The sequence below is a fragment of the Lygodium microphyllum genome, chromosome 2 (genome assembly GCF_053477565.2).
Source record: "Lygodium microphyllum isolate KBCC chromosome 2, Lygodium_microphyllum_v1.1.10, whole genome shotgun sequence".
In the NCBI taxonomy this organism is placed as follows: Eukaryota; Viridiplantae; Streptophyta; class Polypodiopsida; order Schizaeales; family Lygodiaceae; genus Lygodium; species Lygodium microphyllum.
The window spans coordinates 151411185-151483273 of NC_141136.1; the positions used below are offsets into that span (position 1 = coordinate 151411185).

General features: G+C 40.9%; 1 protein-coding gene across 3 annotated transcripts; it reads left to right on the forward strand.

The window, feature by feature from the left end:
- The first annotated feature begins 4060 nt into the window (after positions 1-4060).
- Positions 4061-51451, forward strand: LOC148040468 (uncharacterized protein At2g24330-like). 3 transcript variants are annotated; one of them, XM_087699644.1, is made up of 6 exons: positions 4061-4349; positions 14152-14487; positions 49309-49453; positions 50168-50277; positions 50435-50855; positions 50999-51451. In XM_087699644.1, exons 2-6 carry the CDS (start codon positions 14155-14157, stop codon positions 51250-51252), a joined length of 1263 nt encoding a protein of 420 aa, XP_087555770.1. In that variant the 5' UTR covers positions 4061-4349; positions 14152-14154; the 3' UTR covers positions 51253-51451. The 3 variants fall into 3 exon arrangements, with proteins under 3 accessions (XP_087555770.1, XP_087555774.1, XP_087555776.1); XM_087699648.1 differs by having other exon boundaries at positions 14349-14487; XM_087699650.1 differs by lacking the exons at positions 4061-4349; positions 14152-14487 and adding an exon at positions 34213-34361.
- Positions 51452-72089: the final 20638 nt, after the last annotated feature.

Genomic DNA, 72089 nt, shown 5'->3' on the forward strand with positions numbered 1-72089 from the left:
TACAAGCCCCACAGCATGTTTTGAGGTAGTCTACTAGAGATAGAAGATAGCATGCATGGTTTGAACCCTCTATGGATTATGTTATGGTGACAGATGCTGGTGAGTCTCTTACTTATGATGAGGCCATGTGCAGAGGTGATAGTTGGGAGAGGGCCATGCAATCAAAGTATGACTTGCTGCAGGAAAATCATACGTGGGATTTCATTCCTTTACCTAGTGAAAAGAATGCTTTGCTATGCAAGTGGGTGTACAATTTGAAAAGTATCCTTAGACACCCCAAGCTAGTATACAAGGCTAGATTGGTTGCTAAGGGTTTTAAGGAGGAGCATGATGTGGACTTTGATGATGTCTTTTCTCCTATTATGAAGATAACTACCCTATGCTTGGTACTGGCTTTGGTTACTCTGCTTGACTTGGATCTTTATTAAATGCATGTCAAGACGGATTTTCTTCATGGGGACTTGCATAATGAGGTTTACATGGAGCAGCCTAAGGGCTTTGTTGAATGTGGCAGGGACCACCTAGTGTGTAGATTGAGAAAGAGCCTTTATGGCCTTAAGTAGACACCTAGGGAATGGTACCATAAGTTTGATTCTTTTATGCATTCACAAGGATATTCTCGTAGTGACGAGCATTGATGTTTATACAGAAGAAGGCTCATGATGGAAGTTTTATGATTTCGATTCTCTATGCAGATGATATGTTGATAGCTAGGAGTGCTCATGATGAGCTGGATTGAAAGGTTAGCTCAAGAAGAGCTTTGAGATTAAGGACATGGGACAGGCCTTGCATATTCTTGGGTTATTCATTATGTGCAATCGCTCTAAGGGGCTCTTATACTTGTCATAGAAGGAGTACATCTAGAAGGTCCTTGAGCGATTTCATCTACATGACGTTAAGCCTATTGGCTGTCCTTTACCTTCTCATGTGAAGGTTAATCAGGCCAATTGTTCGCAGTCTGATGAGCAGAAGGCTGAGACCACCAAGATCCCTTATGTATCTGCAATTGACAATTTGATGTATGTTATGATAGCCACTCATCTTGACATAGAATTTGTTGTGGGAGTTGTGGCATGCTGTATGGCTACACCTAGCATACGACATTGGGATGTTGTCAAGGATATCATGAGGTACTTGAAGGGTACAACAACTATGTGCATGCATTATGGTGGCCACAATACAGGAGTTATGGGGTACACTAACTTTGATTATACAAGGTAAGCAAACAATAGGAAGTCCACCTCTTGCTATATCTTCACCTATGTCGGAGGTGGTATTTCTTGGATGTTTAAGGTACAATGCGGCCTATCTACTACAAATGCATAGTATGTTGCAACCACTAAAGCATGCAAGGAGGCTCTTTGGTTAGGCTATCTGGTGGTAGACCTTAGCATTATTAATGAGGTCCCTACATTGCATTCAAATTCTATGAGTGCTATTCAATTGGCCAAGAATCTAGTATTCCATGCGAAGACAAAGCATCTTGAGATGTGTTACCACTTTATTTGAGAGGTCATTGAGGATAAGTCCATTGAGCATGTCAAAATCTCAACAGACCAAGATCTTGCAAATCTACTCACTAAAAGTCTCTCGGTGGAGCGTTTTGCCTTCCTTAGGAAGTTGATGGGAATTGGATGAGATAACATCTTTCCTCATCTTATTGTACTTATGTATATATGTACATTGTCACTTCTTTCTTGTTCTCTACTCACTAGGGACACATTCACCTTTAAGTGGAAGGTTGTTGGGGGTAAAGGCATTTGTGCTTAGTCGCCCATGCATTTGTTACACTGACAATACCCGCACTGTGTATTAGTTACCCACACACCTGTACACTGTAGGTAGTGGGTGCCTATCACTTCACTTTGTTCTTTATTCTTTTAGTGACATTTGAATAAAGTGAAGGCCCGCACACTGTGACTGTTGGAGTTCCCACGTCTTGTAAGATATTCAAATGAACATTATGGTTTTTAGAGACTTAGAATAAATCAACAAAATACTTGCAAAAAGTCATCTAGATATGGCCAAATGATAGCTTGAGTTAGTTGGTTAAATGTCGTTGGGATATTGTTAATTTTAAATAGCACAACCAATAATTCCTAGTGTCCATATCTAAGTTAAGTTTTGAAAAGATATTGGCTCCATATAGTCGGCGGTCTAGGAATTTGTTAATCTTGGGTATATTCTTGAGTGTTACTCGATTTAGTCTCTTGAAGTCAATATAGGTCTAGGAATTTGTTAATCTTGGCTATATTCTTGAGCATTACTCAATATAGTCCCTTGAAGTCAATATAGAATATGAGAGATTCATCCTTTTTCTTCTAGAAGAGAGCATGCGATCCCAAGATGAATTACTCGAGTAGATAAATACCTAATTAGCCGTCTCAATTGTTTCTTAAGCTTGATGGCTTCGAATATGGACATCTTATATGGCCTTTTAGATATAGGTTTGGCTTCAAGAATTAGCTCTATCTTGTGGTCAACCTTTTCAGTTGGGGGAAGAGGTGTTAGCTCCTCCAAGGATATGTCATCGAGGTCATTAATCAACAAGGATAATGTTCCTCCTTGGTCTTTTCAACATTATTCAATCTGATCATATAAATGGGGTGTCCCTTTCTCAATCCCTTCTATAGGTTGATAAGCTTTGCTTGGATGGACTCTAGTCCTTCTAGCTTTTTCTATACCTTCCCTATAGTTTCAATAGAGATGATTTCCTTGCAAAACTAGCTCACTCTACAATCATTTTCTTTCTCATATTTACATGGTAATTTTAAGTTTGCAAACCCATAAGTGTTAGTGTGAGTATTGTAGCATAGCATCATTTAGATACTCTAAGGTGTACCACATAGCATGTAGCACTTTGTTTTCTCAAGTGAACCACAATTTTAGCATTGTATTCTATTGTGTGCATTACATAATCTTCACAAATGAGATGTAAGTAAAGGAAGAATTGGACGGAGAAGAAATCTCATGCATGAATAGTGAGAATATTCTAGCAAAAAATGAAGTAGGATATACATGTTTGCTCTTTTAGGATCCTTAAACCTAATAGAATTATGCATGCATCTCTCTCTTACTATATTGCCTCATGCACCCACACAATTAGCATGGTATGTTGAGCCTTATCATCATACTAAAACAAAGTAAAATTTGTGAAGAAGAATAACTACCAATTATGATGGCACGGTCCTTTGTAATGTTTTGGATGTACATGGTTTCCCTATAGTTAGATTTTCATAGGTGGTCTCAATATTGCTACTATTTTACTCATTAAAGTACTAACCCAAATCCAATCCTACATGATAATTATAGGATAATTCCAAGTTGACCATAATATATTTCACACATATACGTAAGCACAAGTACCCACCACTAATATTGCATATTGATGAGCCTATTTGTTACACAAATAAAGTAAAATTTGTAAAAAAGATTAAACATTGATTGTACTTACATGAGATAGATAGATGAAAGATGCACACACACACACACACACACACACACACACACACACACACACACACACACACACACACACACACACACACACACACACACACACACACACAATCAACATCTCCCTTACCATATTTCCTCTCTCTCTCTCTCTCTCTTTGTGGCCATCACAAAAATGGGTATGATGTGAAGTCATTCCCAACTGGTAGGGGTGACCACACTCATAAAGTACACATGCATTAATGCATACAACCATATATATGCAATTAATGATAGTCTCCATGATCAATTACATTCTTATATGTGAATTGTCTCAAAAATAGAATATTGAGATTGGTGGTGTAGAGTGTGTTGTTTGTTGTGTGTGAAGTGTGCGAATTGTTTCCCTTTTTTGTGAGCAAAGGGAAGGTCCCTTTCCTATGCTCACCAAAATTCGAAGCGAATGAAGCATAGTCTAGTGAATTTTGCAAGTTCACAAATCGCGTAATGTGTGGTTAGGGGGTCTGGGAGGCAACGTTGCTAGGCCAGCTAGCATATAGAATAAATAATATATAAAACTAAACTAAATTATATATAGATAGATATAGATTCACAACAGGTTACTCTTGGTCTTTCACGCAAGATGGGACGCCATCCACCTTTTAAAGTCGAGACCTTGCATTGACTTCCATTCCAAGTCTGAGAGAGAGAGAGAGAGGGAGAGAGAGCGATGAACAGAAAATGAGAAAACAAGACATCTACACATGAGAGATTGAGAGCGTGGCGAAGGATTGCTGCAAAACCTGCCAGACAACACAGGGTCAACAACAAAGAAGAAGTGCTGATCATCGAGATTTTCATGGTTCCAATCTGCTCTGCTCGAAGGAAATTCGAAACGCTGTGAATCGATTGATGTAAGCATTTGCGTCGACCTTTTTCTCTGTTTGAACAGCCGCTTTATAATTCACAAGCATAGCTACAGCGTCCGTATGATTTCCCTTGAGGCAGCATACTTTTTTTTTTTGTGTATGTTGCAATGAAGCTACACACACTTAAACATACTGTTCATATCAAGACAACAATGATTTTTGTGTGTATTGCATCTAAGAAATAGAACTACATCCAAGCAGGAAATATCATCTTATAGGATGCACAAGGGAGTAACATAGGGAATCTCAAGCCAACGCCATATGAAACCGAAGTATCATAATCTCAAACACACTAATGGATTGCTAAACCTCTAGTCAATTTTGATCGAGTGATTCCCCGATTTCTAGCTGCTGGTGACATCTCATTCTCATTCTATTTTTAACACATTTTAGATAGAAAAGTGAAGGCGCATTGTGAAATGTGCCATCTCTTTCCATGTTGCTTGCATTTGGCAACCGTGTATTGAGGTTTAAGATGTTAGGTAGTTCAGCAGGTTTTTTTTTTTTTTTTTGAGGGCGTGATTTTGTGACTGTGTGTGATTAAAGAGATCAAAGAGGTGTTGTGAGCCGTACCAAGAATAGTACAATCTTAGGTAACTTAGTAGCGGAGAAAGTTACCATTCTTTTGGTTGTCTAGTGTAGAGTGGACAGTCATGCCTGTTTGCATAATTATGTGAATGAAGCAATTGTCTCAAAACTGAACATGGAAGCCAACTCCTGCAATTTACAGCATGTTAAAAACTGACTAGTATCATCCTGGGTTGATTGGTCCTGCCTGCTTATACCAATCACAAAGAATTGCATGACTGGTTGCTTTTTTGTATGCTGATACAATGTGCTCATTAAGAAGGAGTTTCTGAAAGTGAGGGTCAAGGGCCACTACTCTGAAGCTAAGTCCAAAGCCTAATTCATAGCAAAGGCACCGAGAATGATCCCTGCAGGATCTTTCCAAGTCTCCAACACAGCTCTGAGCCCAGTATGGGACATCATGAGTGCTGACATATTTGTAGTGCTTTTCATGTCCCATCTGTTTTTCAGCCTCTGGCATGGTTAAGGCAGAGTTCATGGCCTCTGCAACGGCCTCTATATTCCAAGGATTTAGCCTTATGGCACCACTGAGGGATACCGCCTTGATCGGGTAACATTCATTTTTGAAAATAATTTTTTTCTGCATATTGTTCTCTCTCCTGAGCAAAAAGAAACGAGAGAAATTATTATTCTCCATATTTTTTTACTTCATTGAGGTGGGCAGCATATCTTCTATCAGTGACTTATTATTATTCGGGCATCTATTTTCTCTCTCTTCCCTTGGAAAATGTTATTTTATTGCTGATCATTACTCATGGCCAGCAATAATAATGATTTGTCGGGCATGCTTGGTGTTGATGACAAGCTCGACGGCATCAATTACCCAATGTGGGCTTACATGATGCGAAATGTTCTTGTCGTGAAGAATCTATGTATATAGCTAACGGCACCGAGCAAAGGCTGATTTCTCCAACAATGGCACCACCTTTCACTTCTACATTGCAAGGTGGCTCTCATGATGCTAAATCATCCTCTTCTTCGACAATGTCTCCCACTCAAGGCCAGATTTGTTGTGATAGCCATGACGCCCAAGCGTATGCCCTAATCGCTTTATCTGTGAAGAGAGCAATCATTCCACGCATCCGATCATGCAAGACATCCAAGGAAGCATGGAATAAGTTTACGTCATTATATTAAGTGTGCAATGAAGCACGTGTTGCTTACCTATGTAAGCAATTGAAAGATCTTCACATGGAAGGAGGAGGTAATATGGATGTCTATCTCACCGGAATCAAAGATCTTATTGAGCAATTATAAAATATTGATGAAGAAATTCTCGATAACCAGCTTGTTTCCATCACTCTTAATGGTCTACCGGAGTCATATCAAGGTTTTGCTACCACCTTGTAGTTGGTAACTATGGGTAACCAAGTCACCTACAGCTTCGGTTAGCTTGTGTCTTTTTTGTTATAGAAGGAGAAAAGCTGTCTCAACGGCAATGCTAGCATGGCAATTGAACAGGCCTTTTCTACCCGTCATCGTGGAAAACCCAAACCCAAGCTAAAAAACAAGGTTGCTTGTCAAAAAATAGCAAACTTTCATGTTGGTCATCCTTCTTCCTCCACCCCTTCTACATTGAAGACACCCTTCCATGTCGGTCCATCCTCTATCAATCCTTCCAAGGGTCTAGTCAATAAAGCTAAGAGGTGTAACTATTGTCGGAAAACAAAGCATGACATCAATGAATGTCGTAAGCACATTGCATCAGAGAAGAAGGAGTCTGGTCTTGCTCTTACACACGAGACCGCGAACTATTCTTAGTTTAAGGTTATACATTTTTCATTCAGTGTTAGTATAATCTCTTTATTCATGATGCTTGTTTTTCTGTAACTAATGTGGCTTCTACTTGGTATTTCGGCAGTGGTGCATCTAAGCATATCTCCTCTTATCGAACATTATTTTCATCTCTCTCTCATGTATCTAAGGAGGTTATAGTTATGTGTACTAACAATGCCTCTTATGTAGTTAAAGGCATTGGACATATGCAGATTGTCTCCGTCTTGGGCACTCTTTTGGCATTACATGATGTTCTCTATGTGCCTGGCATCAAGAACAATCTTATATGCATTTCAGCCATTACTACTTCTAGGTTTCACGTCATTTTTGATGGCCCCGGATATGCGGTATATGATGATTAGATTTCTTCTTCCATTGTCTTGATAGGTACCCTCACTAAGGGTCTCTATCGCCTTGATCTAACTTGATGCTTAGATCAGCAACTTGCTGAAAATCCTATGGACAATGCTTTCTTAACAAATGAATATTTTCATGAGACACATTTATGGCATCAACGGCTTGGTTACATAAACTATCGAGCATTGATGAAGCTCCAGTCAGGGGATATGGTCAAAGATCTTCCAAAAAGTCACGTGCCATCAAATCACATTTGTGAAGGTTGTTTACTTGGTAAAATGCATTGATTCTCCTTTCCTAAGGATTGTCATGTTCATTTGCCATCTATTTTGCATCTCCTTCATAGTGATGTTTGTGGTCCTATGCGGACCAAATCCATTGGTGGATTTTTATATTTCGTCACCTTCATAGATGACAAATCCCGATTTACTTGGGTATATGGGCTGAAATCTAAGTTTGAAGTCTTCTCTTGCTTCAAGGCTTTTATTGCTATGGTGGAAAACCAAAGCGGCTTTCGAATTCAAATCCTTCTCACCGAGAGGGGGTGAATATCTTTCCAAACAGTTTTCAAAGTATCTTGCATCTCGGGGAATTCATCATCAATGCACCGTTCCTTACTCCCCACAACAAAATGCAGTAGTAGAGCAGAAGAATAGGTCACTCATGGAGATGAATAGATACACGTTGAAGAGTAAGAATTTATCGAATTCCTTTTGGTTCGATGCTATTCTATGTGCCGCTTATGTTTTGAACATGTGTCCCATAAGAGATTTGTGCACTATCACTCCTTTTGAGGCATGGATTGGCTCCAAGCCTTCTATCTCTCATATGAGGACTTTTAGATCATTGGCATATGCTTGTGTCTTCTCAGAAAAGACATAAGCTAGATGATAAGGTTGTTTGTTGCATATTTATTGAATATAGTCCTAAAAGTAAAGGGCACCATCTTTATCAACCCTCCACAAGCAAGGTTATTGTTGTTAGTAGAGATGTTCTCTTTGCTGAAAATGCTTCTCAGCCCTTGCTTGAGTGTAAAAAACAGCCCACTATTGATGCTTCAGACATCTTTGACAGCCTACTACTGCTTTTCCATAATGGTTTCATGGCTGATCCTTTTTCTCAGCCTTTATTTCCACTATGTATAGATACATTACAACAGTCTATTCAGCCTGATTTACAGCCACAAGAGCATCATGATACCTTGTCTGAAGAGCAGCCCCCTATTTTGGATCAATTGGAGCATACAAGGGCTGAAATTCAGCAGCCTAAAAGAGTCTCTTGCTGGTTGTTAGACACTCTTCGGGACAACAAATAGCCTCTTCCTTTGGCTGCCTGCATACGAGCCTCTGCTTACAAGGATCAAGGTAATCTTCTTGCATATGCATTGTGGCTACAACATGCAATGAAGAACCCCTATGTTATAAATGTGCTTTTTCTGATGATCATTGGGTGAAAGCAATGAAGGCAAATATTGATTCCATCCATCAGAATCACACTTGGGAGCTATGTCACTTGCCTCACGACAAGTGTGCCATAGGTACCGAATGGATTTATAGAATTAAAAGAAAGTCAGATGGTTCTATTGATAGGTACAACGGCTACCTTGTTGCCAAGGGCCATGTCCAACAACAAGGAATCGATTTTGAGGAGACTTTTTCCCCCACTCTTGCATTACCACCATCAGAAGTATTATTGCCCTTGTTGCCACTTTCATTGGGAGGTGCATTAGCTGGACATCAAGACAACATTTCTCCATGGATATCTTAATGAAGTGGTATATGTTTCTCAGCCTCTGGGACTTGCACTTAAAGGCTCTAAACACAAAGTTTGTTGTCTGAAGAAGGCTTTGCGTGGTTTAAAGCAAGCCCCACAGGCTTGATACACCTGCATACATTCTCATCTATTGCATCTTGGATTTCATGATAACCCTATTGAGACTACTTTATACAATCGACATTAGGGATCTGATTTTATTATTCTTGCGCTTTATGTTGATGACATGCTTGTCACTGGGACCAATGCTAGTCAAATTGTAGCGTTTAAGGCTGATTTACAGTAGACATCTACCATGACAGATCTTGGTCTACTTCAGTATTATTTGGATGTCCAATTTGCTATCATTGAGAGGGGCATCATTATGGCACAATCCAAGTATATTGGACAGTTTCTTCAACGTTTTTGGTTTGAGGATTGTAAGCCTGCGTCTACTCCCTTGGAGCTTGGTTTTAAATTCACTTCTTTTGATGATGGTAGTGGATCCTTTGATACTAGTTTATATCAGCAGGCTGTTGGATGCGTGATTTATCTATGTCACACGAGGCCCGATCTTCATTTTGCTATGTCCCAACTGAGTAGATATATGCACAACCCTTCAGTACTTCACTAATAGGTAGTGAAGCGTATCTTTCAATATCTTAAAGGCACCTAGGATCTTGGCCTTTTCTACAAGATTGATTCTTCACTCTCTTTGCATGGATATTTAATAGTGACTGGGCTGGATGTTCAGATTCTCGTCTCTCTCATAGTGGCAACTGCTTCTTCTTGGGTACATCTCTTGTTTCTTGGTTCAGCAAGAAATAAACTATAATTGCTACTTTCAGTTGTGAAGTTGAGTACAGAGCAGCGTTTACAGCCACAGTGGAGTGTGCTTGGCTTCGCAAGTTACTTGTAGATCTTCATGTGTACCAGACGGCTTTGACACTTATCTACACTGATAGCCAAAGTGCTTTGGCCATTGCACAGAACCAAGTGTTCCATGCCTGCACAAAGCATATAGAAGCTCCTTATCATTATGTTCGTGAGCAGATGTTAGCTAGAGAAATAAGAGTTGTCTTACATACCCACTGAAGACAACTTGACAGATCTTATCACAAAGGCTTTTCCTCGACCAAAGTTACAGGCCTTAAACTTGATTACACTTGTTTCATGATCTGTCGTACTCTGTATTGTCATAGGTTGCTATATCCACTTGGATGAACTTGTGCAACCACGACTTTATATTTTCTTTCATTTTCCAAGATTTTGCTATTTTTCCTAAATCAGTCCGCCCATTTCATGGAATGTGGTTTATGCGCCATCTCGTGGGCTACACATTGATACCCTTTGATCTATGATTCGGGCTTCCCAGGCATTTAAACTGTCATTAAATGCAATTGTTGCCCCTAGTATCCTAGTACTAAGTGACACTAGGGTTGGGGTTTATTTTAGGGTGTCCTACGATGGTTAAGTCGTTAGGGTTTCATATTTTATTATTTAAAGACACTTCGTGTCTCATTTTGCACAAGTGTGGCATTATTCAGTGTGATAATCTAGAGTGTTGTACTCTCTCTCTCTCTCTCATTAATTCATTACTTCTCATTCGTGATTGAGTATTGTTGTGCATCGATTACTTCTTTCATTCTTATTCGCTTTCCGTTATATTAATCACACAATTACTCCTCGCCTAGGCCAACATATCATCCTTGGATGATGCATATTTGATTGCTATGGATAATGCATGTCTTAAAATGTGTAAGAGACCTTGTTATGATTACTTACGTGTTTTTGGTTGTGAGGCATTTATGCATATACCTAGGTACAAGTGGAGTAAGCTTGATCCTAAGTCCAAGAAATATATTTTTCTTGGCTATGGAGAATTAGGTGAAATGGACTATCGCTTGTGGGATCTTGAATCAAAGAAGGTAGTACATAACCATGATGCCATTTTCAATAAGGGTAAAATGGATAAGCAGTCTATAAAATGGTTGATATTTGCAAAGCGATATTTCAGGAGGATAGGCAGCTAGCACATGAGCAGATTGTACGATTTGTTTCACATGATGCAAGGCTTGGACACCTTTGCTAATGTGGGAGTACCATAAGATAGTGGACAGCTAGTGGCTTTGGTTGAACGAGTTTTATACACATCTATGAGGTTTTCTAGACTAGTAGATAGATATGCTCCATCTCTAGTCTATGTCACAGTCACGTATTGTGGTGAATCTTCTTGTTATGTTTATACAATGATTAGAGATGACATCTTAAGTGGAAGAGGGACATATAGTTTGAGATAGATTTTTCGGAAAAGAATGCTACTTGGGAGCTAGTTCCTTTGCATAAGGGCAAACATGCATTGCTATGTAAGTGAGTCTACAAGCTAAAGGTATCTCTATCTGATGCATTGCCTAAGTATAAGGCAAGATTGGTGGCCAAAGCAGGAGAAGGGGATTGACTTTGATGAGATCTTCTCATTAGTAGTGAAGATGAATACCCTCTGTACGGTACTTGCTTTGGCTGCTAGAGGGGATATGGAGTTGGTTTAGATGGGTATAAAGACCACTTGCATGAGGATATTTATATGCAATAGCTTGAGGCGTTTATTGTGGAAGACAAGGAGCAATTTGTGTGTAAGTTGCATAAGAGCTTATATGGTTTGAAATAGGCTCCCAAGGAGTGGTATCATAAGCTCAATGCCCTAATATAGTTCAGGGATGGTGACCTTATGATCTTAGTTCTTTATGTGGATGACATGTTGATTGTTGGGAAGTTTATCATGGATGTGGATGCTTCAAAGAAAAGGTTACATGAAACCTTTGACTTGAAGGACTTGGGGAATGCTGGTCACATTCTTGGTGTGTGCATTATGAGAGAACGAGACAAAAAGATGCTTTACTTGTCTCAAAAGAAATACAATGGAAAGATGTTGGAGAGATAATATAGAGAGGGGAAGGCTATTAGTGCTCCATTGTCTCCATATTTGAAACTTAGCCAAGAGGACAAATCCAAATCAGATGAGCGAAAGGTTGAAATGGCAAAGGTTCCTTATGCATCTGTAGTTGATAGCTTGATGTACACCATGGTTGCTACACGTCCAAACATTGCCTATGTAGTGGGAGTGATTAGTAGGTATATGGCAAACCCTAGTAAGAAGCATTGGGAGGCAGTAAAGGGTATCATGAGATACTTGAACGACGCTAGATTTATGTGCATATGCTTTGGAAGGAAGGATACATATATTCTTAGGTATATAGATGTTAATTTTGCAGGGAGTGTAGACTCTAGGATGTCTACTGCAAGTTTTATCTTTACTTTCATAGGTGGTGCAGTTTGTTGGGTCTCTCGATTTGCAACCATGTACATCTTTATCTATCATTGAGGCAGAGTATGTTGTAACCACTAAGGCCTACAAGGAAGCTATATGGTTTACTCATCTAGTGGGAGATTTGGGCATTATAGGGGAGGTGCCTACATTGTACCATGATAGTTAGAGTGCCACTCAGTTGGCATGAAACCCTGTCTCTCGTGCGAAGACAAAGCACATTGAGGTGAAATATCACTTCATTAGGGAGGTTCGTGAAGTGCACATTGAGCTTGTTAAGATCCATATGAATGATAACCGTGCAGATCTTCTCAGGAAGAGTTTACCTTCTGAGTGCTTTGCACATTGCAAAGTGTTGATGTGTATTGGATAGTATCTTCACTTTCTTCTTATACTCCCATAAAGGTTCATTGACCTTTAAGTGGGAGGCTATTGGGGTAAAGGTGAATGCCTATAGTTGGGCGAGCATTCTTTGTATATGCACACATTGTACAATAACATATGAGTGAAAATAATAAAGAATAAGGGTGCCATTCATTTTGTATCCACATAACCTTCTTGTGTTCTTCTCTCTCTCAACTTTCTTGCACTCCATAACTTCTACTTTGCATCCCACCATTTCTTCCCTCTTAGCGACACCCCTAGAGCCCCTAGTGCCGCTAGGCTTTTAAGCTTTTGAGTAGAATGCACTTTTCTATCTATACCCACGAATATCTAGCAATTGGCTTCCTTTCCATTGATGCATTTTTGTATACATGGCTGTCTATATTTCAAAAATTGTGGTGAAAATACCCAACATAATGTAGTCCTCCATTGTAGTTCCATAGTGACATCCTAAGCGTCTCATAGGTTTTGCTCCATTGTAGTTCCATAGTGACATCCTAAGTGTACAATGCTCATAGGTTCTACAATAATCACCCTAGCATCTTTGTACATTGTATACTTTTCCTCCTTACATGCTTCCAATTATCAAACCCTCATCAAGGTATATTTGTCTCCCTTGAGGGCTCTCCTTTAGTGAGGAAGGCTTTTTTCTTATCCATGGCTTCAAACTTCCGCATGAGGATACACCCTCTCTTATCCATTAGGTCTCCCACTCTCTATGCATCTAGAATAGAATCCTCTTCTGCCCCCATTTTTTCACTCAAGGCTGTCTGATTTTCATGTGGGGTGCTGTTTTGACCCATCCGACTTCTCAAATTTGGAGTGCTTGAGTCTTCTGCCTTGTTTCTTGGTTTATGGTGGCATTTGTTGCTTCTACTTTGCTTGTATGCCCTCCTTTGTTCCTTTTTGCAATCTCAATCCATTGAGCATTTTCTTTAGTACGTATTTCATTGTTTTCATCTTATTTGATGTATACACTTCTTTAATCTCGGCTCTTATGAGAGATCTCATGTCATCCAGACCCCTCCTGCATGTTGTCTTCAGTGTTTTTGTGACCTTAGACCATCTTTTGATGCTTGTGGATGTGAGTGCATCATGCCCCCGCGTCTCTAGTATAGCTTTTCAAACTAACTTTTTAGTGCTGTGTCTCAGTATTGCAATTTATGACTGTTGTATCAGACCAGGTTAAACTGATCACTAATGCATTACTGTTTACATCACAACTGCATTACACAATACTGATTCCTTCACAACTGCATTGTTGTGTATCATGACAACATTTCTGAGTACTAACTACTGTTTATGTCACGACTGATAACTGATTACTGATTGTGAGTCACATCGGTATTCAGTCATACCAGCATTCACAGTATTCAGTCACGACCTGAGTATTCGGCTCCATCTGAGCACAGTCATGGCCTGAGCATTCTAGTCACATCTGAGCATTTGGTCACACGTGGAACATTCAGGCCTGTGCATTTCGTTGCACTTGAGCATTCAGTTGCACATTGAACATTCAGGCTTGAGAGAGAGAGAGAGAGAGAGAGAGAGAGCTGTTTATGAAAAAAAAAAGAGAGAGAGAGCTGATTTCCATCTTATATCCAGAAAATGGCCGAGAATACCTCAGAAGATAACAACAGGAAGCTTGATGCTGCCATGCCATCTGTGAATTGTGAAATTCAATCTGACAAGAACAATGCATCAGCCACTGTGGTCACATCAAAATCTGAACATGGCAGAAAAAAGAGTGTTATACAAAAGTTTTTTAGTAGTTTCTCAGTATTAGGGCACATATTCTACAGGTCTAGCAAGGAAGATTTTGAGAAAAAGCTGCAACACCTATCTAAGGAGGAAGCTGCTGCTCATACTCGTCTAAAGCGACGATCTCAGACATGGAGAAGATTAGCAAGGGGTGTGATTGTATATTCAATCGTAATTGAGGTACTTTTTTTAAATTCCAAATGTACATTTATCAGAAAATTTAAAACCCCTTAGAACCACCAGCTAGAAGTATTGAGAAAAAGTGTCTTTTGATGGTGCCAAGGTCTTTTGATATATATTTTAGTTTGGTATTTGTCAAGATCAGTTTTAACAACTGCTATTTATTCTTTCATTACCTCTTCATTACTTGGCTGCTTGAGTATTGAAGAAAGTTGTTTAGTTCAATTTCGATGATCAAGATTGGTTGTGGAAGAAACATTATTTTTGTGGATGGCTGTATATTTCCTGATATAATCTTAGGAACAGTCACAAGAGCATCATGTTTATGATGTGGGTGGATATCCTCTCTTCTCTCAAAACTTTTTCTGTTGCATGGTGGATTGCATGAAAATATGAAATGGGGAACCGGGATGGGGACGGTGACAAGGACGCCAAACCTAGGGAGCGGGGACATGGTAACAGGAACGGCATTTAAAAAATTACAATTCATGAAAAAATTTAATATTTCACTTATAATCTATGTGGAGTGTTAAAACCAAGGTATATAATCCACAAGGACAAATTATTGTAAGTTTTACCTTTAAAGTTATCATGCATAATTCTAAAACTAGTCATTACAAATTGAATTAGAACTTACAAGGTTCAAGAGTCAAGCTAGTCAATTATAAAACACATAATACATATTCTACGAAACAATGAACAATGAACTAAACTTTAAAGTCTAAGCTGAAAGAACATGCCCATTGCTAAAAAACTTAAAAGACTATAAATATAAAGTTTCGTCTCTGAAAGAACATGCTCATTGCCCCAAAAAAGACTACAAATATGAAGTCTAATCTCTAGACTGAAGCGAAATGCGGCATGCCAAAATAGCTTAAAGGGCAATTGCAAGTACAAATATAATGTGGGCATGGCACAACAGTCCAAATGTCACACTATCATTAATGATCATAATATCATATACAATATACGTGTCATAAGACTCAGGATAAGCAAACTAAATCGAAGATCATCATTATGATCTGAGGTTGCTCTAGCTGCTCTTGAAGTGCTAGCCTTATCATCATGTGTACCATGAATGTTGCATCTCCCTCCAACATCAATATGTATCTCCTCTTCTTGCTATATCTCCCACTTTGAATGGATCGGGCTTTGTTGTCGTATTCTTACATAACATTCTCAAATTAGCACTAATAAATACCGGATCGTTTGCTCTCTCCACATTAAGACGGTTCTTCTTCTTTGAAGCAATGTGAGCGTATGTACTCCACAATTGCTCTAAACAAGAGGAGCTAATTGACTGACTTAAAATATGGATGGCTAGTTGCTGCAACTTAGGACCATTTGAACCATAGTCCTCCCACCACAAAGCTGCCGCCATCTTATAGCGATCCTCTTATGCATCCCTATAACAAAAGAACCCTAAAAGGTCTTATAACATAAAAGCTGGTCTCTGATCTTTCGTCTAGTACCATGATCAGACACTAGATGAAACAATATAAGTCTCCATGCATCCATAACCTTAGTGTCACACTCTTGACCCTTGCCTTGGAACTCAGGATCCACAACAAATGTAGACGTATGTATGGGTGAGCTATAGGAGTTCCACTTCGTTATAACTAAATGGCATATCTCCTAATATGCCTCATCATTTGGTGCCAACTCCTGTAGTTTTTCATTCAGCCTATCCATAGCCTCATATACCTTGCCAATCAATGCAAGGTTGCATAGCATCCATAACCTTCAATAAATGCACAATAGGTGATACCATAGTATCCATCCGCTTTACATCATCCCAAAAAGGAGAGTTATTTGCTTTCTCCAAGTATAAGATACTTGTAGGAGTATCTGCCAATGCTGATGAGGTGAACTCATCACTAAGAAATAAGTGCCTCAAGGCTCCACTGCATTCTCTTAATCTGCCTAGCATCAAGAAGCTAAAGGCAAATTTGGTATCAGAGTATTTTAAAAGTGTCTTCTTTGATGGCAAAGAGAACTGATGGTAAAGAAATTGGTGATTCAAAACAAAGCTAACCATTTGAGCTTCTTGCTCTATGATAGGTGTGATCCATGAAAGGTTACCAATATCCTTTAGTAGTTTATTCAAGCGATGAGCCATACAATATGAATTTGTGATATGCGGATAATATTGCTGGATAATAGGACATGTTGCCCTATTTGCAGGCTCTACATCTGCAACAAATTTCACAACATGCTCTGGCCAATAAGCTTAATACTTGTAACCCACTTTGCTGCAAGTACATCTGCCGACTTTCTTGTCCACGATGTATCATGTGAAGATGTGAAATACATTTCCCTATGAGAATAAGCAACCATGCTATGAATGGATCGCTTGCTTGTATCACTCCAACTATTAGCAATCAAAGAAACTCCATTGTCATTGTTGCTTGCTCAACAAGATGCTTTTCCTTGTTGAGAAAAGTGGTGCATAAGGTCTCTGATGATGGAGTTATATACGAAGGGCCATACTCACCAACCTTCTTGCACATCAATTTAAAATACTTTGATCTAGTTGCACGAAATTGAATGTGGTCATGATAGAAAAAATGTGTCACTGATGTATCCACCTCTTCCTTCTTCTTGGGATTCCAACTAGCATCAAGTGTGCTCTATCTATGTGCAACATGTGGCGCTGTTGATGCCATGGCTGATGCAATGCCTGCAGTAGGTGTGGAGGTAGCACTTCTTGATACTAGTCCTGCTCTAGACACATTTGACGGGGATGGTGTCACAAAAATTATAGGGTTAACTACAAACGTCGTGGTCTAGGCACAACATAAGCTTGTTGAGTTGCTACATGGTCATGGAGCTCCCTTTGCTTCTCTAAGGTCACATTAGGACAAAATTGTACCTTTGAATTTTGCTCATGTAGGAGATAAGCTCAGACCTAGTTATGCATAACATGAAGCAAGTGGCAATTGGTATTCCATATTCTAATATTTAAGTAACTTTGAAAAATTAAAATTAATAAAAATTGGAAATAGAAATGCTCATTTCAATGGATTACCCTTGTTCGCTCCACTAATTCTCGTAGATTTTTGTTGATTCATAGATCTCCACTTTGTTTGTGCTGTTTTGGTATCATCTAAGGTTTCCTTTCATGCTGTGGTGTTACATTTAGTATCTCATTTGTAAGGCTTTTCACCTCTGCTACTGCCTGTTTGCCCTGTGATGCTGCTGAGCAAATAGAGTCTGCTGCTTTCGTGGAAGCTGTACATAATGTTTGTTTTTTTGAATATCCTGCCTGGGTCTTCTGCTGATATGGCCTTGTGGAGATTACCTCTTGCTTCCTTCTTCCAACTTGCTGAACTGACCTGTTTCATATTCGACAGTTTGGCAGATAGACTGGCCTTCCTTCACCACATGGTTATATTCTGCTTCTATCTTCAGCTTAATGGATCTTGCACCCAATGATCACGTGGATGCTTGTCAGAGCAGCAACTTGGCAAGGACAAACTTTTCTTGAGGCACTGCAGTTGCAGCTGGTCAAGTTGCATGGGTGTGTAAAAACTGAACACCCAGCACATTTTTGGCAGGAAAGCTTAAGGCCATCTTTGTGTTTGGTGAATGCATGAGCACGAGTTGACCACCATTGACACTAGGTATTAGTCTCATGCCATCTCCTTTGGATGCTCATGAAAGATACCTAGTGTCAATGGTGGCAGTAGCAAGTTGATCTCACTTGAGAATACTCTGAGAGTATGTTGGAGATGGTGGAAGTCATGGAAGAGGATGATGAAGAATCGATACTTTACAGACCCAAGAAGGTTATTGGCAAGTGGGAGAAGATACGTCACTACTGAGTACTTTAGGATTTCTGATCAGGTTGCAAGGCCTTCCAGACAGTTGGTCTTCATGGGTATCCTCCATTTTCTTGAGGGGCACCCCTTATTAATGGTTGTTGAACAAAAGGCATGATGGGATAGCTTTTAACAGGAACAGGGCATTCTCTGCCTGACAGATATGAGCCACGACTCATGCATACTCTCTATTTTTGAAACCATTTATATAAGGGGAAAGAGCATGACTGGGCTTCAATATGAGCCTGTGGTTATCTCAATTGCATATAGCTATCAAAAGTTATGGAAGTTTAAGACATGCTACCTTAAGTGGATTCAAGATCACACACACACACACACACACACACACACACACACACACAGACAGCATCTTTTGAGGCCAAAATCAGCCTATGAGACAGAACCATGTACAATGCTGGTCATCACTAGATATCAAAGTCACACGTGTGACATTCTAAAAGATAGAAGATGGTCAATGGTATACTGTGAAAAGAAGCTAAGGTGATGTACAAAACAAAATAGTGCTCATATAGGGATACAATGAGAGGATGAGATAGTACATGTCTAGCTATGTAGTTGAATGTATGCCTATATCTAATTCCACCCAATTAGGATTGGCGGATAGAGTATGTTATACATCTTGGATGAAATAATATGAGGGTAGCATCTGGATCAAGTCCTCAACTTTGTCAGTTGCTGCTCATGTCGTTGGCGGATCTCCCTCATCTCTGTTTGATGTAGCATTTGTGTGGTATCCCCGTATCCGCGGTGGCATATTGCTCTAATCTCCTTAGCCTTCTAGACTATCATCCCTCTTTGTGCGAGTGGTGTATGTAGTCACTATCTTGAAGGAATTGGTGAGCTGTGACTAACGTTTCCCTCTTTGTAGTGCCAACCTATAGTAGTGATGTATTGAGCCTTTGAATCTTGACTAGGAACTTGCCCAAGTGGCGTTGGTGTGGGGTGTGAAGATATGCTAGGGTTGGCATTGAGGATGTGAAGAAGAGTGTGGAGGCATTGCTAGGGTTTGCACTGACGAAACACAGTGTGTGTGACCACAAGAGAAGCACAACAAGACAAACACAGACACAGAAAGCAAAACTCAAACCCTAAGTGCAAAACTGAGAACTTATCACAAACATAAGAAGAGATAGAAAGAATACAACTCTGAAGTGAATAAATGCTGTAAATGAATGTAAGAGTATATAGTGTGCCCAAGGGCAGAGCAGTGTGTCGAAGAGTGACATCCATCGAAGACGGATCCCAAGTGTTGTGACCACCGGTCAGAGTGACGGAGTGAGAGAAAAACCAAACGTTGATCAACGGAGTGTGAGGAGATTGCAGAGAATGTTGCCTGATAATGTGGGCAAAGTAGCAAAACGCAGGAGTAGAACGCCGTAGTAAAATGTGGCAGTAGGACGCTGTTGTAAAACGCCCCAGTAGAAGGCGATAGTAGAACGAGGTGATGGTAGCAGTCGCGAAGGTTGGACCACCATGTGGTGGGAGATTGATGACTGAGATTTGCACACAGGATGAGAAACGTGCACGGAAGAGAGAGATAAGAATGAATGGGGGCAGCTTGTCTATACATAGATAAGGATGGACCCTTCGAAATTAGGGTTTCACTGAACTCTCTTGAACCGCTCCTCGTTTTAGGGTTTTTATTAAATTAAGCTTGTTTTGGGGTTGTTTAAGCGGCTATCAACATGGAATGCATTTCTTACCTCAACACTCACTCTCAGGCCCAAAACATGGTGAAAAAAGAAGGCCAACCCATTTTGCCGAGGGCGTCCCATCCTAAAGTAGGTAGGGTATCGGAAAAATGGTGTATGGTGGTTTTCTTGTGGCCTACCAAGACTACAGAGGCGATGGTTAACTTACCAAGGGAGTCCAAGTAGTCACCCTAGAGAGGATAGGGCATTGAACAAAGGGTGCTCGTCGGCTGCCCAATGGCCTATCAAGCCCTACAAAGGCGGATGGAACTACAATGAACTTTGATTAAAAAAATATATATTGATTTAAGTAAGAGATGATTTGTGGTCAATTGAGGAGAAGATGGGAGAATGAGAAGGGATGGTTAGGTCCAACCCATCACAAAACAGACAAGCTATCCATCCACTTGAGGATGGTGATGATGAGGGAATGGTGATGAAGGAATGGTGGTGTGGTGTATAAACCGTCAATGGAAACAACTTAGGATCCGCTTAGTGGTGCTTTGCACAATGAGTATGCTACATGTTGTGAAATGCTCATGTAGCAAGTGTCACCTAGACAGTGTTTCTTGTGGAGAAACTTGCTCGAGTGCCCTAGTACAAAGATGATAAAATCATGCAATGCAAAGGGTGAAGGTATAACAAAGGGGGGGGGGGGGGGAGGCTAATGTCGAAGACAAGTGCCTAAACCTGTAGAATACCAAGAAGGGTAGGAATCTCCTCTCAACCTGGAATGGCGACGCCAAAGGAGGAAGAGGAGCCAAATGTTGGTCCTCATGTGGTGTTGAGAACCATGAGGAGAAGAAGTATCCTGACTGGAAGAGCAAGGTAGAAGTCACCACCATGATAGTATCAAGAAAGATGTTGTATGTGTGAGAGTGCGCTGCGGAAGAGGGAATACGAACACGGAGGGAGAGAGAGAGAGAAAGCAGAAAATAAGGAAGAGAAATCTGCACTGACTGAAATGAATGCTGAATACACTGAAATGGACTGATCAGTCCCTGCACACAGCCCACAGCGTCAGTGAGGGCACCAGATCAGGCTGATGATGATGGCAGCACCACCACGGGGGAGGAGTGTCGAAATCTGCAAGAAGACAAGTGACCAAGTGGGGAGGGGGGCTGCCTATAAATAGGCAACGGACAAACCCTAACCCTAACCCTAAAATGGGCGCAAACCCTAAAAATGCCCTAAAATGGGTGCCCCACAACAGTGACCAAAAAGTGGCCGGGCAGCCAATGGCTGCCCACTAAAAGAGGCCAAAAAGAAATACACATCCTAAGATAGCCAGTCAAGAGTGACTAGCCTCGCCCATCATAACACATGATAGACATGTCAGAGCTCCTAATGTCCTTGTTTGACTCAGATTGAGGCTCACAGGTAGGAGATGACAAGGCATGACAAACATGACTGCTAACACCCCCTCTCAGATCCTGGATGTGGCTGAAGGCCGAAGAGGAAATAGATCTTGGGGTGGCAAGAGGAATGCCAATGTCGATGAAGTCCGTCGATGTAGACTGCCCCTGAAGAAGCTCCTCACAATCTTGGGAATCCCCCTCTAAAACACTAGGGGCCAGGGAATCCACAGCCGCATCACCGAGATCGTCCCCCTCTAAAAGGGATGGGGGGTACAGGAAACCACCGGAGGAGGAGGTGGGGGATGGGAAGGAACCTGTGGAATAGAAGGTGCACAAGCGGGAACGGGTGTAGCAATAGACTGCCGCGGAGGACCCTGCATCAAAGAAGGGGAATGGAGCCTGTAAAGCCCGCTCTCCTGCCAACCTGTAGATAAGACAGCTCCTGTAAAAGAATCCTCAAAAACAACGGCATGCTCAGTGAAGATCACTCGTGTGCCAAGCCTCATAAGGCCATAAATTGAGAGGAGGGGAAGGCCCAAATCCGGAACATGTAGGGCCTGTGAAAAGGAGCTCGAAGGTCTGTCGGTAAACAAAGGCAATGTGCCAACACCACTAATAGGCACCGATAAAATGTCACCAACAGTGATTGAACCCTTTGATGGACGGAGATCCTGTAACAAATCACCTCTGGGAGTCGTATGACTCCAAGCACCACTGTCCACTAACCAAGGCTGTGGAGAAGACACTGCAGCCACGGAAGAAGGATCCTCCTCCAAAGCATGGATATGAAGGAACACTGACTCATGGATAACAGCTGGTGTAGAGGTAGAAGAAGGCTCCAATGTAGATCCACCCTTCGCTCCCGGACGAAGGTGAGGGTACTTTTTCCAACATTTCTCCTCTGAATGTGTCCCTTTCCCACAGTATGGGCACTTCGGTCTCTCTGAAACTGAGTCAGAGCCTGAAGAACTGTCCTCCTTCGTAGCCTTTGACTTTTTCTTCTTCTTCTTCTGTCCTCCCGAACCTGCAACAAAGGCTCTAATGGAGTCGGATCCACTAGCACTGACCTCTCTGAGTTGCTCATCATGCTCCAAGACAAGCGGGGATAGCTCCTCCCATAGAAGCTTCTCACGGGTCCTCGATGTAAGAAGGTTGGTGTAGAAGACATCAAACCGAGGTGATGGCAGCTGAGTCAAAAGAATCATAGCCATGTCTTCAGAAGATATCGTCCGACCGAGGGATGCAAGCTCATCCCTCATATCCTGTAATCTGTTGATGTGGTCCTTCATGGAAGGACTATCATCAATAGCGAGCATCCGCAACTTCTTTTCGAGAGATATCCGGTGGGCAAACGTCTTCTGTTGATAGAGAGACGCGAGCTTTCTCCACACGTCTGCTGCAGTCTTCAACCTGTGAATATGAACAAGGACAGAATCCTGCAAACTCAGAAAGAGGAAAGATCTGGCTCTAGAATTGAGCCGATCCCATAAGGTTGCACGATCCATAGATGTCCCATCTGCAGGATCCACCTTAGGCCGGGGAATAGGAACAGAAACAAGCTCCCAAAGATCGAAGGAGTCCAAGATACACTCCACCTTGCAGGACCATAGAGAAAAGTTGGAGCCATCCAACTGGTCCTCTTTGGGCAGCTGAGGAAGTATGGGTACTTGTACAGGGGGTACCAAAGGCTGCATCTTCGGTCCACTGGAAGGGGATCGCCGAGATACATGAATAGAAGGGGGACGGGAAAGAGGAATAGACTCCGGACGATGGTCCTCGTGATAGAAATCACGCCTCCGTTCAGATGAGTGTCGAGACAAAAGCTCGTCATCTAAGTCATCAAAGCCCGTAAACTGATGAGAAGACATCTTCGATATCTGCAAACACCAAAATACAACAAGGGAAGGTTGCTGGTTCTGAAACACAAACACCAGAAGCTCTTGAGCTGGCCGCCTTGCACAGAACGCAAGCATGATGTCAAACGCAAATGCTAACGATGCAGTCACCACAGAAAAACAGCCTCCTGCCTCAAAACGCCAGTAAGGAAGATGTCGCCCAGCTGTTGGGGAGGCCGCCTGGCTGAAAACGCAAGCAGGAAGAGGTTGTTGATGACGTGGCAGCCACTGGAGAAGGCGCCAGCAGCAAACGCAAATATTTGGGACCTCCTGGAAGGGCCGCCTTGGCTGTTGGGGATGACGCCAGCAGCAAACGCAAATAGATGGACACCAAAACAGGCCGCCTTGATCAAGAAGATGGTGCAGAAGGTGACGCCTTAACTGTTGGAGACGTCTTGACCAGCAAACGCAAAGTTGTGGGTGTTCTCCCACGTAAATCTCAGCTCCGTGTACTCTCCTTCGGCTCTGATACCATGTGAGAGTGCGCTGCGGAAGAGGGAATACGAACATGGAGGGAGAGAGAGAGAGAAAGTAGAAAATAAGGAAGAGAAATCTGCACTGACTGAAATGAATGCTGAATACACTGAAATGGACTGATCAATCCCTGCACGCAGCCCACAGCGTCAGTGAGGGCACCAGATCAGGCTGATGATGATGGCAGCACCACCACGGGGGAGGAGTGTCGGAATCTGCAAGAAGACAAGTGACCAAGTGGGGAGGGGGGCTGCCTATAAATAGGCAACGGACAAACCCTAACCCTAACTCTAAAATGGGCGCAAACCCTAAAAATGCCCTAAAATGGGCGCTCCACAACAGTGACCAAAAAGTGGCCGGGCAGCCAATGGCTGCCCACTAAAAGAGGCCAAAAAGAAATACACATCCTAAGATAGCCAGTCAAGAGTGACTAGCCTTCCCCATCATAACACATGACAGACACATGTCAGAGCTCCTAATGTCCTCGTCTGACTCAGACTGAGGCTCACAGGCAGGAGATGACAAGGCATGACAAACATGACTGCTAACAGTATGATCCGCCTTGGGAGGGGAAGCCTCCATGATGGTAGAAGATCAAAACTCTAGGAAGATGAAACTATGAATGGAACAATGCACATCCCATGTCTTCAACCCAGGTAGGACTAGTCAAACCTATATGCTACCATGTATTGAAAACAAAGTCTGCAAAAGAGAGTAAGATCTACAATCATAGATGTCAGTAGTGAGATGCTCTAAAAAGAAAAACAAAACTGAAATGAAAAATGAACTGAATGAACAAGTGTAATAATGTAAATGTGTATATGTGTGTAAATGCACTGGAAGGCTTGAAAATGAAAGGCGAAGTGCGTGGCTACCATTGCATATGGCGAGGTGGGGAAGAAGGCCTAGAAGTTGCAGTGGAGTTCCTAGGAATGTGAAGCCCCAAGGTCGGCAATCTAGATAGGGAGACAATGTGCTGGATAAAATGGAAGTATTTGTTGGGCAACTTGTTCAAGAAGAATGCGATCTGATCATCGTTTGACTTCGAAGAGCCAGTTGTGGCAAACTTGGCTAGTAATCAGTGATGTTCGGCCAACTTGACTTTCAGACTATGCCCTTTCTTTATGGAAAACTCATGAAGCTCAAAATTAATGCTTATTATGCCAAGTACGATCTCGAGCCGCATAATGGTTGATGAGATGACTCCAACGTTCTGATGCAAGAGGGAAGTGCTGTAGCTGGGAGTGAAACTCAGGAAGCAAACCCTGCATCAACTTGATATTGGCTGTGGCATTGCGAGCTCTCCATAGATAGATGTAATTAGGGTGGGCCAGGTGAAGGTCAGGCATAGGCTCAAGACCAACAACAAGGTCCCAAAGACCAACAACGTTTTGATGCAAGAGGGAAGTGCTGTAGCTGGGAGTGAAACTCAAGAAGCAAACCCTGCATCAGCTTGATATTGGCTGTGGCATTGTGAGCTCTCCATAAATGGATGTAATTAGGGTGGGTCAGGTGAGGGTTAGGCATAGGCTCACGATCAACAACAAGGTTCCAAAGAATCCGAGACTCGAGTACTTGCTGCATAAAGACTAGCACTCCACAATATCTGTAGGATACTCTTTATAAGAGCACTAGCTCTAATGCCATGTGAAGAAGAGTGTGGAGGCATTGCTAGGGTTTGCACTGAGGAAATACACAGTGTACAACCACGATAGAAGCACAATGAGACAAACACAGACACAGAAAGCAAAACTCAAACCTAAACGCAACTTAAAACTCAAACACAAACAAAAAAAGGGATAGAAAGAACACAACTCTGAAGTGAATGAATGCTGTAAATGAATGTAAGAGTATAGCTCAAGGGTAGAGCAGTGCGTCAGAGAGTGACGTCCACTGGAGACAGATCCCAAGTATTGTGACCACCAGTTGGAGTGATGGAGTGAGTGAAACAGTAAACAGTGATCACCAGAATGCGAGGAGACTGCAAAGGATGATGCTTGATGATGTGGGCGAAGCAACAAAACGTAGTAGTAGGATGCCACAGTAAAACGTCACAGCAGAATGACGCAGTAGTAAAATACCGCAGTAAAATGCCGCACTAGAATGCAGCTGTAGAACGAGGTGATGGCAGCAGTCGCGAAGACTGAACCGTCACATAGTGGGAGGCTAATGGCTGAGATCTGCACATAAGGGTGAGAAACTTGCATGAAAGAGATAAGACTGAATGGGACAGCCTGCCTATTTATAGATGAGAATGGACCCTCCCAAATTAGGGTTTTATTAAACTCTCTCGAACTGCTCCCTGTTTTAGGGCTTTCATTAAATTAAGCTTGTTTTGGGGCTGTTTAAGTGGCTAATCAATATGGAATGCATTGCTTGGCTCAATAGAGGAAATACACGTACGACCAAGACTGAAAGATACACTCTCAGACAACGACAAGCAAAACTCAAACCCTAGACACAAAACACAAACACAAAACTCAAAACTCAACACAGAGACAAACATAGAGAGAAGTAAACTTTAAAGTGAATTAATGTTGTAAATGAATGTAAGAGTGTACAAAATACCCAAGGGTAGAGCAATGGAGTGTCGGAGAGTGACGTTCGTATGAGATGGATCCGAAGTGATGTAACCACCAATTAGAGTGTCGGAAGGTGAGGAAAGCACCAAATGCTAGTCATTGGAGGATCAGGAGATTAAGGCAATAGCACGGATGATGCTTGAGACAATGTGCGGCAACAGAAGTTGCAAATGCAGCAATGATGCAGCTTCCAACAAGAGGAGGATGAGCGCTAGCTGCGGGTTGGCAGCGAAAAGGGCCAAATGCATGCTGCACACCGACGCTTGATGTAGAGGGAGAGTTGCCACCTATTGCTTGGCTGATGGAGTGTCGAATGCAGGCAGGAGGAGGCAGTCTGTGAGTTGGTGATGGTAGATAGACCAAATGTAGTAGAGGAGTGAGAATTTACACAAAAGGGATGAGGCTAAATGGTGGGCAGCTTGTCTATTTATAGATGTTGAAGGGTGCCTAAAAAATTAGGGTTTTGGGAGACCATTGGAACTTTCAAACCGACACTAATTTTGTGTTTTTCATTAATCAAGCTTTTTTTGGGACTGTTTAAAAATGCTAATCAGCTGTAAAGTGTGTTTTAGCTCAACATCCTCTCTCAAGCCCAAAAGTGAGCCTAAAAGCGAAGGCATAATTACCCTAAGGTATCCCACTCCAAAGTAGCTAGGGCATTGGACAAAAGGTGCATGTCGGTTGCCTTGTGGCCTACCAAGCTCCACAATCACCACAAGATACTCTTTAGAAGAGCATTGGATCTGATACCATGTGAAGATATGCTAGGGTTTCCATTGAGGAAATAAAGCATATATGTTGAGCTAAAAATGCATTAGCTTGGCTTAAATAGCCCCAAGACACGCTTAATTAATGAAGAAACCTGATTATTTTAAAAGCAAACATGATCCTAGAGAGTTACTGTGTTCCACATGCAAAATCCTAATTTGGGTGCCCCAATTTTTCTATAAATAGGTATGCACCCCAACACTCTCCCTCAATCTCATTTTTGCGGGTTCGAGGAGCCATATCTTTATTGCCCACACCCTGTTCGCAGAGGACATTGCACTCAAAACTTCGCATTGTTGTCTGCTACTATTTGGTGCCTGATTCCAGCGGTCATCTTCATTTGTGAGTTGTTGTCTACATCTTGAAGCTATCACCTGTATCTAGGAGATGTTGCCTAGTACTTGGAGTTGTTGCCTATTGTTAGAATTGTGCGTTTATTGCTGATATCATTTGCTAGACATGTCGCCATTAGATTGACATTGTCGCCATTATCCAATTCTTGCTTTTGCTGACTTTCTCTCTCCTCCAACTATTGCCTGCACTTCCGGCACAATCATCTATTGTTGCCAGCTATCACCTAGTTTTTTTCTCTCCTCACATACATGCATTTTTGGTCTTTCTCTCCTCATTGTGTGTTTGCATTAGATTTAGACTCTCTAGCTGCATTTGTTGTTGTTCGACACATGGAGGTTATCTTACTGTGTTATGGGATATGTTTTAGAGTATGGCACACTCTACAATTGATATCTTTTTCCTTGATCCCAGAGATACGAGAGTTCGAGGTTTAGTATTTGCAAGCACAAAGTCTCAGATCTGTGCAAAATTAGCCTAGAAAGTTGGGGCTTTTCCCGAATTTGGGGATCTCAACACAGAATTGGACAATCTGACTCAAAAATTGCAAAGTCAGTGCGCATTTGGCCGGGATTTTTGGGGTTTTTTCACATTTTAGTGAAATTCTTTCAATTTCACTGAAATTAATGCACACAAGACTTGGAAAATTTGGGGATTTGTCCAAATTTGGTGTGAGCAAGATGCAACAGTGATATCTGTCTTAGAAATTGCAGGAATTTATGACATTTTGTCTCCGACATTTGGGGCTTTGAATGTACATGCACAAATTGGGCTGAAACTAACCCAATTTCTCGACATTGAGGCACATTGGACCCCATGCAATTTGGGGGTTTTGCAGTTTGGGCAAAATTTGTGCAGCATTTGGTCATTTTATGTACATGCAGGTTGAATTCCGCGCAATTTGGACATCAACACTTGGTAAGATTTGGGGGTTTTGCTGAAATTGCTTTATTTTGGCAAAATTGGACTGTCGTATGCATGACAGAGAAAATGCAGATCTGTGTTTGACGCTTTGAGCACAAAATTTTGGGGCTTTTGACCGTTCGTGTCAAATTTTATGCCCGTGGGTACATGTACAACAGAAATTGCAGCTGAAATTTTGGGATTTCTCATGTAATGTGATGCACATGCCCTTGGAACAGCTGTAATCAGTTGGATAATACTGTAGCACATGGTTTGGTGCTTCTGAAAATTTAATTACAGATCTGAAATCTGTACTTCTGCATGGTCATTTATTGCTGATTGGTACTTGTTTGTACCTTGGTCACTTGGGTGACAGTTTGGGCCTGCATTTGCTGGTTTTTTGGTCACATTTGGGCTAAAAATCATGGCTGCCAGCAATGACAGTGGTAATTTGATGCACATAAAGAAGCTTGAAGGTGCACATAATTTTGCAATGTGGCAAAAACAATGCTACAATATCCTGTTACAAAAGAAGCAGGCAAAGCCGATCAAAACCAAAGGGGCAAAGCCTGCGGACATGGATCAGGACGATTGGGATGAGTTGAATGAGCTTGCACGCTCAACCATAGAGATATCGATTTCTGATGCCTTGCTCTTCAACATTGAAGGTTTGGATTTTGCATTTGCTATATGGACTAGACTAGAAGAACTGTATGCACAGAAGAGTGCTGCAAGCAAAGTGTATTGCTTGAAAAAGCTTATGGATTTGCGTATGAAAGAAGGTACAGCAATGTCTACTCACTTAAGTGAGTTTAACTCCATTTTCAGCCAGCTGGTTGCCTTGAAGTTCATGATTGATGAGGAGTTTAAGGCTACTTTCTTGCTTTGCACTCTACCAGAGAGTTCGGATACATTCAGGACTTCTATGAGCAATTCTAATGTGATCCTTTTGTATGTTGATGTAGAGAGTGCTCTACTTATGGAAGAGATGAATCGGCAGAACAATGCATCTAGTTAGTCTTCCAATGCTTTGCATACTAGGGGCAGATCACAGCAAAAGGGCAAATATGATGGCAAGGGACATAGTAAATCACGTGGCAAAGATGTTGAATGCCATCATTGTGGCAAGAAGGGTCACTTTAAACATGATTGCTACAAATGAAAGAAAGAGAAAGGAAAAGGCAAGAAGACAAATGATAGCAAGGAAGAGAAGAAAGACAGTCAGTCTAAGAAGAGCAGTGTAAAAATTGAAGAGGTGAATTTAGTCACTCATGACAGTGACAGTGGGAGTGACGTACTCTTTGTCTCTTTACACTTTCGTGCACATGCTTTACTTATAGATACAGATGATGTCATGTATACTTGGATTCTTGATTCAGGTGCTTCCTTTCATGTCACCCCTCATTGTGAGTGGTTTTCCGTCTATACAGGGGGTCGATATAGTGTTGTCCATCTTAGGGACAACTATGCATGTGAGATTGCGGGTATTGGCAGTGTGCAGCTACAGTTTCAGCATGGTTCTGTCTTTATACTTCAACATGTACGGCATGTACCTCAACTTAAGAAGAGCTTGATTAGCACAGGGCAGCTAGATGATGGATGGTTTTCATACCACCTTTGGTGATGGAAAATGGTAGATCTGTAAGGGATCTTGGGTTATTGCCAAAGGTTGCAAGAATGATACTTTGTATCCACTTCATGTATCTAGTGTGCATGACCATGTTGTTGCCGTGACCGAGCAGCCAAGTGTTTCTTTGTGGCATGGCCGGTTGGGACACATGAGTCAAACAGGAATGAAAGTGCTTTCTCGTTTGGGTTACTTGCCTTGTCTTCGTTATACTGATTTCGAGCATTGTGATCATTGCATTTATGGCAAATATGCACAGACGTTACATAAAAAGTCTCTTTCTTTGAAATCTTCTCCTCTAGAGTTAGCACATTCGGATGTATGTCAAATGCCAGGATTATCTTTAGGGGGAAACAAATATTTTGTCACCTTTGTCGATGATGCTACACGGAAAGTATAGGTTTACCCTATTCGTAGCAAGGATGAAGTGCTTGATAAGTTTAAAAAATTCTTGGCATTGACTGAAAATCAGGCAGATAAGACACTGAAGTGTCTTCGCTCTGACAATGGTGGGGAATATGTGTCCAAGGCCTTTCAGGCATTTTGTGACAGCAAAGGGATAAAGAGGGAGCTCATTGCTCCTCATAATCCGCCCCAAAATGGAGTTGCAGAGCATATGAATCAGGCCATATAAGATAATGCAGGAAATGATGCTGGAAATGATCAGCCAGCTATTGCCCATGAAAATGAGCCATTACATGTGTAGGAACAGCCAGGACAACAAGCTGTTAATGCTGATTTGCAGGCTGAAATGCCAGGACAGCATGCCGAAAATGGAAATTTGCAGGAACAACCAGCAAACAATAACCATTGGGTTACGATATCATCTAGGGCTACTAGACAACCTGACAGGTTTGTTCCTGCTGCAATTAAAGTGGCTGATTATGTCATGTTGACAGACTGTGGTGAATAGTCTTGCTTTAAGGAAGCAATGGACAGATAGGACAGCAAGAAATGGTATAAAGCCATGCTGTCAGAGATGGAATCTCTTGAAAAAAATGGCACTTGGGACTTAGTGCAGTTGCCTAAAGGGCAAAAAACCCTTCCATGCAAATGGGTTTACAAGATGAAGGTCACTTCTGGTTCCTCACAAAAGTACAAAGCAAGATTGGTTGCAAAAGGGTACAAGCAGGAGCATTGAATTGACTTTGATGAGATTTTCTCTCCTGTAGTCAAGATGACTACATTGAGAACCATTTTGGGCTTGGTTGCAGTTGAGGATATGGAGCTCATAGAGATGGATGTAAAGACTGCGTTTTTACATGGTGATCTGCATGAAGACATATATATGCAGCAGCCTAAAGGGTTTGTCGAACAAGGGAAATAAAAAATGGTATGTAAACTCAAAAGGAGTTTGTATGGGCTGAAACAAGCACCAAGAGAATGGTATCATAAGTTTGATACATTCATGCAGTCCCAAGGCTTTCATAGAAGTCAAGTGGATCACTGCTTGTACACCAAGAAGGCACCAAATGGCAGCCTCATGCCTTGGACTCACTGAAGCAAAGTCTTCATGGCACCTTTGACATAAAGGATCTTGTTGATGCAAATCACATTCTTGGCATGCGAATACTCGTAGAAAGATCAAAAGGCTTACTCTATCTATCTCAGGAGTATATCTTCAAAGTTTTGCAGCGTTTCAATATGGAGGGGGGGGGGGGGGGACAATTGGGGTTCCATTGCCTCCATATGTGAAACTTAGTGCAGAGGACAACCCTACATCTGATGATGAGAAGGCTAAAATGGCCAAGATACCATATACTTCAGCTGTTGGCAGTTTGATGTATACTATGGTTGCTACACGTCCTGACATTGTCTTTGCAGTGGGAGTGGTTGGTAGATACACGGCAACCCCTGGCAAGAAGCATTGGGATGTAGTGAAAGGTATTATGAGATACCTCAAAGGCACAAAGGAGTTGTGCATTTGCTTTGGAAAGCAAAAGGCATCTGTTGTTGGCTTTACGGATGCAGACTATGCTGGTCATGCAGACAGCAGGAAGTCCACTTCTGGGTATGTGTTTACTTTCACAGGAGGAGCAGTCTCTTGGATCTCCAGGCTACAAAAGTGTGTTGCCTTGTCTACTATAGAGGCAGAGTATGTGGCTGCCACTGAGGCATGCAAGGAGGCTTTATGGCTTTCACGTCTAGTGGGAGAGCTTGGTATCATAGAGTTACCTGTTCTCCATTGTGATAGTCAGAGTGCTATCATGCTAGCACGGAATCCTGTCTTTCTTGCAAAGACAAAGCACATATAGGTGAAGTACCACTTCGTTAGAGATGTACTTGACAGCAAAAGCCTTGAGCTTGTCAAAGTGCATACGGATGATAACCCTGTAGACCTTCTCACGAAGGGTCTTCTAGTAGAACGGTTTGTTCATTGCCGACAGATGGGAGTTGGATTAGATATATGTACTTTAGCTTTGTACATACCTAGACTTAGCTGATTTTTTTCTTCCCTTCTCTTAAGGCACATTGCCTTTAGGTGGGAGGTTGTTGCCTTTAAATGTGCTCGGGTGTGAACGCACCCTTAGCACTTGTACTTACACATATATATCTATCTAAAAACCAAAAGGTACACTCTCGTCATTGTACCTAAAAACGTGCTCACTCTCTACTCTGCTTGCTCTCGCTCTCTCTGTCTCTCACTGTGCGTAGGACAGTCTGCCTCGATTATCATGCTCAATCAGCCCCTATAACACGAGGTCTGGCCAAGATGAAGGAGATGGATCTCGAGACACGCTGAATGTTGTGGCTCCTCCAAGATCATAGAGATGGCCAGTCTCACCAATCGGTCCAAACGGAGTAGTATCAGTCGTTGAAGGGATGGAAACCAAATTGTACGTGAGGTGCAAGTACTCCTCAAACTGTTGCTCTATAATATGACCAAAATGTAAAGAAGAAGATGGCAAAGGTGAAGGTGTGGCTACCTCCTCATCAAGACCATAATACCTTCTCAGAGTCTCCAATGATGGAGAAGATTGACAGGCGCCATAGGATCCCGAGAGGAAGGTGCCTAAAACATTACGAGTCAAAATCTAGTTGCGTGTGTGTCTCGCAAAAAGAGTAGGCTCCACAAGATACTCTTTAGAAGAGCATTGGATCTGATATCGTGTGAAGATATGCCAGGGTTTCCATTGAGGAAATAAAGCATATATGTTGAGCTAAAAATGCATTAGCTTGGCTTAAATAGCCCCAAGACACGCTTAATTAATGAAGAAACCTGATTATTTTAAAAGCAAACATGATCCTAGAGAGTTACTGTGTTCCACATGTAAAATCCTAATTTGGGTGCCCCAATTTTTCTATAAATAGGTATCCCCAACACTCTCCCTCAATCTCATTTTTGCGGGTTCGAGGAGCCATATCTTTACTGCCCACACCCTGTTCGCGGAGGACATTGCACTTAAAACTTCTCATTGTTGTCTGCTACTATTTGGTGCCTGATTCCAGCGGTCATCTTCATTTGTGAGTTGTTGTCTACATCTTGAAGCTATCACCTGCATCTAGGACATGTTGCCTAGTACTTGGAGTTGTTGCCTATTGTTAGAATTGTGCGTTTATTGCTGATATCATTTGCTAGACATGTCGCCATTAGATTGACACTGTCGCCATTATCAAATTCCTGCTTTTGCTGACTGTCTCTCTCCTCCAACTATTGCCTGCACTTCTGGCACAATCATCTATTGTTGCCAGCTATCGCCTAGTTTTTTTCTCTCCTCACATACATGCATTTTTGGTCTTTCTCTCCTCATTGCATGTTTGCATCAGATTTAGACTCTCTGGCTGCATTTGTTGTTGTTCGACACATGGAGGTTATCTTGCTGTGTTATGGGATATGTTTTAGAGTATGACACACTCTACAGTTGATATCTTTTTCCTTGATCCTAGAGATACGAGAGTTCAAGGTTCAGTATTCGCTGCATAGTGTGTTCGTTGCATGAGCATTGTATATTTTATAGTCATTCACTTCATTATTCATTGTATTCATAGTCTCTAAGCTATCCTAATTCTAATTCTGTTGTATATTAAGAGTTTGTGCTTTGTCGTATGATTAGTTTTATGTTTTCTGTGTTTAGGGGATTTCTTCAAATGGTATAAGAGCTAGGTATTGTCTAAGAAACCTTGGCCTTTGATCGGAAAGCTCATTTGTAGAAGGAGGATGAAGAGAAGGGTCCGATGACTTCGAATGCATTTACACTACCGCTCTAGTCTCCACAGCCAAACATGGACAAAAATGATCAATAGTGGGCCTCCTAACTTGGTATTGCTTGATCTAACATGGATGGAGAATCATTGGACTACTATGGAACCCACAGACCATATCAGATTTTTGCCATTGAATATGATCTTATCCTTATGCATAGGGTGCAGCAGGAGGTTGAGGTAAGCTTGAGCTATCTCCTTTAGATTTGATACACAGAAAAGAACTTCAGAATCTCTACTACGGGCTGGCCATCTGGAATTGGAACTTGACTTGTATTACACAATATTTCACCAGTACTTCTTTTCTCTAATGCCATGTATGAACCCTATTATGTTAGATTCTTTGTCAATTGATTTTGTATTTTTTGTTGCATCAGGAGATGCTAGTCAAGAAGAGACTCTTTAAAATAACCTTAGGTTTCTAAGTAATAAGGAAGACATGTATTTCTTTATGAGTTCAAAACTAGGTAAGAAGCTAAAAGAAGAACTTGTAAGTATTTTGTCCCCTCCTTTTTCTTCAAATGGTTTTATTCCTCATGGTCAATCTAAAGTAGGTGTTATCATCTAATGCATATAATGGACAAAAGGAATCAACCATGTTTTCCACAACATCAATTACTAATCCATTTGGGTTCCATCCCTCCCTCCCTCATATTTCGTTGCACCTTGCTTTCTGCTTCCATTAAGTGCACCACATTTACCATGATCAATTTGAAGTAGGTGTATCATCGGACAAAAGGAATCAACCATGTTTTCCACAACATCAATTACTAATCCATTCGGGCTCCCACCCATTCCTTTCTCATCTTTTGCTTCACCTTCCTTTCCGCTTCCATTAAGTGTACCACATTTATCACCACTCACCACATTGGGGGGTTCTGTATACTTAGGCACAGCTTTTAGAACTCTATATACCCGTTTTCAGGTGGTGAACTTGTGATAGAGGCTCAACCTTGCACACATACACTTTCAGGTTATTCCTCTGGGAGTGTATATCAGATATACTCGAGTGTGGATCGTTTGGTACCGCAGTTTGTCTCTATGGCATTATGTAGTGGATCATCTGGTCATTATGTTGTTTCCCAACTAATTCCCAACCGACATTTAGATAGGGCCGTTGTGTCCCAATGCCTTCATCTTCATGTATGGTATTATATGGGGACCTACGTCTATTTTGATACCTCTACATCAATCGGTACTCATTGCACATCAACAACTTATTTCTGCCCATCCACCTTTATCTCTTTCTCCTCTTTATCCACCACGAACACCACGACCATCATCTTATCCTGCACCCTATTCCACCTATCCATCTTCACAAACACCTTGTGATTCTTGCTTATCATCCACCAAGCATGCCTTGAATGACTCATTTCTATGGGTCAAACAATACCACTTGGTCAAACTTGATGAGGCATGTCTTACTCTCAAAATCTATGGGGTTTAGTGTGGGGCTGGAAATTCAACTTGATCATGCACTTATTCTGTACGAGGTCATCCGCTCATGGAAGACTCGTAACACCTCTACTAATATGGAGCTTGTGCAGGGCTTATTGCTTGAGTTTACTCTTAGCTTCAACATTTCAACTTAAGCATCCGAGTGTTGGGTACACTTGATTGATTGTTATGTGACTTGGGATAGGACCCATTGCATCAATTTGGATCATGAGCTCCAAAATTTTAAGATTATCGACAAGAATGACTTAAAAGTCAAGCTGGTTGAGTATCAACATCTTGTGGAGTTCTCAACCACTAGGGCTTCTAAGTCCCTTGACGATTACGTTTCCCTGTTCCTTAAGAAGCTCCCAAGAATATATTTTTATTTTGTGCGATAGGTGATTTCATAGCCTCAAATGCCCACATTTTGTGAGTTTTAAGTGTCCGCTGAGTTTTAAGTGTCTGCTATTGTGTTACACACGATTGCTCGATCAAATTTATAGTATGCTCTCGATAGAGACGACTCTCATTGCTTCTTCTCAAAAGGAGCAACACGGCAAGGGCAAACAAAATTCAAATCAAAATCAAAATCAAAACAAGACTAGTGAATTCCAAGAAACCACACAATCTACTCTTAAACATGAATGGTAGAATGTACCTAAGAAGAATAGGTATTGTTAACATTGTGAAAAGGTTGGCCATTATGACGAGTATCAATCTAAGACAAGATGCACAGAGCTAAAATCCAAGAATCAGACCCTCGCATCCCAGTCGGATAACCCTCGGCAGGGGAAGCAGGATGATGGCAACCCCCTGCAGGGGCAGTAGCGAGGCCAAACCCACATTGCCATCACTCAGTCATTAGAGTCGGCAAACTATTCAACTCGAGAGGTTTTGTGTGATTGGTTTGTAGAGACCTACATTGTCTCCTTAGAGACATTGGATGTGAGTCTCATTTATATCTTCTAGTTGCCTCCTAATGGGGTGACTGAAGAGGCTCACTTGTCACAACTGAGTGCATTAGTACATGTTTGGCTTGTGGACAATGGAGCTACCCATTACATGACTTCTATAGAGGACATTTTGATTTGCTGAGCCCCTACAGCTAGGAGAATCCATGTAGGAATTAACTCCTCAATCAAGATTTAAGCCTAGGGTCGCGTCAGTTTTTCCACCAATGGATCTAGCTTCATTGGATGATGTCTATCATGTCCCCCATCTTGGGGTGAACTTATTGTTTGTTCAGTAACTTTGCCAGTTGGGCGAGTAGTTTTCTTTACTGCAACCACAGTTGAGGTTCTAGACTCTCAGATTGATTTAGTATATGTATGCTTGGGTAGATCCACAAGCTGTGTATTGGCTGTGATGATTTAGATAGAGACCAAATGGATGTAGTTAAGTTGGTTAAGTTGAACATGTGGTGACGAGAAGGATTGGCAATTAGTGCATTCTTCACGGTCGTTTGGTATAGATGAAGGAAAAGGAAGATTTGAAGCTGGGTTAGTTGGTTAATGAAAAAGTGGCTTATCACTAGAATAGACACTTAATTATGAGGCTGCAGGAGAGAGAGAGAGAGAGAGAGAGAGAGAGAGAGAGAGAGAGAGAGAGAGAGAGAGGCCATTTGGTCCCAAGTGGTTGAACTATTGATGTCTCCAAAGGATTGGGTCTTTGGACATCCCAAGTTTGTGGACCCCGTGCAAGCTGATATGAAAGTGCTCTTTCCTTTCTAACACTTCTTGGGTTGTTGGCATATATGGACCATGAGGAGTGCATTGATCTTTGACACTTTATCGAGTGTGGAGAGTCATATAGCTCGCTTGAAAGGGCTTCTTCATTGGCAGCTAGACTTGATGGAGTTAATAAATATTTTCCCTAGGCAGGATCTACTTGCTTGGCACACTGCAGTTTCTTTTGCCTCCCATTAGTCACTTTGCTTCCTTTGTACCTCAGCGTGACTATGTACAATGGCCTAGAGCCATCTTTCATTGTAATAATGTAATCTTGTACTTTTATCGTAATTAATAGAGTTACCTTTTAGGCTAAAAAGAGAGAGTGTTCCCGTCACCAATTTATCTCTTATCCTTTTGCTCGGAAAATTTGGCTTCTCATTTTTTACATTTGGCATGTTGTGGTGGGCATCGGGATGCGTCCTTTTAATTGGGTTTTTGGTAAGCTTAAGCATCATGGTCCAACGTAATCCCATATGAAGATTTTATTTCACTTTTTTAGATTGTGGTGCTATTGGCATGTTTTGGTCATTTGCAATGTATTCATTTTTTATGCTGCCTTGAGCATCCAAAGTCATGTTGTGAAGCCAAAAGGACTTCATTAGTAGGAGCTTGATCTTAGTCCCCATGCTGATACTTTGTTTGTAGAGGATTTAGTGCCTTGGTGTCGGGCGGTCTCCTCAGTGACCTTGCCGTGATTTGTGTGCTCCTTTTTGTTCTTTTCTCATGTGACTTTTGTACTCCTTCAAATAAAAGAAAGCTTAGTTTTATGCATGATGATTTAGAGCCATTCTACATCTTCTAACCCTGTACTTTTTTTTTTGTAATTAATGCAATTACCTATTACGGAAAAAAAAAGAGAGTTTGCAGAAGGTTAGAACAGCCTGTGAGATGTGAGTATATAGCACAACTGTTATGTCATCTTGTGGTAGAGTATGATGAAAAGTATAGTCGAAGTATGGGTAATAAGTAAATCAAATTGCAAGCTACAGAGATCTATGACCAAGGGGAAGATGAAAATTTAAGAAGCTGAAAGAAATGAAGACTAGAAGCCAAAACAAAAAAAAAGGATATTGTCATGTCCACATGTTTGATGTGGTTTCTACTTATTTCAATATCTCCCTCAATAGGATGCTACAAAAACTGCTCTAGCATAGGTTGGTGAAATGTCTTAGTGAAAGACACTTGTGGAAGTAATAATTGCTTGGATTTATTGCTGTATAGTACGAATGGGTTGTTGCCTTGGGGTAGAGATGTCTCATTCGGCATAACCCCATGGCTTGCTCTAGAGTGGCCCCTTGTGGATTCTAAGACTAAAGAGGTAGCCATTAGGGGGAGGGGGGAGGGAACTTTGGTGCTCACTATGAGGAACTTTGTAAGCATTTTTCATGAATATGCCATGCCATTCTCCTATCTCTCAAGAGGGTCTCTCTATGGAATCGAAGCTCAAGTGTTGAGTGAGAAAAGTCCTAGCCACCCTTGCTCCTCGTACTCCATGATTCTGCTCTAAAGATATGCTAGTCTTTGCGTTGAGAAAACATCGAATGTATGAACACAACTACAATGCAATAACTCAAACAATAATGCAATAAACGCAAACCCTAAATGCAAAATGCAAAACACCAAAAACACAAACACAAATAGAGAAAAGGGAGAATTTTGAAGTGAATGAATGAATGCTGTAAATGAAGGAAAGAACGTATTAGATGCTCAAGGGTAGAGCTGTACAATAGCCGGTGGCTATCGTGGTAGTGGGTTGAGGGAGGTGTTTATGTGTGTTGTCCACGAGAGATGGATCTCGAGTGCAGTAACCACTAGTCAGAGGAGAGGCTGATGGAGAAAATTATTGAAAACACAAAAACGACGTGTTGTAGATGCAAACACAAATTAGACGATGCTGGAAATGGAAGGACAGTGGGCGGAAAACCAAAACACATTAGTCTCTAGGACTGGAACTGTTAAATGCAGCAAGTAACCGCTTGAAGATGACGGCAGTTGATCATCGCCAGTAGTGGGAGGCTAGGTGATAGTTGTAGGCCACATAGCGGTAGTCGTTGGGGGCTAGACAACTAGTGGAAGAGGGTTGATGACCAAACCTTGTGAGGTAAGAATGGGGTTGAATGGTGGGCAGCTTGCCAATTTATAGATGCAGAAGAATCCTCCCAAATTAGGGTTTTGTATGTGGGCTACTAAGTGGCCTAGCAGGACCTGCAAAGGAGGATGGAACCACATTAAACTATAGTTTTTTATTTTTTTGGGAGAATAGATGATTTGCGGCCTATCAAGTAATTGTGTCTTGTGGGGAGAATAAAAAGGGATGGTTAGATCCAACACATCACAAAACAAACAACCTATTGCAACCACTCGAGGGTGTCGATGATGAGGGGTGACGAAGTAGTAATATGGTGAAGAAGAATGCTAGTGTGGTGGTAAAGAACCTCTGGTGGAGACATCTCAGAATCGTCCTAGGTGTGCTTTCCACAATGAGATGCATAGTAGTTTTCTACATGATGAGAATGTGCATGTAGTAGATGCCACTTGGATAGTATCTTGCATGGTAAAAGTGTTCACTTGCCCAAGCACCCTTCTAGGGAAGGGAGGTTGATGTCGAAGACAAATGCTGAATCTTGTAGAATACCAAGAAAGGGTAAAACCCCCCTCTCAACTGTGGATGTCGAGGTTGAAGGAGGAAGAGGAGCTTGATATCAATCTTTGTGTGGTACTAAGAACCATGGTGATAGATAAAGATGAGGACGAAGCATCCTGACTGGAAGAGCAAGGTACCAGTCATTGGCATGATAGCATCAAGAGAGATGTTGCATGATCCACCTCGGGAGAAAAAGGCTCCATGTTGGCAGAAGGGAAAATCTCCTAGGAAGATGAAATTATGAAGGAATATTGTGCAACCCATGTCTCAAACCCGAGGAGTGATGCAAACCTGTATGTTAGCCTTGCATTGAAATACAAAACCCTATAAGCAGAGACCGGGCCATGTAGATGAGGAGTGTGGTACCAAGGCCCAGAGATTTTCCCACCTAAGAACTTATAATAGTCCATTGCAGTTGTCTCCAATCCTACTAGATAGTCCAGAGGGGCTACGCCTTCGACTGTTGCACCATCTGTTTCTTTTGGCATAGTTGCCGTTGGATGTGAGGCACATGAATAGCCTCAAAATCCCACATCTTTCACTACCCCTGAAGGATTAGCTGATTGGTTTGTTGGTTCCTCATCTGTTACACTATTTGTATTCATTCAAAGGTCTCCTACACCCCACCCTAGGCATACTTCCCCATCTCATCATGCATTTCATTGGTAGCAACATGTTGATGGTTGTATGCATTGGTGGCCACATCCTTAAGTTAACACTTTTGTAGGTCCCTTCGGACATGTTAGGTTAGTTGCATCCCTCTAGGTCTTTAGTCTTTTGCTGCATTCACTTGTACACACACACACACACACACACACACACACACACACACACGCATTCTTATTAGTTGACTGTAGTGTATTAGATATGCTCAATATCCTAGCCTTAGGTGCCACCAATGATCTATGGTCTCAAAGTTGTAAGCCCCCCCATTATAAGGAGAAGCCATGTGTGAGCTTAGGTTTGACTTGTATCTCAAAGGAAACTTGTAAACCTTTGTTAAGGAGACGCCATGTGTGAGTTCAGGTCTGACTTGTATCTCAAAGGAAACTTGTAAACCTTTGTTTAGGAGAGGATTAGAATAATAATGAAGATTCTTTTCTTTGAAATTTAGCTCTTATTGAGACCTTCATACCGCATGTTTTATGCTACCGCCCTTTATATTGCACTTCCAACTTTATCATAACATCTCTTGGTAGGAACAATAGATTCTAATAGGATAATTGAAATAGATTGCAAGAAGGTTACCACCTTGCTACTTAATTGGAGCTCTCAAGCTCTTTGTTTTATCAAGTGCTTGATGCTCCAACTGAGCACCTTGGATGTGCAAAACCTATTCTTTTTAGGGAGTTGCTGCAAGATGGGCTTAGTTTCTTTTGTTTCATTTGAAGAATGTCACCCTTGTTGTGAGTTGCTTTTGCATCTTGTGAGTTCTTGTTACCTTTGGATTTTACTTTATACTGCACTTCCAATTTCATCATAAAATCTCTTGCTAGAAACAACAGATTCTAATAGGATACTTGAAATAGATTGCTAGAAGGTTACCACCTTGCTGTTGCGAAGAAGAGGCAACTAGACCCATTTCTAAATAAGAATGTGGAGAGGACTTCTTATGGACTTGATCATGTAGGCTCGCATAATACAATAATAGACATTCAAACTTATAGAAGGTTCGCTATTGGGGCAACGAGATACTATGCTAGATAAAGTGGAAATACTTTCTAGGAAGCTTGTTAAAAAAGAATATAACATGGTTGTCATCTAACTTCGTTGAGTGAGTAGTGGCAAACTCAGTGATGAGTGATCGCCTTTATTCGGCCAGCTTGACTTTCAGATCATCCCCTTCCTTAATGGAACACTCCTCAAGCAGTCAGCAATCAACAAACCTACCTCAACTTCAATGAAAAGTGCTTGTGAGTACAATGCGTGTGTGTTTTGGGATGATTCCATTACCAAAAGGTAGGCATGCTAAAGTTGTAGAAAATTAAGAGGAGAAATTTGTAGTGGAAGAGAGAAACTAGGTTAGAGCGTGTTGTGTAAGAATCAACAGATATGCAAGTGGGAGGTGGGATAGATCTATGGTCAATGTTGTCAACATATGAACTAGGAGAAGGATCCATGATCCCTTGGATCGGAGGATCTCTAGGGAAAGTGGGCTCAACTCCTTTTGGCTATGCACTCGACTTAGAGAGCAACTCAGAATTCAATGGGGACTCATCACGTTAGTGTCACTGACATCTGAATTGAGAAGAGGCTCCACGATCCACTAGATTAGAGGATCTCTACGAAAAGTAGGCTTAATGGCTTTTGGCTGCACACTTGACGTAGAGAGCAACTTAGAAATAGATGGGGACTCATCAAGTCTCTCCTCAAGGGAGACATATACTGCTTGAGGACCAAAGTCTCGATTAGTGGCATGGGTGGATCAATCAAATGATCCCTCTGGTAAAGCAAAGGTAGACGATCTTGCCGCCATGTGAATAGAGTGACAATCCTTGTCAAAATGGTTGGCCTTTTGGTAATGCTGACAGTACTATTGTTTTTGGGACATTTTGCCAACCTGGTTTCAATCCTAGAGAGGGGTTGCTTTGCTCCTCACTACTCGACTCAGTCCTTGTGTTGTTCTTTCCACAACCTTACTTCATGTTCTAGAAAGTCAAGGCCCCCTCTAAATATTGAGTTTTCTTATGAAATTGATCAAATAGTTGAGCATAACACAGTAGCTAACACTCAAACTCATATAATGTAGGTAATTGGGGTTGTGAAATGACTTGCTGGATGAATTTGAAGTATCTTTTTGGTAATTTGTTAATGAACAAAGTAACTTGATCATCAATTGACTTGGGTAAGCCAATGCTGCTGAATTCATGGGCAATCACCAATACTCAGCCAACTTGACAATCAAATCATCAACTAGATGTGCGCAATGCTTAAATACAAGGTCAAAGTGTTGGGGTTGAGAGTGAAATTCCGGCATCAGGCCTTGAATCAAATCGACTACGGCTATGGCATTTCTACTCTCCAAGAGCGAACTACCTCTTATGTGAATGAGTGGGGATCAGGTTGGGGTTCTTGCCCTTGAGTAAGTTTCCACAAGCCTTGGGAATCCAAGACATGCTGCATCAAATTTGACCAAATGGTATAAGCTAGATCCATTAAAATAGGTCTATCCATAAACACATGCTTGGTTGATGCTGATGGATGGATGGCTTGAGGAGGATAGTTGGGTGGCATTGGATAGAAAGGTGGATGACTAGATGCTACATAAGGCATGGAATTGCTTGGCATGGTGACTCTAGATTTGCGCCCTAAAGGAGGTGACTGACTTGTGGATGGTTCACAAGATGAAAAGTTGTGGGATGACCCAATACTTGTTGTCATGTTGGCAAACTGTGTGGCCACTTGAGAGATGGGGGAGTAGGGTGGGGTTTGAGACGCATGGGTGGGATACCCTTGTGTATAGGTCCCCAAGAATGAGTGGGTTGGGGGATAAACCCCCACCACCGATGCACCTCCACCACTTGGATGTGCAAAGGCAGAGGACCTAAAGGGATAGGATGTGTCTATCGAAGATCCCTGGAGTGTAGTGTGGTGTTGTACAAGTAGAATGGTGAATGGTGATGTCGAAACGGTGTAGATGTGGATGTGGGTGTAGCGGAGAAGGGTGGGATTGGAAATTATGGTGTAGATGGAGTAGAAGTGAATGGAAATTTATTTTTAGAAAATTAAACATTAGATGGTGATGGTTGAAATGATGATGCACCAACTTCATTCTGACTTTGAATACAAAACTTGAAGAAAGAAAATTTGTGTTTTCTCAAATGCATCTCTTTGTATTGACATACAGAAACCGGTCCTCTTCAGGACCTATTTCATAGGCAACAAATTGAAATCTATCTTCCTCATAACCTATTCTAGAATCTTGCATTATGTAGAAGCAAAAGAAGAAGGGTCAAAACTAGAAACTTTTGTACCTTGCACTGAAGTGGATGTATTAGTTTGGAAGAATGAAACATATTATAGATCTCTTTATCCAAAAGGGGGGCCCATCCCTAATGGTGGCTCCGATAATCCTACAATATCTTTAGATTAATACATAGTTGTCAGGTACAAAAGGTATGATATGGTACGGTATGATCAAATACGTATTAAATGGTACCTTAAGATTTTAAAAGGTACAGTACGATATTAATATGAAATAAAAGCTTGATTAGTTTGCACTAAAGATAATAGAATAGATATTTCAAGTCTAAATAGCAATACTATTAGAGTATGTAAGATGAATACTTGAGGCTAACATGCTAAAACCTAATGTTGCATGCGTAACATGCGCTACTACTACCTACAACTTACAATTACATAGATGGAAGTGGATACATCATACACGAATGATCATACCAATAAGAGAAGTGTGGGCTTGAGAGAGAGAAGGTTAAGAGAAATTGTTTGAATCTCTTATAACCTAATCTCACAAGAGAAGCATATTAATATAAGGAGCATTTAGCTCATCCCAAAGTGCAATTTGAATGGGAAAATATGTATCCATTAAGTTGGTACCTTATGGTACTAATATGTAAGCTACGGTACCTAAAGTATGGTATAGTATGAAACCTTTTGTACGTGGTACTAGTGCCACTATGGATTAATGTGAAACATCTAAAGGAAAAAGGTCAGGTTTACCTTCAATGGCTTGCTAGGCTTGATGCATGAGAATCAAGTTGTACTCAGATTGTGAGATATCAAAAGGTTTGTAGAGTCCATGATAGTCAGAAGTCTCTCCACCAGTGTGTGAACCTTGTTGGGCAAGCTGTGAAGCCCATTCTTGCTTAGTTCTTAGCATAGGATATATTGGAGATTGAAGTGGTGTGGAAGTGTTTGAAGTTATCTTACGTTTGTGAATGCATTTTTGATGACCAGCCCTCCAATGAAAAGCCTAGGTCTCTTCTTTGAGAACCTACCTCTGATACTATGTAAAGAAATACTCATCTATAGATAACAGACCCAATCAAACAACAAAGCTTAGACAGATAAAGAACACAGTTTAGGGTAACTTAAAGAAAATGAACATTAAGAAGATGATGCATGAATGAATGAATGCTGAATATATATGATGCTCAATGCAGCAAACACACCCTGCAAAGGTGAAAAATTGACCCATGAGCTCTCTCCTCTCTAGGACCGGGGCAAAGAGTATGGGCTGGAGAGTGCATCATACTTTGATGGGTCACAAAAAGTAGCAGACAACCTCCCAAGATGTCTGGCAATAGCAAACACAGCTCAAGTGTCGCTCGACAATGAGATAGGCAGGTTAGGCAGGGGCAGAATCAGTAAAACATAGATCCGATGATGAGGTGGCAGCAGGTGACTGGCAGCAAACTGCAGCACATAGCAGCTGATGCCATGTGGCAGCAAGCAACAGGCAGCAAATGGTCATACAACAGTAAATGCAGCCTGTTCAGCAGTAAAGACAGCTTGTTCCATAGTGGACAGCAATCACCAGCAGCAGGGAGGTGTTAGGAAATAGGTGCCAACAGTCAACAACAATAGATAGTGACTCGAATTGAGATATCCTTCATGCAGGGTGTGGACAGCAAAGTTTAGGCACCAGCAATCTGCAAAAATGAGATTAGGGCTGAGTGGTGGGCAGCCTATCTATTTATAGATGGATGGGTCCTCCCAAATTACGGTTTGGCTTATGGGACACATACACTCTCTAGGATCACATTTCTTTTTTTAAGAAGTTTGGCAATTTTGAGTTTTGGTGCTGTGATTAAGAGCTAATTAAGTAGTAATGCATTTTTCAGCTCAACACCTCCCACCCTACATAATAGGCAGATATTGCCCTCTTATCCAACCTTTGTGAAGATATGTTGGGGTCTGTGTAGAGGAAACATGGAATGTATGAACATGACTATAATACAATAACTTAGACTAAAAGGCAAAACTACAATTAGAGAAGAAAGATAACTCTAAAGTCAATGAATGAATGCTGTAAATGACTGAGGAAGGTCTCCAATGACCGATGACTCTTGTGGGAGTGGGTTGAGATAGTAGTTGGAGAGTGATGTCCATCAGAGATGGATCATGAGGGTTGTAACTGCATGTTAGAGCTGAGATGGGTTGAGATAGACATCCAAGAACAGGGCAGCAGCAAGGTGAGCAGACTTGGAGCAAAAACACAGCTGTACGAGCACCTATCTGTTAAGGCTGGCATCAGAGATGGGTAGATCTGAAGCTGCAGATTGTTGTGGAGTCTGTCCGGTGCAAGAACAAAGACCTGCAACTTGTTGCCTGGCACCAAAGACTGTAAACACAGGCCGCAGAGGTGGCAGAAGAGGTGCAGCAGCTGAGCTTAGCATCAGACTGAAAACACAGCTGTATATAGGGCGCTAGGGGCTGAAGAAGACGTGGCAGCAGTCGTGGAGGATGGATAGCCACCAGATGAAGAGGGCTGATGGCTGCAACCTGCAAAGAAGGGATGGAACAAGTGGGCTAGGCAGCCTCCTATTTGTAGATGTGGATCCTCCCAAAGTTTGGATGTTTGCTTATGGGACACAGGATATTCGATAATTTTTGAAATTTTGGGCTGTTTTAATGAGCTAATATAGATTTAATGTCTAATGCATTTTTAAAGCTTAACATATTCATGCATAACTTAGCTTCTAGAAATGAATTCCCAGCAAATAATTGATTGTGGAAAATCAAAATCTTCTTGGCTTGTCCCTACCCAGCCATATTTAAAATCCAAAGCCCTATGGACTTGAAAGTGTTCAAGCTTTCATTAACCTTAGTCCTTGGTGATACATGTTTAATTTCTCTAACCCCCATGACTCCAAAATTCGTTCCCAAGGAGACATTTAATGCCTAGGGCTGGGAATTATCACTAGGTGCTCACTAGCACTTGTCCACCACAACCTTTGACAATGTCCCCCACTGCCCATGCTAAGATTGGGATCTCAACATGCCCATAGTTTAACTTGCACTTCATAGATGCACCTCACATGTACACATCTTAAATATGCGAAAGCAATAAGTAAAAAATTTATGTCCTTCTAATAGGGTATGACAATGTATGTGAATAGCTAATATTTTGGAGCAAAGATTCCATAGCAAAGGTGATCTTTTGCATATTGATCAGATGGACTTACACGTGGTTGTAGTCTTAAAATCTGTCTAAGAAGCTATACACCTTTTCATTTGCTACATGCTCTAGCATGTGGTTCGTGTAAGGCAAAGGGCTATTGTCCCTTTTGGTTGCAACATTAACTCCTTATAATTTGTACACACTTACATCTACTATCCTTGTTGAGTACTGTGACCATTGGCAATACCTAATCTATGTGCTCAATTTCATAGATGAAACATGCTTCTAGCAATTCATCAAGTTCATCCCTCATGACACTGTACCTTGGGTTGAGGGGGTATGTTTCATGGAGGTATGCTAGCTTTCTGCATTGAAAAAACACAGAATGTATGACTATGAGTAAAACAAAGTAACTTGGACAAAAAGGCAAAACACAAAATGGAAAACACAAAAAACGCAAAAAATAGAGAAGGGTAGAATTTGATGAATGAATGAATGCTGAATGTAGATGAGGGAATGTATACAATGCTTAAGGGCAAAGCAGTCCAACAGCCGATGACATTTGTGGAAGTGAGCTGAGAGAGAGATTGATGTGTGTCGTCCATCGAAGATGGATCTTGAGTGCAATAACCACCAATTGGAGTAGAGGATGATGTAGACAAGTACTGAAAACTCAAAAAAGACCTATTGGAGATGATTACCAGTAGTTAAGCGTCCACCAGAATAGCAAAATGGTAAGCTGGTGTTGATGGTGACAGGGGTTGGAAGAGCTGGCCACACCAAGGCAGATTGGGCAGCAGCTGATGGAGGAGATGGTGCAAAAAATGTAGGTATGGCAGCATGAAAACTCCATTAGATCAGGCCAACAGCAGATGGGTGGCTCCAAAAGTAGTAAACTGATGGCGTCAGGAGCCTGGGAACAAATGCATTCCACTAGATGATGAAGGGCAGCTTTGGATGTCCATAGGAGTGGCTCTGGAGATGAAGGGCAGGCCTAAAGCCCAAATAGCATCAAAGACAATGTGTGCTAAGACGAGTTCCCCTATAGGCAAGATAAAACTCATACTCAAATGAAATAGAAGATATAGGGTTACCTTTTGGAGCACCTTTGATTATAGAGTGTTCTTCAAATACAAGTTGGTATTGATGTGGATCTTCACTGTGCTTAGTAGTTGGTTCCTGCATAGCTGGAGGAGCAATATAGACATGGTCAAGATTACACATAAATGAATTGTACAAACCTGTCATTGAGCTTGACTGTGAAGACTTTGGAATTTCGATTGTGTTGCAAGTGGATAGTCTTTCCTCAACTGAGAGGCAATCAGTCTTGTCAGTAGAGTGCCCCAACTTAGAAGCATCTTGTGAAGGAATATGAGACAAAGAAGATTTGGGCTTCGGTGAATGATGCCTTGAAAAAAGATTCGTAGATGATGATAATGGAGCGTTGCCGTTCACATCAAAACCATTACAGCTTAATATAGTCTCCATTGAAGAAGTGACCTAAGAGAACAGTAGAGATCCCAAGATGGAGTGGTTTGAGCCATTATGAGTTAGTACGTGACATATAGTGTCGTCCAAAACAAACCAATCACTACATGATAGCCTCTAATAACTCTTTAAAAGAGCACTGGGTTGATACCATGTGAAGATATGCTAGGGTTTGCAATGAGAAAATTGAGAATATACAAACATGACTAAAAGACAATAACTCAGACAAATATAGAAAACAAAATGACTCAGATAGAATGTGGAGACATGCTAGGGTTTGCTGGTTGGCCAGTCATTCAGCATTGGGCTGTTTCTATCTGCTCCCAATTAGCACATTGTTATCACTAGCCCTCCTCATCATTTTGTATCCATCCTCTTTGCCTTCGTCGGTAAGCTTTGCTTCTTTCATTTCCTTTGTAGTCATAGAGTTGTACAGTTTTTGCCTTCTGGTTGTATTTTATTGCAGTCAGCGATGAAACACTATTTTCAGTTGTTGGCCATTTTGGCCTTTTATGGTGTTAATAGAAGTCATGGATGTTGTGTAGAATGCACTTTTGGACCAATATAAAATCTTGTAGCCAAAGATTAGTCCTAGACGTTGGGCTTGGTGAAATTGTCTATAGACATCTTTTAATGGCTCTTCTATTGGGTAGTGCCCATAAGAGTTCTCATTAATTTAATAATTAGGTGCTACAACTGCACGATATTTCATTTGTCCTTAACTTTGAAGTATGTATTCTGCAGTTTGTGTTCTTGGGAGTTGCATTGGTGACAACCAGAGCACCGGAACTTACGTGGCAATTTAGGGCATTACGAGTTCTTCCTGTTTTTGCATTTCCAGCTTTGGCCTCATTATTGTACTCAACCTGTGCAAGCTACTTCAGAATGTGTAAGTCTTTTCCGACAAAAGCCTCATGGTTATTTCCTCTTTGTCTCTCTCTGTTAATGGGTGGTAAGTACAAAAAAGCTTTATTCTTTTACCGAGGGAATTCTCAGGTGTTTTTTAAATACAGCTCCTTGTTCTTATGGCTCTTTGTATCTGCATAATGCTTGCAAGGGATCTTCTTTATTCATTGCAAGAACCTCTAGGTCTCCTTGTTTTCAATAAGCTTCGAGGGTGGCTACTATGCCCACAATTTGCAACTTTTCCTTCACTTGAAGTTTGAAGCTATGCAGAACCATTACATGCTGCAGACTTTTTCAGCCTAATCATGCCTGTATATGTGTGTGTATGCAAGCATTTTGATGGAAACGACAGGGGGTTCTTATGCCTAAAATTTGTAACTTGTTTCTTCACTTAAAAGCTATGCAGAACCATTACATGCTTCAGGTTTTTTGGGTCTAATCATGCCTGTATGCATGTGTTTGTATGCAAGCATTTCTGATGGAAACAACTATTCCAAAAAATTTTGAAAGCATCATTGCACATCTAAATCTTAAAATTATTTTTAAACCTTCTTGATCACATTGTCTGTTGGTAAAGATGCAGCGTGACTTCTCTATAAGTGCAGCTCTTACCAGGGATGGCATGCTCATTGCTTGTAAATCACATGTTACAATCATCCATAGAAAGCTATATAGTCAATGTGAAGATTTTGTGCAGGTGAACGGAAGGATCAGAAAACGGTCGAGCGTCTGCGAAATGAAAGGCAAGCGAAGATTGATGAACTCAAAGAGAGAACGGACTATTATTTGACACAACAACTGATTCATGTAATTTTGATCTATATATCAAAAACTTCAATTCCAATGTTTTTGGTTTTCCAAGGAGCAATCTCTCCAAAAATACTTGTTTCACCAAGGAAATCTGCAGTAGTCTAGAATGTCATATGTGGTTATGCTTCTTTTTTACTGTATTTATCTTGTTCAGAAATATGATTCTGATCCAGCTGCAAAAGAAGCTGCAGCAAGAGTTCTGGCTTCGAAGCTTGGAACAGATGCAGGACTTTCATTTGCCTTTGAACCATCGAATGCAAATGAAACAAAAATGGGTTTAACTGAGGCAAGGAACCAAAACGTTGACCCACTTGAAACAGCTGGGTTAAGAAGGCGGACCAAGCAACACTCTTCTAGTGGAAGTCAACCATTCTTCTCCCAGGATCAGGCAAGTAATCATGAGACAATGTCAAGCACTGGGAGAATTGATTCTGGTGAGGAAGCAGTGGAGATTGATCAGTCCACAGGAAAGTTTGGAGCTGGAGGATGGGTAGCCCGTTTAGCAGCAATGCTTGTTGGTGAAGACCCCACTCAATGCTACGCTTTGATTTGTAAAAACTGCCATATGCATAATGGTGAGTGTGCTTTTATTCATTGCAAGGTGCTATACCATCTTTCTCTAGCTTCCTCTGTTGGTTGGTCTGTAGGAGTATATCAACATGTGGGTGAGGTTTCATTGTGCAGAAGATAAGCAATAAATCTTCCATGTGTTTTGCAGGATTAGCAAGGAGAGAAGATTTCCAATACATAACATATTATTGTCCTCACTGCCACTCATTGAATGGATCCAGCCAACTGGGTGAAATTGGAGAGGCTAGTGGGTCACATGTGGTAACTTCAATGGATGCTGCATCTCAACGAGCTAAGAATGATTCAGCCTTGAGGAATGCCCTCCTAAGTGGTGGAGGCATTGAATCTGATGTCAGCAGCAGTAACTCTCCTTCGATGGACATTGCAAGGCCATCAGATTAGCCAAACCTCAATTTTGATCCAAACACCGGCATGTGTCAGGCTGCTGCAATTCTGTATGTCTTGATTAGTGGACCCGAAGGATAGGGAAAAGGGCATAGTACCTACTCGTGTGTACATTTTTCATATCATTCCACACTCACAGGAGACATGTTAAGATTTGGGGGTTGTACTTTAATTTTGATGCTGTCTGATTATCACCTTAAGTGCATCTGTGAGGTCATTGTAGGTTGGTGGGTCTTTGATGTGCAATTTGTTCATGAGACTGTAGATATCTTATTTGACACGTTTTGTTGATCATGTCTGCAGCAATACAATGCTGTGCAATGCTGTAATGAAGTTCTCTTTGCAGCAGGGTCTATGTCCTCTTCCTACAGGAGGATGGTTAACTCTTGAGCTCTGATAAGCCCGTGACATAATGTTAAAAGATGTCCTCTAGTTTGCAAGAAGTGCTGGCATGTGATTTCAGGAGCAGTTAAGCATGTCTGAAATAGACTCAAGAATACCGTAAATTGACATTAAACCTAGTATGCACATTTGTTGCCACCAAAGCAAGAACACTAATGCCATACAATGTGTAAGGAGGGTGCATAGCATTCTGATAAGGCAAAAGGGATATCGGAAGCTCAATTTAGGAAATAAGTTCAAGGAGGAGCAATGAACTTCACAATCCTTTTAATAACTGACAAGCTTCTTACCTTACATTCAATATCTATAGTGTCAATTAATCATAAACTTTGACTCTTGATAAATCATCTGCATTGTAGGATATCTCAAACTGGGCAGCGGCCACAATATGGATGGTAGAGTAGCTTCTAGACATGGCAAGGGAATGAGAATGTAGAAAATCATTCATCTCATACCAGGACCGTTTGTAGTGTTCAATAAAATATTTGATTCAGTTGCATGGTCTTGTCTAATTGGCATTTCTAGAAATTAACAGTCATTAAAAAGTTAGGCTAAGGATCAGAGGTGTTTGGCTAGCATAATAAAAGTTGGGCAGTGCAGTGACTCAGTCAGTTTTGGCTTGCCTCCCAAGGCATATGTCGTACGGTTGAAAATACATATTTCTTATTGTTCTGCTTTTTACAACTAATTAATACTGCCAGTGATAGGATCCCCTTGGGAGCATATCTCTTGCTTTCTGGTGTGGAATCATCTTTGTTTCTTTCTTTAAACAGAGGTGTGCCTGGGTTTTCCTTGAGAGAGAAATTGAGAAATTTAGAATTTTCTTCCAGAAGAGAAATGGATCATTGAGGAATGCGAGAGCAGGCTAGAGGATGATCTTGTGCACTCATGCTCACATATGTGCATGTGTACGCGCACACATTCTTGCATGTATTTTGTGTACCTATAGAGAGTACATTTTCTTCATGTGCACATTCTTGTATGTGTTTTGTGCAACCCATAGAGACTACATTTACTTCTCTTTTACAAATTGTATGAGCCAATTTTTAAACTGTCTTATCTAATTTTCAACATTCACAAAGACAAACCTTGGTGACTTCTTTCACACCTTCACTATTAACACATGCATACATTCATGCACGTGTACATGCATGCAAATATATATCCTTATACACATACGTATATACATTTATATATAAAGTGAAACAAATCTTAGTGACTTTTAACACACCTTCACCATTAACACATGCATATTCATGCACGTGTACATGCATGCAAATGTATATCCCTATGCACATACATATACACATTTATATATGAAGTGCCTTATGCTTTTATGTATAGTTGCATACACTTGTACATAAACATATCATAACTACATATAGTGACAATGCATATCTAAATATATATACGTGCATAGATAAACAAATCTATACGTGAACTATTGCTATCTAGGATATAAGAACACAAAGATGTATTGTTTGGACACAAAAAGGACTAATACCAAATAGCATACAAAATAATAGCACATACACAACAATTATTCCACAAATGATTGCACACATACACTAGGGCAGTCAATTTATATATCTACACATTGACTTGTGCAAACACATGTGGAGGTGTATCTAGCTATCTCTATTGGTTGGAAGAATTAAATATTGACAAACAATGGAGCAAATTTTGAAAGGCATTAATATGATCTTTTGTTAATGTGCACATGGAATGAATCAAGAACTTTATGTATCACTCAGTATCTTAGTAGTTATTGTGATTAACGTTTTATCATATAAACTCGTCCAACTTTTTGTCTCGGGTCATTAGTATCTTCCATTTATTAACCTTTTGAACCTAACCTTTTCTCTTTTCTTGGCAAACTTTTGTGATCACATTACCTTGTTTTTGTAGCACCATTGCTCAAAGCTACCCCCATCCCTTGAAAAGAGAGAAAAATGGAAAGGAACAAAGCACAAAAGGGGAGTATTGGGCATTATTTTCTTCTAGGTTCAACAAATTTGCCTAAGAAAAATTAATGTGAAGAATCTTGGTGGTGTGATTTTCTACCAGTAGGTTTGAAGAAAACCCAAAGTTCTAAAAGTGTAGGAAGTTGGTTTTGTTGCATGCTATATGCTTGTTACTATATCTCATATTCTTTATTTAGAGGACTATTTTGTTTCAAAATTTCTTAGGGAAGATCATCATCTCTAGAAGTGTTATTTCTACTATTATATCTCTATCTTCCCTTTTCCCTTTCTTCGCTTGTCTTCCTCCTTTCTCATTTGCAATATCTTGCCTTCTCTTCCCTCTTCTTTTTGTTTGTAGGATAATATTGTTCTAGTCATCATGGCTTGCTTTACATGTACAACAAATGTAATTCTCATTTGAGAGCCTCCACAATCTATTCCTCTCTTTTGAGCCCAAACCAATCCTATGGATCTAATCTTTTCCTTCTCCTTCTCATGAGACACTTGTGCAAGCAATCACACCTTCTAACAATGAGGAAAAAGAAATTGAGATGCTATACCACATCAATAACCAGGTTGTATAAGGGATTGTCTGAATTTTCAAAGAATGACAGATGGCATCATACATATAGAGGCACTATACTAGCTTCGTTGATACTAAAATGATGTTATTACTCCAAATTGAATAATACGTGTTCTCTTCATGAGCTTTCAAAGCCCTCAAAGAAATGCTTTAGCATTAGAGTGAGTGTGCATTGATAGTAGAGGTCCATGTTCACATGTATATTCTCTCCAAAGAATGGTAGGTTCTTAAGGAGCACAAGCTCTAAAACTTTAGAAGGTCTATTTAGGTCTCCTAATGAAGCAAAGTTTCATAATTCTGTATAGTTATCCTTCATTAAGTTTATTAAAAGGATAATCCTAAGATAAAGAAGATGCACTTGATTATCTCGTTATGGAATAATCTCGCTCCTCAATTGGATATCCTTCTTGCTTACCTCTTGGGCAAGCTAAGCCATCAAATAGAGTAGGAGACATGTAGATCTTGTGAGATTGTATATCTCAATCCTCCTATAATGGGGAATGGGAGTAAAGCACAACAATGACCAATCTCTCATCACCTATAAGCTTGGCTCTCACTCTATACATCTCATATGTCGAATAAAGATGCATAGAAAGAATGAATACCTCAAAACTCACTTGCTTCCTTTGGTTCCACTTGATGACACCTTGAGTATTTTTCCAAAAGTGCAAAGGGTAAGTGTGCACGTGTGTGTTTTATACATATAATAATCATAGCATCCATGGAAAAGTTTGCAAAAGAACCTAACATAATTTCAAAAGAAACTTTGCAATTGTTCTAAAGGTGCTATCCTTTAGGCACTCCATTACTAGAACATAGTTGAGGATGTACTTACCTCACTGCATAACCTAAATAAACACATGCCATCTTCCTTTTCTATGAGCTTGAAGCTTGATTGCAACTAGGATCCTCCTCCTCAGGCTATACTTGAGCGTTCAAGGAAAAAGAGTCCCGAGTCCACAAACACTCCATGTGAACATGGGTGTCCCTACACATGATGCACCTTTTTGGGGCTTAACCCAACCTCTACGTTATGAAGTACAAGCTTTACCATTAGGTGTCCCTACACATGATGCCCCTTTTTGGGGCTTAAACCCAACCTCTACATTATGAAGTACAAGCTTTACCATGTGCACCTTTTTGGGGCTTAAACCCAACCTCTACGTTATGAAGTACAAGCTTTACCAATATGTCATCACTTTGGGGACAACACATGACATCTTCCTCTCTCTTCATAGAGGGAAATGAAGTAGAATATTCTTGTTGTCTGAACTTTAGCTTAACAAGAATTTGCTATGAAGACTCTCCATTAAAACACATTCGACCTCAGTCAACAAGGAGTTGCTCTCCATATATTCTTAATCTCCTTTTCCAAGCTGTTGTTGGTGAATCTAGAGAAATTGTCTCTTCCATCTATGATTGACTCTCTAGTCTGAATTTCTAATCACAAACTCCTTTCTATGCTTACGCTTAACAAGGGGCTTCCCTTTGTGTTTAACCCAAGCACAAAAGGGTTTTTCGATTTTCTAATCACAAAATCCTTCCTATGCTTTAGATTAATAAGGGGATTCCCTTGGTGATTAACCCAAGCATGAAAGGATTATCTTCAAATATAACAAAGGAGGTGGATCAATCATCCTTCAGCTTTTCAAAGATGGTAAGCTAAAACTCCAATGCAATTCTTTTAGAGCTCTTAGAGAACATACGGGTTGCATCCCAAACATTTAACCATCCTTGAATCCCTTTCTTCCAACATGACATAGAGGTCACATTGTCATCATCACGGACAAAACCATCTTAATAAGCATTCTTTTCATTCCATAGTACAAATAACAAGGAGTACTCATATTTTAAGATAGGTCTACATTTCCATAAACAATTTGCTAGGATAACTTGCTAGTTCTAGATCAAATTCTAGGCCACCAATCATGTAAAGATTTTGACATTCTATCAAGTCATAAAGAGTGTATCTAAGATCAAGAGAGGGTAAGCTGACAACTTACCAATGCAATAAGATGATGACCTAGATTGTTAAGAATTTTTCCTTACACTCCCTCTAGACCAAGTGCCCTAACATTTTTTTAATTGACATCACCTGCTTCCATGATGATGCATGCCACTGTTGATGAGCATTGGAAGACTATAGGAAGTTGTAAATTAGACCATCTATCTCCTTCTGACATGCTAGTGAAAAGGCAAAAGATTGCTACAATATGCAACACATAAGAGAATAATATGATATTTGCCACCACAAGTCTCCCATATTACTGCGGCTTGTTGGCACAAAGTTAACCAAGGCTTCTTCTTCAAGTTTTGTCACCATCGCACAATGAAAAGGCAAAAGATTGCTACAATATGCAACACATAAGAGAATAATATGGTCTTTGCCATCACAAGTCCCGCATGTTACTACGGCTTGTTGGCATTAAGTTAACTGGGGTTTCTTCTTCAAGGTTTGTCACCATCACACACTCGTTGAAAGGGCTTTACAAGTGCAACTGGTATTGCCATTTCTCACGTTTGTGAGGCCCAAATATTGGAACACTTCGGCCTTTTCTTTTTTTTTGGTGGAGAAGGCTTAAAATTTCAAAGATATAAGGTGCCTCAAGGTTGCATCCAAGGTTTGAGCTCACACACCCATGTTCACACTTGGGATACAACCTGTTAGTAACACTTGGGCAGGTTGTATGTATTTACAACCATACTCTAAATACCACGGAGGGGGACTAGTAACAAAGGTAAATTCAGAATAGAAGGAGAACAAAGTATCTACTCACTCTTTGTCAATCCTGCATTAGAATAGGACTGTCAATATAACATATGGCGATGTAAAGGACTGACCATTACGTAGCATTATTGGCTCTTTCCTACCCTAATTTATGAAGACTCCTCCGCAGAGGATCCACAATCAATGGATATTGAAGAGGTGCGATCAAGCACCCTTTCGTAATCCAACTCCCAAGCTGGACATCCTCTAAGACAAACATCATTTATTGATGCTTTCATAGAGACATTTGTAAATAAGGCAGGAATCATCTTACAAAAGCCAAGACATGATATTATTGTAACAATAATAAAACCCCTTGCACCTGATCATAGGATTTTGTTTCAAGCTCCATGTTGATCAAATAAAGGCTCTTACCACCTCACAATGTAAGATCCATAGCAAACATTAAACTTACTATAAGATCATGGATTGTTCTACCATTTATTGACCCATACCGATACTGTTTGGAGCAGATAACCTTTGGTAGAATATATTTTATTTTGAAGGTCAACACCTTAGGAGAAGATTTGACCTCTCTTGGGATCTCGATATTAATTTGCCAAGGCCTTCATTCACGTGATTATCTAGCACTTTGCTTTCTCTAAAACAATTTAGGAGATCACATAAAAGCTTTGGCAAACTTCTTAAAGAGCAAGAAAGAACTTTGCTTGGTACCCATCCATTTATGGGGACTTACATTTCTTTATGGCCCTTAGAACATGAAGTGCCTTATCAACAAAAAATATCTATCACAAAGCATCATGACTTCTGTAGGAATTCCAGTTGGATAAATACTTCAATAAATACTTAAAATCCCCCATTTTCATTGAGCCACCAACCACCATTTGTGGCATAGATCTTGTCTAGCTACCCACCAAGTGCAATCTATGTGTCAATTATGTCAAAGAAAGGGAACTTTGTCATTAGTCATTATTGGAGGTACATCATGAAATTGATAATGGCATTACGTCAAAGATTCCCACCTACCATGCTCTTCATAATCATACAGTCAATCTATGTGATCTATTAGCCCCTCATGAATAGTCATGTTCCAATCTCCTATTGGGAAGGTTGAGGGATAATCAATTTTATTCTTTAAGATTTTGCACAATAAGACTCTTTCTACAAACACACTGGGATCATACATAGAAAAAATACCCACCCTCACTAGCTAGTAATATTCGCACAATAAGACTCTTTCTACAAACACACTAGGATCATACATAGAAAAAGTACCCACCCTCACTAGCTAGTAATATTTGCACTCCCACTGCATGCTTGCCACCTTCTCACCACAAACATAAGCTTCAAATAGTTTGTCCCAATTGTGAGGGTATCAAAGGCATAGATGTTCCATGGCATTAGTCAACTTCTTGGATAACCTAGTCATCATGAACAAATAGGGGCTTTGAACTCATCTATGGACTTTAAATGATAAAATATTCATTGTACAAATTTTGCATGAAGGATTCTCGTATTTCTTCTAGTTTTTCTTGTGTCTCAATTTTTAGCTTAAAATTTTTCGTTTTTTTTTAGGTAACTAAGTGAATGGTTATTTATAAAGCTAGACAATTCATTACTTTGATAATAAAGAAAAACTATTCATTGCATCATTCAACACAAAGTTGATGATTGAGTCAACATGTATTTCCAAGAGTAGTTCAAGAACTTCAAGCAAAAGATCGAGGATGATAAAGTAGTTATAGATTCTTGAGCATCATTACATATTTGACACATCCCTATACCTATTCCTAGTTTCAAGGCCTTTTCAACAAACCATGTTGCTTTGGGAGTGGATAATTTAGTAAGGATGTTGGGAGATCAGATACTTTTGAACTCAAATTTCGATAGTGAGAGAACTTCAAGCAAAAGATCAAGGATGATAAAGTAGTTACAGAATCTTGAGCATCATAACATATTTGACACATCCCTATACCTATTCCTAGTTTCAAGGCCTTTTTAACAAACCATGTTGCTTTGAGAGTGGATAATTTAGTAAGGATGTTGGGAGATCAGATACTTTTGAACTCAAATTTCGATAGTGAGAGATCTTATTATAGGTGCCACCTATTGTTAAGCATATCTATTAGTTTATTGGAAGGAAGAGTGGTGTTGGAAATTTACATGTGCATTGTTGTATTTGTCATGTTTTCCACACAATGTAGTTGTATTGTTACTATGAAAAATTCATGATTACATTAGTATGTAATCAACATCCTCAAATATGCTAATTATAAAAACATGTTTTGCACATGATTCCTATGGCATCTAGGAGTTAGATTGCCTCCAAGCACATCATAGGATTTGGGTTCATTTAGTTTACCCTATTCTTGGATGATTTTTCTTATTTAAGTACAAATGGAGGTCCCAGAGGAAAAGAACACAACAACCACACCATTTGGTCAATAGATCCTTAGAAGATTGAGATATTGAAGAGGAGATATGTATTGATGTAGAAGCTTCAAAGGACCCTTGCATATAGGAAAATTATTTCGGAGAAGAAATTGCTAATGGAGAGGAATCCCTAAGTGAGAATGTCTTTTTCTTCCCTTATAAAGCTAGAAAGACTTGTTACTTTGATAATACTAAGAAAATCCCCAATGCACCATTCATACAATAAAGATTATATTGTCAAGCATGCTATACTTCCAAGAGGAGTTTTACAACTTTAAGAAAATGGTGGATTGTATAAAGTTTAAGAAATTTATCCACTATCTATTTCAAGGAAGGGTTGATAACCAAAGTAAGATTTAAGAAAATTCTATAGAAGCTTGTTAAAATTGTAGAGAACGATTGGACCATTCATTCCATACGTCGAAGCATGATTTGTATGAATCCTATATTGATTTTGTGTGCTTCTTGGATGTGGGGCTCTATGAGCACTCATCACTAATGGGACATGGAAAAAGGTCTTACTCCTTCAAGAGTTTTGACTAACTTTAGTTTACTTCTCTCACTTGGTCTCTCACATTTTGTGCTCTAAATCATTGTGCTCTTCTCTCACAATAATAATGCAAGCAAGAGAACTCCAATGACTCAAGACCTTGTAGTAGACTCACCTCGGCATTACCTTCTCATTGTAGTTTGTTCTAGAAGGAAGAAGTAGATGGTCGCATAATCCTTGTGATCCATTTCCTGGCTATGTTCTCTCCCACTTTGATGAGTTTTTGTACTATACTAAGTGGCAAGGGCTTCTTGAATTTGGCTTCCTAATAAACATTGAAGTAAAAAATCATAGTCTCCTCTACTATTTCTCATTATACTTCTTGATGGACTCATCTAGATCTTCTCTTTGTGCTTCTCCACCCTGTAAGTCAACTCGATACTCTAGCACTTTTTGGGTAGAAGCAGAAAAAATTGTAGCATTCTCTCACGATGCTCTTGAGCATCAAGTACCAACTAAATTACTAGTGGTAGCTCCTATGACTACCTTAGATCCCTTGTCAAGTTCATCAAAATTTAGAGACTCCATATAATTAAAAGGAGGTGGCATGACTTCAGTGAACTCTACTACAACATATGCTTTAGTTGGTGATGATTGAGTTAGCATGCCACTTGGTTCTGAGGACTCTAGGTATAACATGTCTATATCTCTCATTTCCTAATTACCATAGCTAATATAATTCTAGCAATCAATCGTTTCGGATTAGGTTGGTATAAGGTCAACAATGTGAGTTCCCTCCTAGGTTGGCCAAGGTGCTTGTAGTAATGTCCAATTGAGCTTTTTGTGTCAAGGAGAGGGACTGGGAGAGAGAAAGAAGAGAGAGAAGATTGCAGAGAAGAAGAATAAAAAGAGCAAAAGAGAGAGAAAGATAGGTACGAGGAGAGAGAAATACTAGAAATGGAGAGAGAAAGATAGGAAGAGAGAGAGGGAAGACATGGAAGCTTGGAGAGCAAGGTGAAGGAGAAGGAAGACTTGTATTAATTATCCGATGCCCAAAAATTAAGTCTCTCTCACCTTATATACTAGCCATTGTAGCTATTATTTCCCCGTTATTAAGCCCCCCTCTCTTACATTCCATCCCCACCCGAATTTGGGCACGTGTGGTAACTAGGAGGGGCCTATCAAAGTACTACTCTTTGGCATTATTACAAGGGTATACTGATGAATGAAGAGGTATTATTGTGTATGATAGATTATGGGGTATGTACGATACATGGGCCTTATTGAGGAGTTATAAACATGAGTTTTGACCCAAATATCTAGAGTAAATGCGGGCTCAGACAGTGGACAACAAGCTGTTTACTACAGGACCATGCTGTAGTGAATCTGTCATAACTTTCTGTGGGAGGCTCCGAACGGGGTGTGCTATACGTCAAAATGCAGCTCTCAAGAAGTACTTTCAGCCCATGTATGGTGTGCATTGCTGTCCATAGTGTAGAATAAAATCTGCTTTAAAACAGAGTGTTGTCTGCAGTCAGTCTGGGAGAAAATAGGGCCATAGTTAGCTAGATTTCAGTCAAATCTACTTCTAAAAGGTATGGGAACTCTTCCAAAACTGAAGCCAGCCTCCAAGAAGCTTCCTCGAGTGGTAAACCTTGCCACTTAATCAATTATTCCATGATCGAGCGAGAGCGAAGCCTCTTTTCCCTTTGTCCTATGACTTTTTCATGTATGTATTGAATGATGCCTTCTTCATATATCGGTGGGAGTTCCTCAACATAGTGCACTATTGAGCCAATGAAGGGCTTCAACTAACTCACATGGAAGACATTGGATCTTTGTAGATGGGGGTAATGCCAATCGATATGCCAAGTCTCCCACTCTCTTGATAATCTGGTATGGTCCATAGAACCTGTGTGCCAACTTATTGCTGGACCCATCTTTAAGGGAGGCATATCTAGACTTAGGTACTTTCAATGGCACCAAATCCCCTTCTTGGAACTCCACATCCCGTCTTTTGTCATTAGCATGAAGCTTCATTTGATCTTGAGCTCTCTTCAAGTTAGCTTTACACTACTGAAGTAAGGCCTGCATTCTATCCAATTCTTCCTTGCTTTGTGGATTTATTTTATCATTGAAGATAACCACAAGAAGGGGCACCTTGTAGCCGTACAAGGCCTCAAAAGGTGAAACTCCAATGCTAGCATGTGTAGAGTTATTATAGAACAACTCAACCAAATGCAACCATGAGTCCCAAGCATGCTGCACATCATGACAAAAATGCCTCAAGTAAGTTTCCAGCCATTTGTTAACCCTTTATGTCTGACCATCTGTCTGTGGATGGTAAGCAGTGGAAGGGGCTAACTGAGTGCCCATAGAGCTGAAAACTGCCCGCCAAAAGTTACTCATAAACTTAGCATCTCGGTCATGCACAATGACCTATGGTAAGCCATCTAATTTGAAAACATATTCCATGAATTAGTTGGCTACTTGAGAAGCATTATACTGAGTCTTTGTGGGAATGAAATGGACTGCCTTTGTGAGTCTGTCCACAACTACATAGATGATGTCCCAACCTTTCTTGGTCACCAGTAGGCCGGTAATGAAGTCCATAATGATGTGTGTCCACTTGCCTTCAGGCATAGGCAATGGCTGAAGTAAACCTGCTGGTTTTAAGGTGTTGTCCTTATTTTGCTGAGAAGGCATGCAGCCCAAGACAAAGTCTTTCACATCTCTCCAAAGGCCCTTCTAGTAAAAGCTTTTAGCAATTTTGTCATAGTTCTTAAAGACTCCCAAATGACCAGCTATAGGGGCTGAATGCATCTCCTACATGATTTTCTACTTGAATGGGGAAGCATGAGGGATGGCAATTCGGCCATTATACCATAAGAGCCTATTTTTCAGCTGATAGGAAGAGTTTTCCACACATTGTCCTTGCTGTGATTTCTGAAATACATTGCTGAAATCAGCGTCTAACAGGTAAGCCTCCTGAAGCTCATGTATCCAATCACTGTGTAGCTCCATGATAGCAGAGACTTTTAATGCCCACATCCTAGACAGGGAATCAGCCACTACATTGTCCTTCCCACGAGTGTGGGTGATGTCAAAGTCATAGTTCTGTAAGGTGGCTACCCATCTCCTCTGCTTCGGAGTCAGATTTGACTGAGACAAGAAGTACTTGAGTACTCTATGGTTGCTTTTCACTCTAAACTGGCTGCCATACAAATACTGATGCCATTTCTTGATGGCATGAAGGATGGCCAGCATTTCCTGATCATAGATATTCATAACCCTCTCATTTTCAGCCAGCTTTCAGCTCTCAAAAGCTATGACCCCATGTTCTTGCAGCAAGACTGCACCAATTCCTCTCCCATTGGCATCACACTGAATGGTGAATTCCCTAGGAAAATCAGGGCATACCAAGATAGGGACTGAAGTAAGAAAATCTTTCAGCTGATTAAAGCTTCTATCTGCCAATGCATCCCAGAAAAATGCTTCTTTCTTCAGTCTATCAGTGAGAGGGGTTGCAATAGTGGCATAGTGCCAAATGAATCTGCGGTAAAATGAGGAGAGAATGAAGAATCCTCTCAAAGAGGTAGTATTTGCATGTGTGGGCCAATCTTTGACACACTGCACTTTCTTCAAGTCAGCTCTAATGTCTAACTCATTGACAATGTGTCCCAAGTACTCAACCTCAGTGTGAATTAATGAACATTTTGTCTCCTTAGCAAAGAGTCTATGCTGTCTAAGTACATCAAATATATGCCTCATGTGCATAAGGTGAGCTTCCTTGAGCGACTATAAATGAGGATGTCATCGAAAAATACCAATGCAAATTTGAATAAGTAAGGCTGAAGTATTTTGTTCATGAGGCTCTGAAACGTGGCTGGTACATTAGTCAAGCCAAAGGGCATGACCAAGAAGTGATAGACCCCACGATCAGTCCTGAATGCAATCTTTATCTCATTCCCTTCACACATGCGTATCTAATGGTAGCCGGATCTCAAATCAATCTTTGTGAAATACTTAGCTCCCTTCAACTCATCTAACAGGTTGTCCACCCTAAGAATAGGGTATCTATTCTTTTTAGTGATCTTATTCAGATCTCTGTAATCAATGCACATCCTGAAAGTGCCATCTTTCTTTTTGACCAGCAAGACAGGTGATGCAAAAGGGGATGAGCTAGGCTCAATGAATCCCATATCTACTAAATCCTTGACCTACTTGGCCACTTCTTCTCTTTCACATTTGGACAACCTGTAAGAGGGTTTATTGACCGACTTGGAGTGGGGCTCCAAATCAATGGGATGATCAACCGCTCTCTTGGGAGGTAATGCTATAGGTAACTGAAACAAGTCACCATACTCTGCAAGTAGAGCCTTAAGGGTTGAATTATCATGCATTTTTCGAGACTGGTCTGCATTTTCCTTATTTAATTGTAGCACAAAAATCTGGGAGCATTTCTTGAACTCTTTCTTGGACTCTCTAATTCCCTGTAGGTGAACAAGCTATCCAACCCTGAAAAACTGCATGTACAGCAATGAAAAATCCATGGAAATGGTGCCCAAAGTTTTCAGCCAATCGCAGCCCAACACAATGTCTACGGTCCCATATTGAGTGCAATCAAATCCACTTTCTACTCGTAATTTTCAGCAAGCTTAATAGGTACAGCTGGGCGTACATGAGTACTAATTTCCTCACTCCCATTGGCCACTTGCACCCTCATTGGTTGCTGTAAATCAGAGACAAAACATTTCAGCCTGTCCACGACTGCTCTATTCATGAAACTGTGTGTGCTACCACTATCTACTAAGATAAATACATCTTTCCCATGAATCTTGCCTTGAAGACGAAGGTTGGGGCTCTTAGATCCTGTCCAAGCATCCAGGGAGACAGTACAAACAGTGGCAGCAGCATGTGAACCATTCTTATCACCCATATTTACATCTACATGACTGCTGGGGTCAAATGGAAAGGTGTCAGCCGGGTCAAAGAATTCTTCTTGCCCACATTCCTCTTCAACCTCATCATTTTCGGCTATGATTGCAAAGGCACTTGCATCCTCATGATCCTCATCAGATTCATCAAAGACTAACATGCTATGTACCCTTGCTTTTGCATTCCTATAAGCGCATTTAGATGCATGCTCGACTGTATACTTTTTCCCGCATTTAAAGTAAAGTCCTTTTTCTTTCCTCTCCTTGTAGAGGTCCATCAGGATAGAGCGTTGACCACCAAAAGCTGAAGCATTTTTACCCATGTTGTCCCCTTGTCTATTTTTAGCTCTTCCTTGATTTGCAATCCTGATATTACTGTTTTTCCTAGAGGCATTAAAGGTGGGGTATGTGGGGATCTTTGGGGTGTTGAATGGCATATTTCCACCACCATCACCTGCCCCAAACTGCCCGGGCCTTACAACACTTCTTTGCTGCCCAAAATGTGATTGCATAGGTCCTCTTTGCTGCCCAAACAGTAGCTGAGACGCCCCTCTTTGCTATCCATGCTGGAATGAAGCATCTCGATGGTACTTACGAGAGTATCTCTCAGCCAACTCGATAGCTTTGAACAAATCTGATGGACTTTGGGCTGAAACATCAGCCAAGAGTTGGGGATCCAAACCATAAATGTACTTGTGAAGCTTTGCATCGTCACTAATGGACTCAACATACATTGTGAGATTGAGGAATTGGTTTGTGTAGTCACGCACCGTCATCCCACGTTGCTCTAAGCCATACCATTGCCTTGCAAGCTTCTCCTTCTCAACCGGAGATACAAAGACTTGAATCATAAGAGCTTTGAATGCATCCCAAGTGAGCTGTTAATTTTCCCTCTTTATGTACCGCCACCACGTGTGGGCAAAGCCCTCTAAGTGTATCGTGGCAAAGTGTATCTTTTGATCGTCATTTCTTGGCATTATGTCAAAGTAGTCTTCAAGCTTCGAGAGCCATTCTTCTAATTCAACCGGGGAGGACGACTGGCCATTGAACTTTGAGAAAATGATTTTGTCTCTCAACTCCCTTTCATGGTTGGGGGTTGTTCCATATACCCAAAGTGGGGCTGATCCATTGGGCTGCCAAGAAATGACCTATTGTTTGAGTGATTCCTTCCAAAAGACGGCTAAGCACACATAGGTGGCATGGGCACGGGTGGGGGCTGAGAGTTACTTCTCATCCCATTGTTTTTGGGCTCCTTATGCCTTTGTGAGGACTCTCCTTGCTCAAAGCTAATGTTGGGAATGCCCGTTCTTTCCAAAATACCTTGGGTACTTGCATAGGCTGCATTCACGGATGGGATGGTCACTCTTTTAGCTTGCATGCTTGGTCTATCCTCTTTTTCCTTGCCTTTCATTTGGGAATCCATCCACATTGAGAACTTGGCTGCAAGTGCTTCCATGGAAGAGGTCATTTAGCCCATCTCCGTCACCATTTGAGCTTGACCTTCCATTACTTCCCTATGCCTCTCCGCATGTCTAGTCTCGTGTGAACTGAGGGTATGATTGAGTGCACTAAGACTTCCCATGGAGTGAGAGAGGTCTTCCTCTTCAACCTCAAAGTTGGTGTCATCCCTCGGGGTACGCGCATCCCTTATCTATTTTGCTGAACATCTTCATTTGCTTTGTTTTTCCTCCTGTTACCTGCCATGTCTAGGTGCAGTCCCGTGAGACCACTTGTCACTATTTTGGCTATAACTAGAGCAAGACAACTCCGATTGACCTATTTTTTTGTTCAAAATGAAGGCAGTGATGCCCTCTTTGAGATGAGCATAAGCAAGCATTCCTAGGTTTTATAGAGAAAATTTTGTAATAAAAAATGTGGGACTGTTCTGTGTAGTCCAGCACCTTGTCCACACCTAGGAAAGGCATGTTTTGGGCTATAGGTATTTGGTATGCTCCAAGTGGGTATCCAAAACTGAGTGGGGTTATTGGCAAGGCCTGAGGGTACTCTCCAAGGTCAGAACCTCAATTCTTGGGAGTGGAAACACCTCTGCAAATGCAAGCAATTTCTCTACATCACCCTGAAATAGTCACAAGAGGGCTGAAATTGGATTCCCCTTCTATTGCACTGTGGGATTCCCTATTTGCTTGGCATCATACATCACTTTAGCATCCCTTAGCATGTTTAACATCACTTTAGCATTACTAAGCATAAAGGTAAGCATTTCCATGACCATATCCAACAAGATATGCTCTCATACATGCATAACCACTGCCCTTACTACATATATGATTGCATAGGTGTATCCCATGATACATATATCCATCTTCAATCCAAGTGAAGCAATGCATTCCCATAAACCACTGCATACATAGCTGCATGTGTATCTAAAGATACATTTGTTGAAGTACAACCATACATCCCATGCACACAAGAGTGTGTCATGCCATAGTCATCAAAATTTCCATCATGCCAAGTCAATTTCTCAATTTCCCAAGAAATACCTGCACCTGCAAACGAGTTTTGGGCTCCAGATCACCAGGAGGTGGGCAAAGTTCCCCCCGGGCCGAGTTGTGCACCCCTTCAGGGTCTTTGATGGCAAGGGGGGTCACCCCTCTTTTGTCTTGCCACCTCGCCTAGCATTGGGCTTTTCCTCACCCGGAATATACATGGCAAACATTTTATTAATTAAACACCCAGCATGAGATGCATTTTAGGAATGGGAATTTTGATCTTTTCATGAGGTGCATGGAATTGGAATTGGGAATAGGGATAGAGAGTTTACCGGCAATGACTCACTGCCAACTCACCCTTATACAATGGATTTATTAATCAATTTTTGGCTCAGCCAATTCACAAGAAGCCAAACGGGTTATGGTTAAGCAAAAGTATAATCTCAATGAAGCTTCAGCATGAATAAAATCCATTCCAATGCCATAAGATCAAATGAGAATGACTAATATTAATATTCAGCATGCATGCAATGTTTGGGTCTCCTATTACCTACTTGGACTCATGCATCCTCTCAAACAAGTGGATAGGATTCAACAAGAGGCTTAATGGGAGAGAATGAGAGCCAAGAATCGGTTACCTTGTGTTGTTTGATGAAGATTGCAGCCACTAATGCCACTTCAGTCCTTCATGAGAGCTCCAATTTGATCCCGCATGCTCCATAGCTCCAAAATGGTTGTGCTCCATCAAGAAGAGATGAATTCAAGCTTGGGAAAGAAGGATTCTTCAATGGGGGAAGAGCATTGCTTGCATAGACTGATCAAGAGAAGGATTCCTTCCAAATGAGCACTCCATAATGCCTTCTTGCTTTCAAGAAGCCTTCAAATCTTGAGAATGAGCTCCAATGTGGCTACAGCTTGGAGATAGGATGGCTTAGGATCTTCCCATGAAGAGCTCTTGATGAAATTGAAGCTCTACTTCCATAGCCATGGCTACCCACAAATGCATGTCTTCAAATCTTGCTTCTAATCTTCTTCCCATGCTTCTTGATGGCCAAATCTTGAGCTAGGCTTGAAGAGTGAACCCCCGGGACCAAGAAGAGACCAAAATCTTCAAGATTCTTGAGCTTGATGCCAAGTTTTCATGCCTGCCATGGACTGCACATGATCAAGGTTTCTGACGTGCAAGAGAAGTCCAAGAAGATGAGAAAGGAGGCTTCAATCTTGCCCAAAGGACCTGTAAAAAGCTAGGAATGAGAGCCAAGAAGGAGAGGAAGCCTGTGGTGCTGTCATTCTGGCCTGGAATCAGCCCGCATTTTGCATCGAAAAATGCGGGGGGCTACCTGGAGGGGAGAGGAGGTACCATACAGCACTTCCACCACTTGCCTTGTAGCTCAGCGGCTTAAGAAAACCCTGGGAAGGAAGGTAAACTCCATGGAAGAGGGAGAGCCAGGTTTGGGGCTGATTACCTCCATGGGAGCTTGCAAGAAGCTTGAGAAAGAGGGAGAGAGAAGAGTCTCCCTGAAAAGTAACCCCAACTAGACTTTCGTCTAACTCTTGTAACCACAGTTACTAAGAGTTTACCTTCAAAATGGGCCAAAAATGGCCCACGAGTTGCCAAAGTTGGTCTTCCTTCCTCCAAACTTGGTCCAAGCCACCATTAATGCTCTTGCCTGCAGTCCTTGTGGTCCAAAAATCTTTGGAAACTCCCCTACTGCTCCCTGTACATGTGTACCTGTGAGTCAAAATTCCATGTGACTAGAAAGTTGTAATTGGGTAAAATGAAAGACTAACTGGGACCAAGAACCTAGGCTCTGATGCCAATTGTCAAGGAGAGGGACTGGGAGAGAGAAAGAAGAGAGAGAAGATTGCAGAGAAGAAGAAGAAGAAGAGCAGAAGAGAGAGAAAGACAGGTATGAGGAGAGAGAAAGACTAGAAATGGAGAGAGAAAGACAAGAAGAGAGAGAGGGAAGACATGGAAGCTTGGAGAGCAAGGTGAAGGAGAAAGAAGACTTGTATTAATTATCTGATGTCCAAAAATTAAGTCTCTCTCACCTTATATACCAGCCAGTGTAGCTAGTATTTCCCTGTTATTAAGTCCCCCTCTCTTACATTTTGCTCACATCCTCTATGCTCCTAAAAGATAAAATGCATATGGCTGGCTAATAGAGCTCTTGTTGTAAGGAATATCCATGTTTATAAGTTATTGCATGAAGTTTAAATTGGCGTTCCTTGTGAAGAGAATACACTAAGTCCATGTTGGAGGCAAAGACATCCCTGCCTAATTGCCTATGTATTCATTACACCAATAGTACTAGCACATATGTGCATGCTACATGTAGTGGGCACCCATCACTATCACTTCATTGTTTATTCTTTCAATGATATTTGAATAAGGGAAGGGTGGTCACACATTGTGAATATTGGAGTTCCCACATCCTATGTCTTGCTCTTGCTCTCTTCCCTCTTCCATCATAGCTCTTGCTTCTACCCATGGGCTTCCACTGAGGCCTTCATCCCTTCAACAACTGGTATCAAAATTGAGATGGAGGAGCTCTTCCATTCTTTAGTTTGCTTCAGCCTAGATTTGAAGGCTTTAGCTCTTCATCAATGGTAGCCATGGCTCCTTACCTTGAGGTGTGTATTGAGTTCTACCTTCTACACCTGGCTTGTACCCTCCACTTGAGGCTTGTTTTAGGGATTCTTTGGGACCTATTGAAGCTCCCATTGTGCCTCTTCTTGCCCAGCATTGGTAGTAGACACCAGTAGCATATCAACATGAATTGCGCTTGTTTTAGGCCTAGTCTTCCTTGCTTCTCCTATAGACATTGGTAGCCCTCTTCTAGCTCTTGTGGCACTTGGCATCCAATAGGCATTGTTTGCCTTCCTCCTCAATGATGTTCTAAGCTTGCATTGCTAATTTGGCATTCGATTTAGTTCCAATGGGAGTTACTTGCACTACTTTGGATGTTGCATAGAGCTTTGGATTTATGCAGTTGAGCTTGAGCTCATTCCATTGAACTCATGTGATTATTGCTTTATATCTATACTCTCACATACTATTTGGATTCAATTGTTTATTACTGGGCTGATTTGATATATGCTTTGAGCCTTGCACCTACCTTTGTTAGCTTGTTATTGGTAATGCATACACCTCATATGGCCATGTATTGAACTTCTATTACACTTGCTCAGTTAGTATCAGAAAAAATCTTCTCACACAACTTGAAGACATGAAAGAAAAGGGGTGTCAAAAAAAAGAAGAACTTTGTCAAAGTACGGAACTCAACAAGATAAATTTCCAAAAATGAGCAAACCGATAGCACTTATGCCTCTTATAGCCACAAAACACATACAATGTAAAGCATATGCAACCACTAAGAAATAAACTTCTTGGCCTCAATTTGAAAAGTTGATGAAGCCACATATATAATTTTCCCACAAGTCTTGATGATCGTAGGATCCAAAGCTCTCAAGATAAGCCCTCCCTTAGCCTCCCCTCATCTCATAAACTAATTTTCATGATAAGAGGCGAAGTTCCAGTAATCATCATATGTTCTCACGATGGCGAGGAGCATCCATGTCGATGCACTAGTACTTTGTGTCCAGAGAGCCATATCAATTGTAGTGCCACTCAGCCTGACGCTTATCGAGCACCCAAGCCTGCTTCAAGGATCGCTTGTTCATCTCAGTCGCCTTCCTTCATGGCACTTGCACTATTGTCGTCGGACGCCTTTTCTTGCCCTTCTCCTTCAAACATCTCATCTCTTCCAACTCACCTCTCTTCGAAGCTTACATCCACATGTGCCCTACAAAGCTAGGCCATTATTTCAAAGAGGTGGCATCCTATTAACTAGCTTTTCTATTCCATCATGGTCCCTACTCTTCGCCATTATTTCAAAGACGTGACAGCCCATTAACTAGCTTTTCTATTCCATCATGGAACCTACTATTCCACTACTCTTTAAATAGTCACTAGATCTTCCAGTCTCTCGCATGGCTTCTTGTTTTGTATTGAATTCCCCAATGCACACATACAATCTATGAAATGCACAAAAAAAACTAACATTGGCTAGCCTATCTACAAGTGTCTATGCAAAATGCAAACACATTTCCTCGATTAGTTTAAATCTTTAATCTCATCTCTCATTAATCAATGGAAAAAAAATGTTAGACTCTATGACTAAGTAAATGGCCCTTCTCACAAGTAGGGGTGTCCTTCATGACCCTCAAACTCACCCAATCACCTTTCCCACTCATCTTGAGATTCTAATTCTATGATAAACATCCCAACTCCATGTGTGCAAGAAACATGGTGGATGCACAATGAAGAGGCTCCCTTAAGTGTGCGTGAATCTCAAATTTATTGCATATAGCTATAGCAGGCATCATGATGTACTAGTGCTCAACGATGGTGCAAAGAGTACATTGGCCCAACCCATGGCATAGAAGTATTTGAAAAAAATCAGGAGGCGACCCTTGAGTGCCATGCATTGAACAAGTGTAACGTGAAGTCCTCGCGTTGACCCATAATCCTCGTGATGTGTAAAGATATCAACAACAAGAAGGATACTTGATTTAGGATGTCCAACAACTATAATCAAAATCTAGCTTCAATTTGTCTAAGTAAACTAAACACCAAACTTCACTAAGACAATCAAGTTCTCAAGCATGAGAGATCTTGAATAATGACAAAAATAAATCTTACTCTAAGCAAACACTAAATATTTAGCTTAAAAATAACAAGACAAATTGTCACATAAATAATCAAGCACAAAAAATCCTACCTATAAGATACAACACTAGGGGTTTTCACTCTACGTGAAAACGTGTGCTATATTTAGCCCTCC

What these genes read in the sequence shown, in the direction of transcription:
- LOC148040468 (XM_087699644.1), top strand. Translation starts at nt 14,155, where the DNA reads ATGGCCGAGAATACCTCAGAAGATAACAACAGGAAGCTTGATGCTGCC. An exon ending in TGCAAGCTACTTCAGAATGT is followed by an intron (nt 49,454 to 50,167) that starts GTAAGTCTTTTC and finishes GATTTTGTGCAG; the next exon opens with GTGAACGGAAGGATCAGAAA. An exon ending in AAACTGCCATATGCATAATG is followed by an intron (nt 50,856 to 50,998) that starts GTGAGTGTGCTT and finishes TGTGTTTTGCAG; the next exon opens with GATTAGCAAGGAGAGAAGAT.